Here is a 72089-nt window from a genome sequence, read left to right on the forward strand (position 1 = left end):
AGACTAAGGAAAATGATGTGGTAGATAAGTGAAAATTTAAGTCACCTTTATTGCCTAAAATAATGAGACAAACATTAATGAGGTATTTTATTATAGTCGCATAAATTGAGCTTTAATTTGTGACCATTGAGAATACTGCTATTGACTAGAGAGTAAATTTGTTTTTATTGAATGTAATAAGTAAAGATTGCATATTAAAATATTGTGTATCATGTGTATTTAGAAACAATTTCATCAAGTGCAGGTACTCTGACTTTTTAATCCTTGAAATTATTGCCTAGATTAGTGCCTAGAACATAAAAATGGCCATTAATTTTTTTTGAATGAATGAATAGTGGTAAAATGTAATGTTTGAAAGGGCCAACTTTTAGATAATGTTATTAACTCAAAATATATGTAAATAAACATGCACTCAAATACATGAAAAATATATTTTAGTTTAACAATAAACTACTTTAAAAAGGTGACAATAGCAATTTTAATTTAAATTGATTGTAAATTATGGCCTGCCAGCTATGTGCAAGGTAATGTTTTTGGTGTTAAAGAAACTACATAGTTTCATGAAGTTTGATATCCAGTAATGAGTAATTAAGGTCCAGTAGTAAGCTAGTATATATTACCAAATAACAAAAACTGAGGACAGAATGAGAGGAGTATCATAGAAGGGGATAAAAGGCAGTGATTTTGGAACAAAATGAATTTATACTTATTCTATTTATACTTTGGCAATTGATTCACAGATTATATTTTTTAAGGTTTAAAGATGAAACAATGCCCTCCTACCCCTCTCATCTTCTACTCTTTCTTGCTATGAAATACTATAAAATAAATCTTCACTTCTACCACATGATTTTTCCCCAGTCTCCTTCTACATTGTTAGCCCTGCGTGTGTGTGTGTGTGTGCATACATTAAAGATGAAAGAAAATTTTAATAAATTGCAGTATCTCGGAAATCTTCAGTTGTACTATCCCCATGTGACAGCATTCACTATTATCACTTTTATTAAAGTTGTTAAGGATGGGAAGTTGTTCTTAAACAGGTCTTTAAGTTACCAACCAGTAATATTACTGTAAGCCTCAGAATTCACTAGGCTGAGGAGCTGGCAGTTCCCTGATTTTTAAATGTCTCTGCTTAAGAATGCTGTCAACTTTGGAACTTGTATAAGGGAGAAACAGTAACTTCCATAAAGACATAACAGTTTACATTTTTTATAATGAAATATTTAACACATAAACATGTTATATATGCAGTATAAAGAATAATACTAAAATGGTATAGCTACCTCCCTAATTAAGAAATAGAATATTATCAATATTTTCTCTTTGCCTCTTTTGGCAAATTTATCAATAACATATTCCCTCCTTCCTCAACAAAGCCTTTGAATTTTGTGAACTGTTGTATTTATATTTATAAGGATGTGCTATTAATAATTTATAATTGAAAAATATATGAAATACCATGGGAAAAAGAACATACTATCAAAACTAACATGTAAAGTCTGTTACTTCTTCAAAAATAATTTTATATTTAAATCTATTTTAATATTATAATTATATGCAGAAAATTTGGAAAGTACCAAAAATTATTACAAGATAAAACAAAATCTACAATAAAATCTACTTTTTAAAGGTAATTAGTATTTTAAAAATATTATTCTGCTCACTGTTAGTTTTTAATCTTTTGCTTTTTTTGGCATGAACTCTACCTGACGTCTATTGGCAGCTTTCTGATAGCTTCTTGAATATATTTTAATATTCTAATCTTTTCAACTTTGTAGATATTACATTACCTTCATAACACTTGAGATATTTTTATTTATATTTCCTGCAGCCTTCAACTTTTAGTTACTCAAACAAAAGTTTGATATTGCTATAGTTTTTCTTAGGACATTTTTCAACCTCCTAATTACTTTGGGCAGCCTGCACTAGAATTCTCCACCTCGTAACATGGGATTTACTCTCAAATGTTAGGATTCTTAAAGACTCCTACACTTTTTCTTACCACTTAATTTTTATAGAGTACTTTTCTGCAAAATTCAAAAACATGTAACTGGTTTTCTTGAAAGAGTTCATATAAATTTTGGCTTTTGTTACGTGAAAATCCATTGGACTAATGTTACTACAACCAGAAAAGATGTAGAAAACATAGAAATGATGTCATAGGGAAAAAGATAACATTGTTTCCTATAGCTATTGAAGAGGAGCACATCATTATAAATTCAGGGCAGAAAATCTTTATTTCATCTTAAATCTTATTATCAAATCTGTTTTCTTCCTGGTTGCTCCCTGATCTTTCCTAGCTGTCTTTGTTTTCTTTACAGTAATGAAAGAAACTCTCTAGATATTTCTGTGTTTCAAGCTTTTGTTACTCTATGAATTTATTCATAGGATTCCTTGGAATTTTTTTTTAATTAAAAGAAAAGTTGTATGCTATGATATGCCAAATCAATTTAGAAGCTAAACTTAAATTGCATTTAATATTATCTTGGTGTCTCAGTTTTCAGTCATAAAAATTTCAAAAATATGTACAGACACTTTAAAAGTATACTGTGCTATTATTAATATAATATACATGTTAATAGAAACCTCACTGAAAAATTTAAAAGAAAATTATAGTATTTATATTGTAGGCAAACCCTGAGACATTTGGGAACCAAATAAAATCCTGTGCTTTCACTGCTGAGGGCCTGGGTTTGATCCCTGGTTGGGGAACTAAGATCCCACAAGCCACATGGCATGGCTAATAAATAAATAAATAAATAAATAAATAAATAAATAATAGTTAAATAAAATTTAAAAAAGAAGCATTATTAAAAAAAAAAAGAGATGTGTTGGAGGACCCATTCTTCTTGACTTCAAAACTTACTACAACTTTTTACAAAGCTGCAGTAATTAAAAATGTATGGTACTGGAATAAAAACAGATACGTAGAACTAAGAGTCCAGATATAAATCCACACATTTATAGTCAACTGATTTTGAAAAGAGTACTAAGACTATTCAATATGAAAAGAATGGTCTCTACAACAGATGGTGCTGGGTCATCTGGAAATTCATATGAAAGAGTATGAAGTTGGACGCCTACCTAACACAATATACAAAAATATACTCAAAATGATCAATGGCCTAAATCTAAGAGCTAAAATTATAAAATCCTTAGAAGAAAACATAGTTTTACATCTTCATGACCTTGGATTAAGCAATGGACTTTTAGGTACCATACTAAAAGCACAACTAAGAAAAGGAAAAAACAATTGGACTTATCAAAATTGAAAATCTTTGTGCTTCAAAGGACAATATCAAGAAATTGAAGAGACGGCCAACAGAATGGGAGATAATATTTGCAAATCATGTATCTGTTAAGGGTCTAGTATCCAGACTATAAAAAGAACTCTAACACTGCAATAATAATATGATATAACCCAATTACAAATGGACAAAGATTTGAATAGGTGCTTTCATAAAGAAGATACATAAATGGGAAATGCAATTTAGAATGGCAGTAAAATAAGATTTAACACATCCTATGATGGGTATCATAAAAAAGAGACACAGAAACAAGTATTGGCCAGGACACTGAAAAATTGAAACCTCATATACATTACTAGATAGAATATAAATTATCACAACTGCTTTGGGAAAAATTTTTGCAGTTTCTCAAAAAGTTAAACATAGATTAACCATCTGATCCAACAATTCTACTTCTAAGTATATACCTAAGAGAATTTAAAATATATTTTCATACAAAAAACTAGTATACCAATGTTCATAGCAGCATTATTCATAATAGACAAAAAGTGGAAACAATCCACAATTCCATCAACTGAGGAATGGATAAACAAAATGAGGTAGATCTATACAGTAGAATATTATTCAAACATAAAAAGTGAAGTCCTGATACATGCTATAAGATAGATAAATCATGACAACATTATGTTAAGTGAAAAGAACAAGACAAACTCACACACACACAAAATATTATACAATTCCATTTATATGAAATGTCAAGAATGGGGAAACCTACTAGTAGTGGTTACTAAGGGTTAGTAATGAGTGGTTTTGGGAGGTGGTGATGAAAATGTTCTGGAATTAGAGATAGTGATGCTGGTTGCACAACCTTTGGAATCTTATTAAACAGCTGAATTATAAATAAATATACATACATAAATATATATGTACTCTAAATGTCTATAGTTATATATGTTTATTTATTGTTTGTGTGTGTGTATATATATAACATATACATAAATACATATATATAAATGTGTATATATGTATATGTATATTCTGGGAGTAATAGATAACACCAGCTTTTAAAACACACTATAAAGCCACAGTAATTCTTAAAAAATGGTACATGATAGATCAATAAGATAAAACAAAGTCCAAATGTATTCCTGAATACACTCACACACACACAGCTCTTTTTTGTTTATGTGGAGACTATATCAAATGATTGCTAAAAGATGTTTTATTCAATAAACGTGTGTAGACAACAGGCCAGTATTCAATCAGGGAAAAAAAATTACAACTGCATCCCTACTTCATATATCATGATAAAATATATTCCAGATGAAATTTTTTTTTTAACCAAACAGTCTCATTTTTTAAATGCAGGTTTTGACTAATAAAAGGAAAAAATGGAAGAAATGGGTTTTGGACAAATTAAGAATTTCATAATAATTGAAAAATGTGCTGACAGGATCCATGGGTACATGGATTCACACTAGGTTTGCTCAAATGTGTGAGTGACAGAGCCTCAGTAACCATGAAGAGAGCACCGGGGGGACTTGTAAACTCTCAAACAGACATAGGCTTTGAGGCTGGGAACTACACATTTTACCAAAGTGTAGTTGATTTACAAAGTTGTGTTAATTTCTGCTATACTCACAAAGTGATTCAGTTACACATATATATATTCTTTTTTTAATATTCTTTTCCATTATGGTTTATTGTAAGATATTGAATATAGTTCTTTGTGCTATACAGTAAGACCTTGTTGTTTATCTCAGATGAAATAAATTTTTAAATGTAAAATATTAGTGGTAAAATTTGTAAGAAAGAATATTTTTTCTCTAATTCTAGTGAGAATACCTCTATACAGTAAACACACTAAAGTATACAATACAACAAATAATGAAATTTGATTATGTGAAATATTTTTAAAAATCTGCATGACAAAAATGGTAGTTTATAACATATTTTAGGTGAATATTGATTTTAATATATGAAAAGCATTTATTAATCAAGCAAGTAGCAAGCAGCTTTGTAGGCAAAAGGATATTTGCATGTAGCTCAAAAAAAAAATAAACTTTGAAACATATGGTAAAGTGCCTGGTCTATACAAATAATTAAAGAAATGGAAGTATAAACAACAATGTAACATTTCTACTCTTCATTTTAGCTAAAATAAAAATTTCTGTTAATATTTGGTATTGATGAAGTTGTGGGAAAACAGGCATTTTATTGCCATATAGTGTTGGTGTATATGTAAATTATTACAATAACTTTGAAGTAATTTGACCTTATCTCTCAAAAAGAAAAAAATATTCATACCTGTTGACTCAGGGATGCTGTCTCTAGAAAGTCTCACACACTGTTGGCAAAGATGTTTGCAGACTATTCATGATAATATTGTCTGTAAGAGCAAATGCCTGTAGACAACTTAACTGTCTATTGAGAGAGTGATTACCCAATATATATGATGATATAGAAACATTTCCTGGGTAGATTCTCAAGCAAACAAAGACATTTGAAGGACGTAATGTAGATTTAGATTTATTTGTATTTAAAAAGTACACAAACGCACTTACACACACACAGTTTTCTCGTGTATAGACTTTCTCTGCACAAACTCGTAATAACTCCAAAGTAGTCGTGGTGCCACTAGGAAGGGCAATTTGGAATCTGGAGGGAGAAGGAGATTACTTTCCATATAGAAGACTTCTTAGGCAAATAATTCTCAATATCTGAAGAAATGTCCTGTGGTTAAAAAAAAAAAAAAAAAAGCACTGGTTATGAGAACATTAGATAGCCCTATATTTGTGTTTGATTTTATCACTTACTGTATTTTGGGCAATTACTTATGCTCTCTAAGCACCATTTTCCTCTCTATAAAATAAAGATTAAAATGGTGGTCACCTACAGAGCTATTGTAAGTGTTAAATAAGATAAAGTATGTAAACTAACACAGGGCCTGACAAAGAGTAATCATCTAATAAATGCCATATATTATTTTTGTTATAATAGTAATAGTAGGTCAAGAAAATTCAACGTACAGAGTTTTTGGCTTCCAGTGACAGATGTTGTCAAGATATTCTTACAATTGCTGCTGATTTAGATCAAAGGAGCTTCCTGTACATGGTGCCATGACAAGCTGATGTGTGACAATCAATGTTATGTGTATTGTAATTTGTTTCTTATAATACTCTATCAAAGTGTGAGGATTGTTTCTTTTATGTTAGAATTGAATCAGCGCAATGCCTATAAAAACTCTCTCTCTCGAATCACGAAATGATTTTTTGAGTAGGAAAGGGATGGAGTTACTCTCAGCCATAATGCAGAGAATTATTGACAACACTGGGCATGGGAGTGTGCCACATATGAGAAAATTATGTCATCATAAGTTATAATCCTTTGCTATAGATGGGAACTAGTTTAAAGTCAGTAAACACAAAGTTCTATGTGATCTAAGGACCTAGGAATAATTGTAGACTATTTTGGGAATAACAAGCCTAAAGTTGCCTTCATAATCCTAAAAGCCAGTAAAATTCTGGGCATGATCAGGAAAGAAAACAGAGTTTTACCATTTGTATTAAACAGTAGTATTTCTGCTTTTAATACCAAGTGCCTCTGCTTATTAAATCTCAAGAAAGATACCTTCTTAGAACTGGTATTACTAGGCCAAAAGTTATAAGCATTTTAATCTCTCTATTTATACATATTCATATACATATATACACTTAGGGGAGGGCAGTTTATATTGTTATCAGCATTGTATGAGTGATGTAAGTTATCTGCAGCATATAATGTCATTTACAAAATAAACTAATTTGCTAGGCATAACATTATGTTTTAAGATTAATGTCCTTTGATTATTACCAAATTTGGATATTTTCCCATAGGTTGGTATTCTATTTTTATTCCCCTTTGTCTAAATTGTATATTTATGTTCTACTTATGATGATTTATTAGATTCTTGATGTTTTTAGTACAAATTAAAATGATCTCTTATTACTTATATATAGGTACTCTGGGATCTTATAACGTGAATTATTAATTGTGGAAACTAGTTTGAGCTTCTTACCTGTCTGACTCTAGAATTTGTGATTTTGAATTATACCTATTATATTTGGTGGTCCATGAGTGGAAAGGAGGGTAGATATTTCTTAATTCCCGTCACTCATGTAGGTAATTATATAAATTTCTACCAGAATCTGGGATGTAGTCACCTCTTAACACTTATGACTATCACTAAGAAATTTTTTTTTCTTTTCAGAAGATTTTATCAGTAGTTTATTAGTGTTTAGAGAGAAGAAGGTCTCTGTTTTTCTATGCTGACATTCTCTAAAAATATGTTAGTTTTTGAGTGTGGGTACGGATTTTTACCCGCTAAATATTTGATTTAGTTACTGATTTCTAAACCCAATTATTCTGCTGACTTGTTGGTGAACCTTTGACAAGTCATTTAACCTCTTTGCTTCCTCAACCGCAAATGAAGCATTAGCCTGAGACATCTCTAAATTCCATACTGGCTGTGCCTACTCATTCATTAATACCATGCATTTCTTGCCTGCAAGTACACCTTTGGAATTCCCAAATGCATGTAAGATTGTCTGTGGTCTACACTGAGTTGGATTTTCTCCCAATCTCATTTTTTAACCCTTTTCCAGCACAAGATAAACAGTACAAAGATTTCAAAAGTTTGAAACTCAAAATCCCAATGTTTTGAAATTATACTCACTTACTAAAATATGGACAAAGATAAGGCAAAATATGTAAGAACATTTGTCTTGTAGTCTTTTTGAGTCAGTTTCACTGTCCTGTCTCCTAAACAAATACAAAGGTGCTTTATGCTAGAGATAGTTATATTGCAAGCTCCTTAATACGAGTTATAAAAAGTACATAATACAAGAGTTGCAAATATATATATTTGTGAATTCTTGCCACTTTTCCATCTAGTTTAAAAAATCATCTAAGAAAGAATGTGATGAATCCATTTAACTCGCGGTTGCATTTTAAATATTTTGTACATACATGGACTCTGAATAATTAACTCTGCTTACTACTCAGTGATTTAAGTGGAATGACCCTTGACATCTGTTTGTAATAACTAACACATCCACTCTAATTATTTTTTTTAATTAGGAAAGACATCTCCAGATTTTAACATCCTTGGTGGTAAAGTTGCCCTTTTAAAATTGGTTAGTTTAGTGATTTTTCTCTCAATGAAAATGAAAATGTTTTGCATTTTAAAAAACTTGATGTGCTTTAAAAAGTGATTATGTAAGTAATTTAAGATCAGACATTTATCACAGAGAATTGTACCTTTTCTTTCTACCACTGCATACCAATCTTCTAGTGTATTAGAAACTGTGTAGCCTAAAACTTAAGTAACAGAGGTCTGAAAGTAAAAGATTTAGTGATTTTTATAAGAATTTGAGTTTGAAAGTCAAACACTAAACTAATTTTACTAACATAAAAGTTCAGTTTATAAGATAGCAAAAATGAAATCGATCATAAAATTTACAAGCAGCTTTCGTAATTATTAAATTCTAAGCTTAGTAAGCAGGTAACTCTTATCTCCGTTTAAATGGCTTTTTATCTTATACTTGAACTCTTCCCTAATTTTATTCTTTTGAATAATCTTGTGCTAAAGTGAATCTCTGATTAATATTTAAATGCACATGAGGAGAAATAGGTAACCTAATCAGAGAAAATAGTTAACAAACAACCTCCTTCTCGTATTCCTTAATTCCTACAAGGTAGTGTATATCTTGATTACTAGAATATCATTCTCTTTAACCTTCTTTGTAATTCAAAGCTGTAGATTTCATGATTGAACTGGCTCACTACCACTTAATTATAGTTCCTAAATATTTTCTGAATATGCTGTTTATGCACTGGCTTCTCCTAAATTCCATTTTTCTTCTCCCATATAAAACCAAAAGGTACTCTGTAAGGATTACTTTCCCCTTCCAAATTCTTGTGACCTAGGTGGAAATCACTGAAATGTCTTTTGACAAAAAAAAGAAAAAAGAAAAAAATCCTTTTATGCAGTGACTAAAAATGAGACCTATCTCCATGTATAAAGGAAGAATAATATTCATGTCCTGCTGGTTGAACACTACAATTTTATTTGGGCTGAAAATTTCTATAGCCATTTGAAAAGGATATGTGTATAGAAAATTTTACATGTATATGTGTATATGTGTGAGCATTTATGAAACATATTTTGTGTATTTATATATAGATTATATATAGGAATTATAGATAGATAATTATCTATTTTTATATAACCTATCTACTTACCTTCCTACCTATTTTATTACAATCTCTATCTCTATATCCCTATCTCTGCGGAGTGACACCGGGAAGAGGGAGAATTGACTTTCAAATTGTCATTTATTTACTTTGTAAAGTTTGCTTTTTTCAATCAAGCTTACATGACTTTTATAATTAAATGTGCAAGAGAAATGGTGATGATAGCATCATTATTCTTTTTACAAAGAATATATTTTACAAACTAATATTTATAATAAAGTTACAAAACGGACTCAAAAAGTATTAACTAATTCCATCAAAGTTTAGTTATGTGTCTTTTAAAATACATGGTGTTTGGAAAAAATTGTACTCAGAGATGTGTCAAGTTTAAGACAATTATAAGCTTATTAAGTGATTTGAAGAAAACATATAAAGGAATAAATGGAATTACCAGGTTCCTGAGTAAGAAAACTAACATATGTTAATAATTCAGAAGCTTTTGAATTAATTTATAGTTTGGGCAAAACTTGTCAAAATGATTCTAAAGTTAATTTTAACATGGTAAACAGAATAAAGTCCTCATTTTGAAAAAGGATAAAAGTGAATTCAGTGTGGCAGGAATTGATTATTGTGTAGATGGGAGAGAGAGAGAATTTAATAAAGTTTAGGATTTTATGTTGGTCTTCTGGGCTGATGATGTTAGTCTTCTGGGCTGATGATGGTGCCAATATAGAGTAAGAGAGTGCTGGAGAAGTAGACTTGACTCAGGAGTGTAGTAGGAAGGTTGTGAAGGAGATAATTTCCATTTAGGACATGTTAAGTTTGAGATACAAAGATAGTGGTAGATGAGTGGGTCTGGGTTAGCCTAGCAGTATCTCTGTTTCTCCCTATCTGTCTCTCTCTTTCTCTATACCTAACCCTATTCTATATGTATACATATTTCTGGATGTTTATATATGTGTCTCTGTGTGTGTGTGTGTGTGTGTGTGTGTGTGTGTGTATATACATGGAAATTATTCATGTATACATAATTGCAATTATGTGAGAGAAGATGAGATTGCCAAACTTATGAGTGCAGTAATTGACAGCTAAAAAGCAAAAATCTCACAAAGAGAACTGAGTAGAAGTGACTATAGGGCTAAAAGTCCAGTTGAGAAGATACACAAATAGAAAATTCATAAAGAGTATATTGTCTCATTAGAGAATGATTACAAGGTACCATGGAGGCAGAAATACAGGAATCTACTCAACATATAAATCAGCTGAGAGGGCATCACAAGAGAAGCAGAATGAGATATTTGTAGCTAGCATTTTAGGGTCTTATTCCCAGTTGTAGTGAGTTCTGTGTAATGAGAAAGTTTTCACTGTAAAGAGCCAAGGACTGAACCAACGTGAGAAAGAGGTAAAAAGTGCAAAAGTTTGGGAGTCACACTGGGATCCACATCTGGTGCTGTGGATCTAAGCTTTGACTGACAAGAGACCTGAGGTTAAGTGGAGGTATTAAGTCAGGATTGGGTAGACTAACAGGAATTCATCAATTGAGGGTGAGGGTGAGAAATCTGAGCATTCTAATGCCTATCATATAGTGATATCATAGGACACTGATATATTGACAGACATTATCATGATTCATTTGGAAATGGTGGCCAGATAAAAGTTATAGATATGGCTCATCGATGAATCTCTCTCTCTCTCTTTCTGTGTCTTTGTTTCTCTCTTTTCCTCTTTCTCATCTGCTTACAGATCTATCATCTATCTATGTGTGTGTATTTGTGTGTGTGTTTTATATAGTTGAAGGCTATGTAACAAAATAATTTTGAAATTAAAATTTTATCACAGTATTCTTACATTTTCTTGTAATCATCATTTTATATTGCTACTTAATGTTTCATCCAGTTAGCACTTCATCTTTTCATTTTGCTTATGGTATCTTTTGATATTATAAAACAAAAACAAATCAAAAGTTTTTTTAATTTAATGTAATCAGATGTATTTATATTTTCTTTATGGTTTGTGCTTTTTAAATCTTTTATTATGATTCCATTTCCTATACTGACACAATAAATATATTTGATATTATTGATTATTATTTTTTCTAAAAGATTTACTTTTTATATTTAAATCATTTATCTACTTTATGTATATTTTGTGTTAAGGATTTGACTGTATGATTTCTATAGGTATAATCAGTTGTCTTAGGATCATTTATTAAATAATCCATCATTTACCCATTGGCCTAGAATGGCATTCAGATATCAACTTCTCATCCAGATGTAGCTCTATTTTCAGTGCTTATTCTGTTCTACTTGTATATTGATGATCTCTGTAATGATATCACACTCCCTTCACTCCCTAAACTATATGTAAGCTTAGAAATTTTACATATTCCTGTTGAATTGTAGCATTTTCCTATTACATACTGTCCTCTTTCATCTTCATAATGCTTTTTTTTCTTGAAGTTCCTTTTATCTAATGTTAGCATAGCTCTCTCTTTTGTTTGTGTTGGCTTAGTATTTTTTTTCATTCTTTCACTTTCAAATTTTCTATGATTAGTGTTTCCTCTTTTAAATAGCCTAAAGCAAGATGTTGTTACTATTGTTTTGCTTTAGAAAATTTATCAACTTGTGGATTTTTTCTAAAAGACTGTGACATTTATAATGATTACATATATCAATCAGTACATGTCATTGTATTTTGTGATTTCTTTATTCTTTTTTTCCAAATTATTTCTGCTTTCTTTTTACACTTGATCTTAGCCAAAAGGCCGAGAAGCGATATTTCTGCTTTCTTTTTGATTAGTTACTTTCTCTTCTATTTTTTCTCCACTTTTTTAGCTTTTGCTTTCTTTAAACTAAATATTATATTTATATTATTTTACTTACTAAATTAAAAATGTTAACTTGTTTACTGTACTTAAGCTTGAAATTAATATCTACATCTGTCATCTAAATAACATAAGCCTTTAAAATTCTTTAAGAATCACTTCCTCCTTAATTTAAATGTTATTGCTGATTATTACTTTAGTTATTTATCTTAGTTCATGCTTATCAATGTCTATATATTACTTTGCTTACTAGTCTTTTCAGTGTTCCAGTCCTAGTTAAGCATATAGATTCTGGAGCCATACTGCCTGAATCTATTAGCTTATTAGCTGAATAAATGACTTCATGCACATTTCTTATTTCACTGCTTTTTTTTTGTTTGGACTTTGCTCTTTTTTCTATGGTTTTCAGTTTCTACCTAAATGGAGACTTAGGTTACTGATTTTAAATTTTTCTTCTTTTCTAATATATGCACTTAATATTATATAATTTCCTCTAAGTTCTGCTTTAGTTTCATCCCACAGTTTTTTTGTTTGTTTGTTTGTTTTTGCGGTACACGGGCCTCTCACTGTTGTAGCCTCTCCCGTTGCAGAGCACAGGTTCTGGACACGCAGGCTCAGTGGCCATGGCTCACAGGCCCAGCTGCTCCGTGGCATGTGGGATCTGCCTGGACTGGGGCACAAACTCGTGTCCCCTGCATCGGCAGGCGGACTCTCAACCACTGTGCCACTGGGGAAGCCCCATCCCACAGTTTTAATATGTTGTATTTTCATTTAGCTCAAAAAATTTTTTTTCATAAAGTCGTCTTCTTTGACCTATGGGTTATTTAGGGGTGTTGCTTAATTTCCAACATTAAAGGATTCTAATTAAAGGATTCATTAATGAAGCAAACTCTTTTTAATGTGCATAATACTACTTGACTGTGGAGATACTGGGGTTATGATGAAGTATATAAGAGGTTGTGCCTATGTAGCTTAGATTATATCAGAATATATTTGTAAGACCATTTATTTTATAATAACATTTCAATAAATCAAGGTTTAAGTAAATAAATAGAGATTAAACATTTCTTTATAATATCCAAAAGGCTGAAGCATGTTATCACAGTTGAGCCTTACAATTTTCAAAAAGCATGAACATATTTTCACAACTGATTCTCATTTAAAATATGTTGAATTTTAAATGAGGACACATGACCTAGGTCTACCATACGTAGGTCAAGTTTTCTCAACCTGAGCATTATTAACATTTGACATAGATAATTCTTTGCTGTGAGCAATCACTCTGTTGTTGTAAGATGTTTGCCGCAATCCTGGCCTGTACTCACTGTATATCAGCATCACTGCTGTCTCTAAGTTGTCACAACCCAAAAGGTCTCCAGATATTTGCAAATTTCCACCCTGAGGGGAAATTACCCTTCACTGAGAATCACTGCTATAGCTTGATGATTTTTTAATATGCCACTTAAATTTTGGTGAAGTGATATTTCATACAAGTTAATATAAAGATGGAATTATGTCATGCCTATATAATGGAAATACTTTCACTAGAATTTGGTTACTTGTCTTTCAGTATCTTGACAAAGTGAATTGAAGCATACCACCAAATAGAAGGCATAAGAGAAGAAGCAAAGCCTTTGGAACCGGAAAGGCTTGTTTTGAATCTCTGCTCTCTGTAGATAACACAAAGGAAAAGTCCTTGAAGCCACAGGATAATGAATTTCTTCTCCTTCATGCTTTTCCTAGATGCTAATTCAACTTCTAGAATCAAGGCATTTGAACATTATATCTCTATCATTATCACATTAGCTCTCTAAGTAGCCCCCATTGCTGCAATGAGGTCTTTATGTAGAAAAAATTTTAATCCTTTATTTCATTTTCTTCTTTCCTCATTCATAAAAACACATTGACCTCCCTGCTAGATGTATAATAAACTAATCGTTCCAATATTTTAGACTATAACAATGAAAAATAAATGAAGAAGTGGAGAGTATCTATGTGAGTCTTCTTAGTTTGGGTATGTTGAATGTACCAGGAAGCTGGTATACAGTAGAATGTAAGCATGCGGGTGTAACTAGTGAACTATGGTAAATATTTTAGGGTAAAGAGATTCAATGAGTTTTTAAAAATCTTTCTAAAGTCCATAATAAAAAGAGAGTGTGAAATTTAGTAAAAAAGATTACCAAGACATTTCATTAACACTTAGTTTGATTATAACTGATCAGAAACAAATAATTCTGTATATTTTTGGTCCCTACATACATTATTGCAGCAAAGTTTTACTGTACGTGACAAAAATGCATTCCAGAGAGAAAAGGATTAATCAAAAATTGGGGATATAAAATTATATTTTGCAATGGAGTAATCACTGCAATAAAAATTTGGATTCATATTTCTAAATAGTGATAGTAATTTTAAATGCATGAGATTCCAAAGGAAAAGAAAATAGCAGCAAGCTAAAGAATGAATATCTATGAGAAGAATGAGGAAGAGGAAAAATGGGGGGTGCCCACACAGGTATAGATGAAATCTGGATTATATAATTTTAAATAAAACCAGTTACTATATTTGGTAAGTCAGAGGTAGATTTCAAGTGAAGCTAATGAAACTTAAATTTCAAGACCCATCAGTTCTCTGAGCCTCTTCTAAGGTCCTGGTTAGGGCAATGTGTTTCTAGTAATTTGTTCCTCTTCAAGAGGCCTCAAAATAAGCTTCATTTCCATGAAAAATAGATTGGCTACCATACATTTTTACCATACTGTTTTTTTCTACTTGGTATTAATTTTTACTCATTTCATTTTATAAATAGTAGTAATGCTATAAAATTATTCTGATAGGCTCTTAACACTTAAGTAAAACATAATATTTTTGCATTTTGATACAAATACATATTGAATTTATTTAAATCCTGCATATTCATGGCTAACCTAAACTTTTCCAGAGGTTCACGTTTCGGACCTAAGTTGTCATTCTTAACTTTTCTTTTCTTGTCTTTTCTTTTCTTTTCTTTTCTTTCTTTTCTTTCTTCTATAACTGAAAGAATAGTTAGAAAAACATGATATCTGTTATAATGCATATTTATCACTGAAAAATTAAATTGCCCTAATTAATGTGAAAGTGACAGTGCCTGGCTGAACAAGCATTTCATTTACTATCATAACCTAAAATCACAGTGAAATTACTGGCTGAAGGGTTTTTTTTTGTTTTGTTTTGTTTTTTAATAAAAGATTTGGAAATAGAGTTTTTACTTTTAGGGCCCTGGAACTGAAAAGTTATTGTTTAGTTTCCTGTAACAAAAATAAATGTAAACATTTAGAGGCTGGTTCAACAAAAATGGACAGACTTAAAAGGAATGGATTTATTAATATATATCAATGTTTTTCTTTACATTTAAAACAAATATTAGGCACAAAAATATATTCACATAACTTTTTTAAAGGTTGGTAGCACCTTAACAGGTTGACACAGGAATTTAAAAAATAGACTATAAAGGACTTTGTAATTCTCCAAAAGTTTTTATTTTGCCTCAAAATAAAATTAACGTTATACAGCCAATGAATAACTTTCTGTTTATTGCATATCGAAAACCTCAGTAATAATGCATATATGTATATACAGTGGATCCTCATTATTCACAGATTCCATGTTTGTGAATTTGACTACTTGCTAAAATTTATTTCTAACCCGAAAATCAATACTTGAAACACTTTTGCAGTGCCGAGTAATGAAAAGTTTGAGTTGCTACATGATGGCATTCCCAGCTGAGGTCAAATAAGACAACACTGCCTTTTTGTTTCAGCTCTGTTCTGTGAACAGTGTTCTTTTCACAACGTACTTAGTGCCATGTTTCCCTCATTTTTGTGCATTTTGTTGGTAATTTTTTTTTTTTTTTTTTTTTTTTTGTGGTACATGGGCCTCCCACTGTTGTGGCCTCTCCCGTATTGGAGCACAGCCTCTGGACGTGCAGGCTCAGCGGCCATGGCTCATGGGCCCAGCTGCTCCGCGAAATGTGGGATCTTTCTGGACCGGGGCACAAACCCATGTCCCCTGAATCGGCAGGTGGACTCTCACCACTGCGCCACCAAGGAAGCCCTGTTGGTGATTTTTCTGTTTAAAATGACCCAAAAGGTAGTACTGTCTAGTGTTCCTAATTGCTGAAGGCTATGATGTGCCTTACAGAGAAACTATGTGTGTTAGATAAGCTTCATTCAGGCATGAGTTACAATGTTGTTGACAATGAGTTCAATGGTAATGAATCAACAATATAGATATTAAATAAGGGGTCTTTAAACAGAAACCCACATAAATCAAATTTATGAATTGATCCATTGATGAAAATGTTGTGACCAGAAGCTCACAGGAATGTAACCCTATATTTCCCCTAGGAGCAAAAGTTCCATATTTGTTAACACAGTGTTTGCAGCAACTTCCTACCGAAATACCTAAAAATAAAGAACAATGTGAAGTAAAGCAGACATCAAAGACTAAGGAGGATTTACACCTCTTTCTATCTACCTACAGACCAGTAAGTTTGCTGTTTCAAGGTCTAAATGTATAAGATATTGAATTTCTCAATTCAGCTTTGTGAATCCAATGGAAACACGATGGTTCAATTATCCACCTCTTTATAAACATATAAATTATTATTATTATTTTATTGTAAGTTTCATGAGGGCAGGAAATTTCTCTATTTTTTCATGTAGAAATACTCAGTCACTGGAAAAGTACTTGACATAGAAAATTTACTTCAGTGCTCAATATTAATGCTATACTCTGTCAAAGTTAATTATTTGCATATATATTTTACTCACACATTCAATAAGTATCTGTGGAGTGTTTACCATGTGAAAGACACTATTCTAGGCCCTAAAGACATAATAATAAATAGAAAATATAAAATCTTTGCCTTTCTAGAACTTAACAGCTTAAAGCAATGGTTTCCCGATTTTTCAGCACTTTGGAATCTCCTAAAGATTTTTAAAAACACTGATACCTGACTGCCACCACAGACATTCTAACGTAATTGGTATCTGATGCAACTTGGGCCTTGGGATCTTCAAAAGTTCCCCAGATGATTCTAATGTGCAGCAGAATTTGTGAATCACTGGCCTAATGTATGTTACACATTAAGCAACTCCAAATTGCTTACTTGAGAGTGGTGATAGCTTCTGATACTTTAATTTTGAAACTTAGCACATTGGCAAAAGCCAAGACCTTACCTGTGACATTTGGCTCAAAATAATATTTGTTTGCTATTAATATCATTTTAATCATCTATATTTTTAATCCAAAAGATATACTTCATTATGGTATTTTCAAAAAACCAACCAATATTGCATTTTTCAAAAAGAAATTTACATAAATTGTGGTGAAATATTTAACATTTCAGTTGAGTTGGCCAAATACCTAACTATATTAAATGGAGATGCAAATCTTAATTAGTTTCATCTAAATCAATTATCACAGAGACTTCCCTGGTGGCACAGTGGTTAAGAATCCACCTGCCACTGCAGGGGACATGGGGTTCAATCCATGGTCTGGGAAGATCCCACATGCTGCGGAGCAACTAAGCCCATGTGCCACAACTACTGAGCCTGCACTCTAGGACCCACGTGCCACAACAACTGAGCCACGTGCTGCAACTACTGAAACCCATGTGCCTAGAGCCCATGCTCCACAACAAGAGAAGCCACCGTAATGAGAAGCCCGTGCACCGCGAGGAAGAGTAGCCCCTGCTCGCCACAACTAGAGAAAGCCCGTGCACAGCAATGAAGACCCAATGCAGCCAAATAAATAAAATAATAAAATAAATCAATTATCACATTATTACATACACAGGGAGAACAACAATTATGGTGTTCTCCCTGTGTATGTAAGAAAGCTTTAAGGAGGAATGTTGAGCTGTTCTTGATGATATGAATGTGTGTATAATCTACTACTACATTTTTAAAATGAAGAAACAGTAACTCTTATGTATGTATATGTGTATGTATGTATATGTGTATGAATGTATGCATTGGGCTCCCAGATGCAAAAGTTTATGGTCATTATAATACATTTATTCAAAATGTTCAAGTCAGCACACTCAGCATAGTAGAACTGCTGCTATTTTTATTAAACATTATACCTCTTTGGAACATATTTGAGATAGGTACTGGCTCAAACTGATAACTTTGTTCCCTTCATTTTGCATAATACAGCATCTTTTGTATCAGAGTGCCACAACAATCTTAAATATTCTGACTAACTTTGCTGAGTTTGCAGTGGCAACAATGATAATACTGATTGTAAAAACCAAATGCAGAAATAGTGACTGTCGAATCCTAACATGTTGCTTATATCCAGACTTTTTTAATTTTCCTTACCAGTATAATCTATATTCCAGTTAATAATTTAGTACTAATCAGCTCCTTATCTTCTGGAAAGGAGAGTCTGTTTTGAATCACGAGGCAACTGACCTTGAAGTTGGGTTTAATATATGCAGATTTCTCATATCACCTCTAAGCTTTTACTCAGAGTGTTTTCTTGGTTACATTTAGGTCTCAGCTGTGCAGTCCTCCTTTTGTCTATCTTAACAGTAACTAATTTAATTATGATACCATTTTCAATCTTCTTTATTTCGGGGTTTTACATTTATTGTGTAACTAGTTTTAAATAACAATATGATGTTTTAATGAGCATATAGAAAGAAATGAATAGCTGAGGTAAACCATAAATATTATAAAAAATAGTAACATTTCTAAACTAATTCAGGTACTTCACAAGATGCTGTGTATCTCTGTCCAATTTATTTATTTAGCATTTTTTAGTAGATATGTGAGTTGTTTGCATTGATCAGATAAAAGGTGGATCTAAAATAAGGATTTAAAATTGTTTCCTTGGGGTATAGTCATGAATTGAAAAACAATATGAACTGAGCAATAAGCTATGGAATAATTATAATTATTTCAAAGGAATTAGAAAACTTTGTAAGTAAAATTTATGAAAGTGCAGTTTAATTTTAATTTTTTCCACCAGTTCTAAAAATGAGTATATTTCAATAAAAAATACTATATATTTTTTAATGTTGGTAATGACTTTACTTTAAATAACCTAATGAGTTTTGTGGTTCTGCTGGTCATTGCATGATCATCAGCTAGATTGAAGAAGGAAAAAAAGACAAGGAAAATTTGTTTTTGTTTATCTAAAAATGATAAATAATCCGTGCTTTAAGAAAGAATCTATGAACCACTTTGAAAATAGAATCCCGTCATTAGATCCAATTTCAGACTTCTTTCTTTGCATGTCAGTGACAGCAACTTACTTTGAAGATTATAAAGCCTATTTTGATTTGTTTTAATTTTTAAATATGTTTGTGTTCCCTCATCGAAAGTAGAAAGGATAAGAGACACGATTTCTATTTCAAAAAAGGCCTGATGATTAAGACAGTGGCAGCCAGGGAAATAATGATTTTTTTAATTGACTCTTTTTTTTTTGAGAAATGAAAGGTGGCTTTGCTTTGAATTAATAATCCATTTTATTGAGTGGAGTTCTCTTATTGGTTTCCAGTTTACACTGAAAAATATACTGGGTTGCAGAGATAAACCCATGAACGTATGGTCACCTTATCTTTGATAAAGGAGGCGAGAATATACAATGGAGAAAAGACAGCCTCTTCAATAAGTGGTGTGGGGAAAACTGGACAGCTACATGGAAAGGAATGAAATTAGAAAAATCCCTAACACCATACACAAAAATAAAGTCAAAATGGATTAAAGACCTAAATGTAAGGCCAGACACTGTCAAACTCTTAGAGGAAAACATAGGCAGAACACTCTATGACATAAATCACAGCAAGATCCTTTTTGACCCACCTCCTAGAGAAATAGAAATAAAAACAAAAATAAACAAATGGGACCTAATGAAACTTAAAAGCTTTTGCATAGCAAAGGAAACCATAAACAAGATGTAAAGACAACCCTCAGAATGGGACAAAATACTTGCAAATGAAGCAACTGACAAAGGATTAATCTACAAAATTTACAAGCAGGTCATGCAGCTCAATATCAAAGAAACAAACAACCTAATCCAAAAATGGGCAGAAGACCTAAATAAACATTTCTCCAAAGAAGATATACAGATTGCCAACAAACACATGAAAGAATGCTCAACATCATTAATCATTAAAGAAATGCAAATCAAAACTACAATGCGGGGCTTCCCTGGTGGCGCAGTGGTTGAGAGTCTGCCTGCTGATGCAGGGGACATGGGTTTGTGCCCTGGTCTGGGAAGATCCCACATGCCACGGAGCAGCTGGACCCGTGAGCCATAGCCACTGAGCCTGCGCGTTCGGAGCTTGTGCTCTGCAATGGGAGAGGCCACAACAGTGAGAGGCCCGCGTACCACAAAAAAAAAAAAAAAAAGAAAAAAAGAAAAAAAACTACAATGCGATATCATCTCACACCAGTCAGAATGGCCATCATCAAAAAGTCTACAAACAATAAATGCTAGAGAGGATGTGGAGAAAAGGGAACCGTCATACACTGTTGGTGGGAATGTAAATTGATACAGCCACTATGGAGAACAGTTTGGAGGTTCCTTAAAAACTAAAAATAGAACTACCATATGTTCCAGCAATCCCACTACTGGGCATATACCCTGAGAAAACCATAATTCAAAAAGAGTCATGTACCACAATGTTCATTGCAGCTCTATTTACAACAGCCAGTACATGGAAGCAACCTAAGTGTCCATCAACAGATGAATGGATAAAGGATATGTGGCACATATATACAATGGGATATTACTCAGCCATAAAAAGAAACAAAATTGAGTTATTTGTAGTGAGGTGGATGGACCTAGAGTTTGTCATACAGAGTGAAGTAAGTCAGAAAGAGAAAAATACCGTGTGCTAACACATACATATGGAATCTAAAAAAAAAAAATTTTTTAATGGTCATGAAGAACCTGGGGCAAGATGGGAATAAAGATGCAGACCTACTAGAGAATGGACTTGAGGACATGGGGAGGGGGAATGCTAAGCTGGGACAAAGTGAGAGAGTGGTAGTGTATATATGGATATATATACACTACCAAATGTAAAATAGATAGCTAGTGGGAAGCAGCTGCATAGCACAGGGAGATCAGCTCGGTGCTTTGTGACCAGCTAGAAGGGTGGAATAGGGAGGGTAGGAGGGAGGGAGATGCAAGAGGGAAGAGATATGGGGATATATGTATATGTATAACTGATTCACTTTGTTATAAAGCAGAAACTAGCACACCATTGTAAAGCAATTATACTCCAATAAAAATGTTAAGAAAAAACATATATATACTGGGTTGATTTGGATTGCTATTCTTCTTCATCAAACTTGTAGTGGTCACATTTGTGTAATCTTCATAGTTGAAAAAGTGGAACATGGAAACAAAAGAAACTAGTTTTGGGATTAGTATAGTACTTTTGGTACTTTTGGTAATGAAAAGTAGTCTCAAAGGAATACATTTACAGAACAAATTTTATTAACTAAAACTTTAAAATAAAATGTTTTAATGTTAATATTCCAAATTATTTTCATGAAAATTCTTTTATGAAAATAACATTGATTTTTACTAGCCTTTTTTCTATTTTAAATCATGCTCTGAAGGAATGATTTAATTAAAGTATAAACCTATTTAACAGGCTTAATATTCTTACAGATAAGATAGCAATGTTTCTGCTATTATCTTGAATAGTCAGTCAATAGTGAACTGAGTTGTTGTCTTCTTTAAATACTATGTTGTTTTAATCTCTTGTTATGTTGCTCTAAAGAAATTTAAATATTATATTTCACATGCCAGTTTAAGGAACCATTGCTTTAACATTTTTCAAGAACATTAGTTGTGCTATTTAAAACTGACGTTTTATCTACAAATAATGTTGTCTTTCTTTCTGAGGTATATGACCTGACTAGGAGTAAGAAGGTATATCTTAGCCTACAAACCATGAGATCACACTAAAAAACAATAACATTTTGTTCAGCATACAAAACAGATACTGCAAAGTGATCTCTGTTTAAAGAGCTTTCAGTAGATCATAGTTTATGATGTATATTTATATTTGTGAATGTAGATTAAGTTTATGTATCTCTATTTTAGAAAATGTATGTTAATTATTACAAATGACTGTTAGGAATTAACATGAATATTTGATGATTCTCCCAATTAAACATTAAGAAGTAAATTTAAAATTACTCATAAGTTTATTATGTTGAATGTAGTGTTTAATAACATAAGTCCCATTTATTTAAGGACAATCATTTCTATATCACCTACGCATAAAATTAATACATTTTTTTCTGGTAACTACTTAAGCTTTTAATCTAATGTAGCCCTAATGAATTTATCTGTAAGGAGTACCTGATGAAGGAATTATGAAAAGCTCCCTGGACTTTTCATCTGTCCCTTTACTGGAAATAACTGAATTTTAATATGGAAATATATAAACAAATACCATAACTGTTTTACGCATCTACATTTTGTACTGTACAATTAAATTGTATAATTTTCTTTTGTTCAATTGTGCCAAGTGACATGTTTCCAAAAATCAAATTTACTAAGTTATGAAAATGTCACAATCACTATTGAAAGGGAAAACACGAAACACTAAAGAGTGTGATATTTGCTTGATTATGATCCATTATTAAAAATCCAAAGTAACCATGACTAAAATTATTTCTCTGTGACATTTTCTTTGTTATCTCTTTATTTCCTTTCTTTCTCATCCTCCTCATTGTCCTTCCTTACTCTTTTTTAAGCAAATAAAAATACTCTGAATGAAGCCTAATTAATTTTAAAAGTAGAGAGGAGGGATTTGTCTTATGGAGGAATACAAGTTAATTTTAAAAAACAAGTTATCTCATGTTAAAATCAATTCAAGAGAAAAATCTAATCTCTACTTAGCCAGCTCCCTGCATTGACTCAGGTTCTCAACTTCCTTTGTAGAAGATACTAATTTAGTTTCCAGGGTAGGCTACTTTCCTTAAGTAGAAGGCATCTTTTTTTTTTTTAACAACATTGTTTTGTTTTACATTTCTCTGATTACTAACAAGGTTGATCATTTTCCCATATTGTAGTTCAGTTCTTCATCATAAATCTTTTGATTTTATTGTGCTAAGAACATGTAACATAAGTGCTGCCTTTTTAATAAATTTTTAAGTTGTGTTATACATTATTGTTGGCTGGTACAATGTTGTATGGCAGATCTTTAGAACTTATTCATCTTGCTTCAATAAAATTTTAAACCTTTTAATTAGTAACTTCCCCTTTCTCCCTCCCCCTGGCCCCTGGCAACCACCATTCCTCTCTTTGAATCTATAAGGATGACTATTTTAGATTTCTCATATTAGTGGAATCTTGCAGTATTTGTATTTCTGTGATGGGCTTATTTTATTTATCATAATGTTTTTAAGGTTCATCCGTGTTGTAGTATGTATCACTAGTTCATTCCTTTTTAAAGCTGAATAGTTTTCCATTATATACCACATTTTTTTAAATCCATTCATCCATTATGGACATTTGTATTGTTTCCACCTTGGCTATTGTTAATAGTGCTGCAGTGTCCTCTGACCATCTCATCAACTCTATATAGTTATCAAGGGTCACTTGTATTTTTTACCTAGCATGTTAATGCCATTTATTCTTGTTATTTTACTCTATAATTTAGTTAAATATTGCATAATCTAATGAAATATGAGTGTTAAAAGAAAAAAATTTCCCTATAAAAACCAAGGAAAATACTTTGGAAGTGAATAAAAGCAAGTTGATTAAAATATATTTCAAAAAGTATAAAATTCTAGAAGGCTTCTGTATTCCAGTTGCTTTACAGATACCTTTGACTTTTTTCTCCACTTAAAAAAAAATAGAAGAAATCAAAGGTAGTGTATGGGATTTATAAAATAATAATAATAATAAAGAATCCCAAATGTAAATTGGTCAGCTGCTATGGAGAACCGTATGGAAGTCCCTTAAAAAACTAAAAATAGTTACCATGTGATCCAGCAATCCCACTCCTGGGCATATATCCAGAGAAAACTCCAATTCAAAAAGATACATGCACCCTAATGTTCATAGCAGTACTATTTACAATAGCCAAGACATGGAAGAAAACTAAGTGTCCATCGGCAGATGAATGGATAAAAAAGATGTGGTACATATATACAATGGAATATTATTCAGCCATAACAAAGAATGAAATAATGCCATTTGCAGCAACATGGGGGGGGGGGATGGACCTAGAGATTATCATACTAAGTGAAGCAAGCCAGACAAAGACAAAGATCATATGATATCACTTACATATGGAATCTTAAAAAATGATACAAGTGAACTTATTTACCAAACAGAAACAGACTCACAGACATAGAAAACAAATTTATGGTTACCAAAGGGGAAAGCAGGGTGGGGTGGGAAGAGATAACTTAAGAGCTTGGGATTAACAGGTACACACTACTTTATACAAAATAGGTAAGTAACAAGGTTCTACTGTATAGCACAGGGAATTATAGTCAATATCTTACAATAACCTATAATGGAAAAGAATCTGAAAAAGAATATATGTATATATATTCTATATATACTTCAATATAAAAAGAGAGAATCCATTTATTTGGATTCTTACTCAAATAAAAGGTCTTGGTTATCCAACAAAACAGTAACAATTATACATATTAAGTATAGATATCCCATTTTTATGACTCTTTGTTTCAATTATTTTATTTGCTTAACTAGTTCAGTAAATTACCAATTCTAGAATTTAAGAAAAGAGGACTTCTACTCTACTTTGTAATGTCTTAGAAGATTAAAAACAAAACAACATAAAACCAAAGAGAATCTTTCCTTCACTAGAGTGAGGCTGACTGAATTCCGTGGGAGTTTCCACATCTGAAGATCTTTAGGAAGACAGACTGCCCCCATTGAAGAGATATGCCTGCTATTTCAATCCTCTATATCTTCTGGAAATTCTCAAGTTTTTACTTGATAAAATGAAGAAAATAATTTACAATAATGTGGATAGGAAATGTGTTTCATCTTGAAAACCACCTCTAATTGCCAGTGGCTACTTGAGGATCTGTGCTGAGATGAATTTAAAGCTCCTTCCACTGTTGAGTGCAGTGCCCTGATCCATGGTGATGCCACCCATGGACACAGGATAGAGTAAACCAATAAAACTATGACAGCATTGTTCTCCTGATCTATATCCACATTTCTCTTTTTATCACATTTCTCTTAAGTGTTTTGCAGTCTTATAAACGAATGGTTCTCTACCTTTTTCTTTGCTTCTTTTCCTTCTGTTGGTACACTCCCATTGGTGACATACCTCAGCATCAGTTAGTCACTACGTGCATGTGAAAGACTGTGGGCAGTGCACAATGCACTCTTTGTGTTCACACAGGAAACACAACAGGTCTGTGCTATTTCACCACAAATGAGAACCACTTCATGTAAATGAAAACCACAGGATTTTCATGTTGTGCCCTTCAAAAACAACTACTACAGTTAACCTTCTAAACAAAATCAGTCCCTAAAATTTATCCCCCAAATATTATCCTCACAATTAAGAATCCTACAGAATATGAAGGCAAGAGGACTATTCCAATGATCACTGTTTGATTTAGTGACTCTGGCTGCTGAAATGACTCTCTGCTCTTTTCTTCACATGGCTTTGAGTTTAAGAGGCCAGTCTTCCCTGATGAAAAATATAATAATTTCTAAGATACAGTAGTCACAAAGTTTATAGTGTTAAGAAATTGAATAAGAATATAACTTTGCAGTAATCGTTAACAAATGTGGAAAATGATATTCTGACATTATAATGTAAATGTGGTTGGAATTCTTTCTTGGAACATAAAATCAATAAACATATTCTCAGAAATAAAATATAATCTTTGAATATTATCTTCTAAATTTCCCCACACTCTAAATGCTTCTTCTCACACATACACATAAAAGATATAGTGTGCTTTATAGATGTTATGTATGAGAAAGTTGATGGTGGGAATGTGTAAATCTACACATGTTCAGTTTAATGTCTAGAATGTAACTGACATCAGAAGTAAAAATAAATGAAACCTTATTCATGTAACATTTATTTATTTATTATTATTTTTGCCTTTTTTGTTTTTATTTTTCTTAAAGTTATAGAATCATGTAGATTTAAGAATTAAATAATTCTACAAAGTTTCTCCCAAGAATTCTACAAAACAAAAAACAAACAAAAAAGGTAAATGGACATCGTTCTCAGAGGCACTTTTAGCCTTCTTTTTTCTTTCTTTTTTTCCCCCCACTATTACCCCGTGACTTTAAGTGACATGCTGCTTCTTGTACTTTCAGTTTTAGTGTTATCCATCGACTCTCCACTATGGAGAATGAGGATTTAGCTTTCTTTCCTACCCTGTCTTCATTGCACACTGGTATTCAGCCTCCTGCACATCTTTTCCAAGGGGCCTCCCTGAAGCAGTTTTTAAGGGCTCTCAGGCTGCATGCCATGGCAAGCTTCCCAGCATCTCACCGCGGTTGTCTAACAATTACTTATTGAATGCCAACAAGGTACTAGCAACTGTACTGGTTCTGCCCTTGGAACATTTACAAACATGCAAGGGACACTGACTCATAGATTGATAACTAAAGAGAATGTGTTTCAGGCCATATTAGGGCTATGCCCAGGCTTCTACTGGAATATATCATAAATCCCTGTCATTTCAAATTACAAATTTGTTTTTCCTCAACATAAAGTTAGCTTTATTGTGTGGGTAAGAAAACTTGAAATTATTAAGTGCTTATGTTAAGTGTTAACTTACAGTCTTGACTTACCCAATTTATAACAGTAAAGTAATTCTCTTTTTTTAGAACATGGGGCATGAAATTTCCACCACTTAAATGGGAGAAATGATGCTATAATGACAGTTCAAAATCAGAGGTATTCTCTTTTCTATTTTTAATCCTCTCAATGACATCATTTATTGTCTACTGGAAATCCATTTAGGAAATCATGTTAGTCCACTAAGCACTTCAGATAAGGTGATTTCATGAAGCATTGCAACATTATCACAATGAATTGCTTTCGTACACCATAAAAGAAAGAGAAGTAAGCAGAATATGGCCTGCTGAAGGAGTTTACAGTTTTACAGCTCCTCCCACTGTAGCACATAAGTCACTCAGTTACAGTTAACTTTGGATTATCCCTCACAGATTGAAAGCCCAACAGCCATCACACACTCTGGGCCTGTGGTGCCACTCGTATGTGTGTATCTAAATCAATGATGAGGGTATCGGAACCGATACTGGACATGGAGATGGCAAATTACAGTGAAGTTTTGGACCCAACTTACACAACTTTGGAGTTTGAAACTATGCAGATTCTGTATAATTCAAATGGTGAGTTCTCATCTGCTTGTAGATAAAAAAGAAAAGTAAGTATAATGAGAGCAGGAAAACTGAGCTTCCCAGGTGGTGGTTCCGTGTGTTTTATTGCTGGAGAATTCAGGGCTTGTTTTTTAAGGCCACAAATCTGAGGCTTTTGTACTTCATCTTTTGCGCTGAGGCTTTTAAATTTAAAAATTTAAATTAATAATGCTATGGCTATCTTATGTTTGAGATAGAAAAAGCTTAGCTATGCATAATAAAGTAACCTTGGAATTCTGTCATGGGCCGGTTAGATAGAAAGAGTAGTTTCAGCAGTTATTTTATTTACTGTAAATCACAGTAATGAGTAATATTGGCAGGTTGGCTGTAAAGTATATTTTCTATGCAACATTTAAAATGACATATGGAAAATTGTCCTTAGAACACTGGAGAGTTTTACTGGTCACCTTCTCCTTTCATTATTCCAATTCTCAACTGCTGCTGATGAGAAACTGTATTTAACATTACTATCAAGTTTTTGCATTGAACACAAATATGAAAAGAAATAAGGGTTTATATTATAACTGCACTTGACAAGCTAATGTTTAGCCTCACAAAGCTCTTGGTTTTTATCTACTGTAACATTTTAACTTTAAATAAGACATGACTTGTTTAGGGCTCATGTCTTTATAGAATACAGTTTACTACTGACTTTGAATTTAGATATTTTTTCATGTAAAAATTTTGTCCAAGATCAGTTATAATTGTTAGAACTCGTAAAATCTGCTAATTATGTATGCTTTGGAAAATTCTGTGTGTGTGTGTGTGTGTGTGTGTGTGTGTGTGTGTGTGTTTAGCTCAGGACTGAGAATATATCTTGTACTCAGGATATCTTAATGTTCTACTATGCTGTACAATTTCAGTGACTGCTATAGCTGTAATATTTACAATAAACAACAATAATTTGTTAGTGGGAAGATTTCTAAAAATTTTCAGAAGATGAATTCTGAAATTTTAGCACAAAGGGGTTAAAATCAATTGACAGTGCTTCTATTAGGAAGTCACTATTTTTAATCCTTATGTTTAGACTTGACTAAGGTATTTAATAAAGTATTTACCTCAATAGACTCATGAGTATTTTAAAAGCTATAGCTTACTAAATAGTAGGGACAGATTTACCATAAATACTTACTAAAACAACTGACTATTTCCAAAGTGTTGTCTAACTTGTTTCCTTGTAATAATATCTAAATTCTTGTTAATAATATGTAAGTATGACATTAAACTGGAAGCAAGAGTTGAATATTTTTTTTGTTTCCATATAATCTTCCAGAACACAGTCAATCCTTAACACTTCTGCCATATTTCTAATATCTATTTTGTTTATGTTATCAAAAGAAAAATTACTAGCATTTAAATTCTAAAATGTCACGTGATTACCCTTAAGCATATTCTCACTGAAGATTTTTGTAACTTTATGAAGTTATATATGACAATAGTTGTCAACTCAGAAGTATTAGTATGTAGAATACATATATAGTCACAGAATGTAATTGGGACATAACAGTCTTTGATTTTATCCTTTTTATATTGGAAATATAATAATGAATTGTTATTATATTTACATTATTATAGAAGTTATTATCAATTAAAGTGTATAATATATTCTTATTTATTTAATATCTTTTGAGTACATAGATATTTGTAAAGATGTAGTAAACAATATTAACTAATTTAAGAAATATTTAAGCAAAAATATCTATGTGGATTTTTTGAAGCATCTTTCTTCAAAACAATGAGTTCTCACTTTATGTAAGGCATAGCTCTAAGAGCTGGAAGGCAGAGGGGTGACTAAGACAGATAAATCCTCTGACGTCATGAAGTTTTTATTCTATGGGGAAAGATGGGTAATAAATGAACAGACCGAAGCATAATATAATTTTAGAAAATGAAGTGGTTAGTTTAAAATATAAGCAGGGTACTAGGTTCTACTTGAAGGGCAAATGAGAGATGACTCTTTTAGATGTGTGTTTATAGAATGTTTCACAGAAAATGTGAGATTTGAGCAGAAACTGGATAGCCAGCTCATAGAAATTCTTGAGGAAGAGCTTCCCTTCCAGTCAGAAGGGTCAGCAAGTGTAAAGGCTCTGAGATGGGAACAGACTTCAAGGAGGAAAAAAAAAAAAAAGGCAACATTACTGGAGACTAGTGAACAGGATGAAAAGTAGTGCCAGATAATGGGATCAGAGAGGTGGGAGGGTAACCTTTTCACTCTGGGCTCTATAGGCCATGGGAATATGTGTAGGCTTTATTTTGTATCTAAGGGTTGGATGCAGAAGGCTAATGTGATGTGAATTTCTTATGCCAAGATCACATTGCGGGCTTTCTGATAATAAACAGTAGGGGAACCAGGGTGGAAGTATTCGAGAAATTAGGTAGGAAGCTATTTCAATAATCTAGGGAAAAGATTATGTTCGATTGGATAAGAGTGGCCATGGTAAAAGGCTGAAAAGGTGTGGATTCGATATGTATTTTAAATACGACTCGTGGATTGGATATGAGCAATGAAGGTGAGAATTCAGTAAAGACTCCCAGATTATTGGCCTTAGGTACCAGCTGGTACCATTGACTGACTAGGGAAGACTGAAGGAAGAATAAGTTCTAGGAGAAAAAAAAAAATCAGAGTTCTCTTTTTGATACATTAATTTGAAAATCTTATTAAACTCCAAAGTGAAGTTGTTCAGTAGGTATTTGGGCATTTCAGACTGATACCCGTGGGAGACATCGGGCCTAGAAATAAAATGTGGGAATTTTTCATCATACAGATGATATTTAATGTCATGGGACTGGATGAGCTTCCCTAGGGAAAGGGTATAGTTGAGGGACTGAGCCCTATGGTATACCAAATTTTAATCCTCCAAAATACGAGTGGGGAGTTTGGAATGGAGACTGGCAGGAACAGCCAGTGGATAAAAGGAGAGCACTGGTGTGGAGCTGCCAAGAAGCTGAGGAAGGGACTATTTCACTCCCATAAATAATTAGTAGGCCAATTTATGTATTAAATACTCAGTACTAACTTGCACTCTACCTCTTTCTCTTTCTTTAACAGATAGTTCTGTGCCAGAGACAACAAGTATGAATACCACAGATAATGGTGTCAACTGTCTATGTGCTATATGTGGGGACAGAGCGACAGGAAAGCACTATGGCGCCTCCAGCTGTGATGGGTGCAAGGGCTTCTTCAGACGCAGCATCCGCAAGAGTCACGTTTATTCCTGCAGGTACTTGAAATGCTCCTTCCCAGAAGGTGATCTTCAGAGGTGTTTCAAAATGCCATGCAAGAAGTACGGGAATAAAATTCAGAGCTTTCAAATTTCTGTAACTCTAAGAACAAAATTTATAAGCGACATGAAAAGTGAGGATGTGTGGGTGTGTATACACATGCAGTCACACGGGTGGTTCTTTTTTATGAAACACCTTAGACTTATAAAATGTATATTAAAAAATCCCCATGCTTACCACCCAGTTTAGACCAATATAATTGAAGCCTCCAGTGGACACCTCCCCTATCACTTTCTCTTCCTCCCCTCTCTCCCAGAGGTAAATACCATCTGAAATTTGGTGTTTGTCTTTTCCTTGTGTTTCTTTATTGTTTCACCACATGTTCGTATACCAATAGCCATACATAAATCTGTATTTAAATGGTTTCACAATGCGTGTACGTTTCTGCATATTGCTTATCATTTTAGCGTCATCACATCCTGAGTCTTGGAACAAAATTATAAAAAGGCAGATGATTTAGGTAGCTTGTTGATGTTACTGAATAAAATGAAATTTTCAGCTCTAAAGTTTTAGATGTATTTCTCGTGCCACAACTTTGTAATTGAATTTAATGTTTGTCTAATATATATATATATATATATATATATATATATTTTTTTTTTTTTTTTTTTTTTTTTTTTCCCGTACGTGGGCCTCTCACTGTTGTGGTCTCTCCCGTTGTGGAGCACAGGCGCTCCGGACGCACAGGCTCAGCGGCCATGGCTCACGGGCCTAGCCGCTCCGCGGCATGTGGGATCTTCCCAGACCGGGGCACAAACCCGTGTCCCCTGCATCAGCAGGCAGACTCTCAACCACTGTGCCACCAGGGAAGCCCAGATTTGCCTCTTTTGAACATTTGACATAAACGAAATTACACAATATGTGACCTTTTGTGTCTGACTTCTTTCACTTAGAATAGTGTTTTCAAGGTTCATCCATGTTGTAACATGTATCAGCGCTTCATTCTTATTTATTGCCAGGTGTAATATTCCATTGTGTGGGTATGCCACATTTTGTTTATCTGTTCATCAGCTGATGGGCATTTGGATTGTCTCCACTTTTTAGCTATTATGAATAATGTGGCTATGGACATTTGTGTATAAGTGTTTGTGTGAATATATGTTTTCATTTCTCTTGGGTGTATACCTAGGAGTGGAATTGCTGTGTCATTTGGTAACTCTTGTTTAACTTTTTGAAAAACTGCCAAACTGTTTTCCTAAGCAGCCACATCATTTTGTATTATAACTAACAATGTGTGAGAGGTCCAGGTTTTCCACAACCTCGTCATTTACTATTGTCTGTTTTTTCTGATTATAGCCACTGTAGTGGGTGTGAAGTGGTACCTAATTTTTCAGAGACTCTACTCTTTATACTTTATTCAATTGCCTCTTGATATGTAATTTGGAATTTAGAGTAAACTCCAATTGGATATGATGTAAAATTAATAGAAAAATTTTTAAATAGAGAAATGTGTGAAAGTTCAGAGGAGTGAAGTTCTCCATCACACTGAAATCATTTAGCAGTAAGCATTAGAATTTGCATGCCACAATTTTTAAACTAGGTTTGGCTTTCATGGCTCAAGATAGAAATGATCATGGATACTGGCCAAAAGTGAGATTTCATTCAGTTTTGTTTTATTAGAAAGACTGCATGAGAGGTGAGGCTTGTATTTTCATGTCGATCATGAGATTAGAAAAGTCATAGTTAATTGTTCTTATACATTCTTTCTGTTGATCTAAATTTGACTATACTTTTTAAAGTCTGTCTGTTTGCTTTTTTTGATAAATAACAGTTTTCTGCAAACTAATATATTTTTTTTGGCATTGTAGGTTCAGTCGGCAATGTGTTGTTGACAAAGACAAAAGGAATCAATGTAGATACTGTCGATTAAGAAAGTGCTTTAGAGCAGGAATGAAAAAAGAAGGTAATAATATATAACATAATGATTATTAACATTATTGATGAAAAGTGTTATACACACATGTTCTCATTTAATCACAATAACCTTTCCATGAGTTCTGATTATCCTCAGTGAAGAATCTGTGGTTCCTTGAGTTTAAGAATTTACTGAAGGACACTGGTACCCACTGGTGAGTGGTAGAGCCAGTCTTTACCTGCTGACTGATTTGACATGTTCTATCCACTACTGCGTAATCCCTGGCAAGAAAATTATTGTCTGAAAAAATATTCCAATGTCTTGTTCAAAAGCTAAATGGCAAACTATATTAATAGGATGCAACTGTAAATGAATTTTAAATGGGTTTTTTATTCTCAATAACAATTGAATATCTTTATTCATTTCATAAGCATTAACTGAAAATTGACTTTTCATGCAGTCATTTAACTATTTAACAAATATATTGAGCCCTGCTGCTCTCCAAACACTGTTGTGGGTGCTGAGGTTTCAGTAGTGAACATACTGAACAAAATAATCCCCCCTGTCAGGGAGCTTATATTCTATTCAAAGACAGAGACAATGGACTAGATGCTCTATTTTAATGTGCACTAATTTCATTTTTAACATATTAAATACAATTATATTATCCTATGTTCTAACTGGTTAATTTAGCAAAACAAATGTGTTTAGCACATTTAAATGTTTGGCAGGAAACAGCTGCTATACAATTTTCTGTTTATCATTTTGCCACATGCTTATCCCTAGGACATACAAAGATATATTTTTCAGAACTCTTTCACATATTATTAAAAAATTAAATCAGATATGTGAAAAATATCAAACCTATCTTAAACATAGTTGTTTTCTTTTTCACTCAGTATTTTCAAGAGACAAAAATTCCATTCATTTCATTCAGCTGCTAGTCTCAGAAAAGAAGGCAAAATAAAGTTTACAAAGTTAAAGGAAAAACACTTTCATTTCAACATGACTTATTTCTAGTGACCTATTTGGTAGTTTATGGGATTAATTACATGCTTTGTCAATTATATTCATTAATTTCTACTTGAACCTCTGCTTCACTCCTACCAATGCAAAAGCAAACCACGATTCTACAATTCAGTTTAGAGTTTTACAATCTGCTAAATAAAATTATTTTCAAAAACAGTGAAAGCATATCTTATACTGTTCATAGAATAATGTATTAATTTTTCCTAAATAGATTAGGAAGAAACTTTTAGCTTTCAAAGTAGATATATTCTTCTTATTTACACTAATAGCATAATATTAAGGTTAGGTAGATGGAAACATATAGAAATATGGTTTTATGTCAAAAAAGGTAGCTGAAAGATAACTACAAATGTTCACAATATCTTTTAGCATTTTTCTAAAGATCGATCATGTAAACAAAATTCATAAAAGCATAACTTACATTTTAAAATTTTTACCTCCATGTATACATTTCCAAATGAGTCAGTTTAGGCTGAAAGTCAATGACAATATTTGCTAAAAAAAAAAAAAAAAAAAAAAAAATTGAGAGAGAGGAAGTAAGCTACCAGTAAATATGATTTAAAAGTAAAATATTAATGAATCACTCTAACTAAAGATTACTCACTCTTAAAGGCAAGAAGTTTAACATTTTCTCTTTCAAATTAGTGGTGTTGATAGTTAATAGTAAGTTTGGTTAGATAGTAGATTTTGGCATAGAAATTGATGAATTTCTTTAATAAAAGAATAATTACAGAAAAAAATTCTGATAGTTTAATGTCTTATCTTTCCAGCAGAATTGGATAGAGCATTACTGTAAATAATTTAGGGACTACAGACTTAGTTTCCATTCTTTTTGGTTAAGAGAAAATAATCTTACCTTTTAAGGTTTGAAATCCAACTTTGACATCTGACTTCTATTATTCTATGTATTACAAGTATACTAATTTGTACTAACCCTCTCCCTCTTCCTTATTTTTAAAAATATAGTTTTCAATAAAAAATTTGGGGATACACTTTATTCTTTTTTTTTCCTTTCTGAAACAAAGAGATCTCTTTCTTAGAAGACTTTCATATAAATACTTAATATTTCTTCATTGTTCTAAAATGCTGATATTCTAATCTCAATGTTCTCGAGACCCCTACGTGCTGCAATTTTTGCCTTATTAATGTTTGTAAACTGTCCTGAGGACATTGTTTCATAAGAGATCATAGGATTGAGACCTGAAAATCACCTTAACTAAAATAAATTTACTTTCCATTTTTGCTAGTGTTTTAGAAGAAAAAGAAAAATGGGAGTTTCAAAATGTATAACTCATATTTTCTGACAGTGAATACACTCTTATCTTTGACCTGGTCAATCTCACAGGTTGTACTCTTCTTCTAGTTATCTTATGGTTTTATTAACTTTGAGAGAATGGAAAACCAACCTCGTAAAAATACAGCATGGCTGAACTGGCTGACCCAAAACTTTCTAACATGGGTGCCATCATGAAGTCCCAAAAGGCAATATTTTATGAACTGTAGTGACAAGCCTGGCTCTTTCTACTTTAAAAATGGTACAGAATGAAATATACCTTCAGTCATACTTTTCTTCCTGCCTCAAGCACCCCCCTCCAAGGTCTTTTAGAGGCATCTCATTTCTACTTTTATAGTAACGTTGTTTTTACTTCAAACTGTATATTCTGAGATATATTGAAGAAAACTGACCAGTAAATACTGTGATTTTCTCCCCTAGCTGTGCAAAACGAACGTGATAGAATAAGCACCAGAAGAAGCACATTTGATGGCAGCAACATCCCCTCCATTAACACACTGGCACAAGCAGAAGTTCGGTCTCGCCAGGTACTGCTGCATTACTGCTGCACCAGCATCCAGTCCTGTTTAATAGAATCAGATGTTTATTTAGGCATAATATTAAAATGATTTAAGTTCATTCAAATGTGCTCATTACTATAATAAATTATATCTATGCAAATTGAAGAATTTTACTTTGAAAATATTAGTTGGACTGTTGACTCAATTTTGAATTTTCTTGGGCAAGTTTCTACTTTTTAAGTGGAAAAATGAAATGCATTTCAGTCTGAGTGTTAAAAGTTTGTTTGCAAGGTTGATTTAAAATACTTAATGCATAGCACAATGCCCTGGGGGCAGTATCTTGTTTTATTGATTGAATCTGGAAATCAGTTATCACAGCTTTGGGAGTGTTTAGTTGAGGCCTATCATTAGAGCTTCCTTCCTTGAAAATGACTTCTAGATTCAAGAACTCACCTTAACATCTGCTTTGGAAACAGGTATTTAAGGGAAGAACCAGAATTTAGAAAACACAGGAGAAACTTTATTATTTGAAATTTCTAGAATGAGGATATCAGTTCTAAAGTTAAAAATATAAGTGATTAGTTATATAAATAAAAGTAAATCACTTAAGAATCAGATAAAGAAACTTTTTGAAGAAAGTTTATTTTACCATTGCCCGTATTAGAAATGTTAATGGTATTTTTCTATTATAAAGCAAACAATGAAATAGCTGTTAATCAGGTTCTATAATGAGTCAATGAAACTACTTTCATTTTTGATAACACAAGGGTAAATGATGAAGTTAACATCACCATTATCATCATAATTACTTGAAGATTACTTGATGGTCCTGTAAAGTATTTCGAGAATGGCCTGAAAGGAACTGTGAGGAAATAGACATACACTGCAGAAAGACACGTACACACACACACATGTTCAAAAATTAAGTTTAGAAGAACTTTTAGAAAGTGATTTTTTTCAGCAGAAAGGCATTTGAACACTACTTATATCTTAGAGAGTTCAAAATTATATATCATTTAAAAATTTATCATTATACATTAAGATTTTCAACTTGCTGAGTCAAAGATTGGTTTCTTAACTTTATTTGGGTGGGCTTCCATTAAATGCAGCAACATAGTCTGACTTCTCATCTAAATCTTTTCTCCTCAGCTGGTAAACTTTATCCAATGGAAACCTTCCTTCATAAATTACAACAAATTAAAGATGGGCTTTCTTAATGGAACTATCATCTTCAATTAAAAATGAAATCATACAAAATAGTTCATATGGATACTCCATAGCTCTTTGTATAGCCATTTTGAATTATGAAACTCCCTGAAAGTAGTGGTAACTTATTTTACAGGTTTGGCCAGAAAATAAGATAGTACTCCCAGACCATGCTGCTATGCAGTGAATGTTCTCAATATAACTTGAATTGATAGGTATTTGATTTCTTAATTTTAAATGTTTAGTATATTTCAAGATACTGTGACAATGATAGTGCCCACTTCAATGGTGCTTACTTATTGCAGTTGTAGAAAAAAGAGAAATAGTGGTCTTATGTTATGTTCAGTGATGAATTAATATAATGTTCTTCTTAATGCTAGATCTCAATCTCAAGCCCTGGTGCGAGCACTGACATAAATATTAAGAAAATTGCCAGTATTGGTGATGTCTGTGAATCCATGAAACAGCAGCTCTTAGTCTTGGTGGAATGGGCTAAATATATTCCTGCCTTTTGTGAGTTACCACTGGATGATCAGGTATAATTTAAAGAGATTATGAATGCTTTAAAAGAATGTTTTTTGAACTTTGCTAAGTTTTTCAGTTCTTTTAATTATATTTGTAGTAGATTTACTATATTTGACAAAGGTTACTGAGAGACAGACTGTTTAAATTCTATTTTAGGGGTCTTACAAATTTATTGATTGGATGAGGGTTGATCAAGCCTATATTCTTCCCTCCTGAGGTTTAAAAAGCTTAAGTAAGTGAGAAAGACAGGTAGTAGATAACTGCCATTGTGAGATAAAGTATTGGAAGAATAAATGTCTGGAAGGCAAATGGTACCCCATTGTGTCTTGCTGTTTACTAAAGGTGCATATAAAATTCTTCAGAAATACCAGGCCACTTCTAGACAGAAACCACACAGGTTGTGTTGGTGTCTTTGTAGGCACTTTTATGCACTTAACATATAAAATTGTGCCTTTCATGTTGTCAGTTTTATTCTAGCATTTACTGTAAAAAAAGTATAAATCTGGTAAAAAAAAAAAGTCTGTAGAATTGTGTTCTGAAATCTACTGAAAATAGAATTCAGATGTAGTGATCTTCTCCTAATATAGACATTTTCATACTTTGTCATATGTATATTAAGATATCTTAGTTAATAGTTAAAAGTTCACTTTCCAATATGTTTAAAGAAGTAGCTAAGATACTTGTCTCTACCCTTCACAGTTTATGAACTCTAATTTTCCCCAGACTTTCTGCAAGGCTATGCACATTGGAGTTTTTCTGATAAATTAACCTGTAAGCAACCTTCAAGTTTATCTGTTTTATATTTATTATTACATTATTTATTGTAAATGTAAACATATTGGAAAGTACTGCCATTTTATCAGTGTTAACAGGTCTATAAACCTTGACTATTCGAGAGGGAGGGGGAAACTGCTAGTTACCCATAAAAATGACCAGCAGTAGGGGCACTGATGAGACTTAATCTGACTTTTTCTTTGAATCTGTAGAATTGTAACAGAACTTGGTGGCTAAAATACAACTTGAACGTTAGAAAAATGAGCTGATCTCATTTCTCAAGTGACCTTACACTTCAGATTATCAACATACTGTATTCAAATCAGTAAAAAAAATGTATATCAGTATAATATAATCTTGTAATTACTAGCATCAAATATATAAGTTCTCAAAAATTGAGATATTTGATATTTTGAATTATCTCAAGGGGCTTAACTCACCAGCAGTCTAACATTTTGATGTCTTTAAGTAAATAAAATATTTAGGTTCTTTAAAATGAACCAAGGGAAAGGGAATGCTGAACATCTTTGTAAAAAGTTTTTACTTGTATAGTCTTGAAATATTTTTAAAGAGTTCTTACCTGAAATCAATCTCCTTTTTATATTCACTGTTTCTAATAAAGCAATCCACTTTCTTAACAAAAAAAAAGTAGTTAAGAAGTTTAATGTTCTAATTAGTCTATAAAGATTAGATTATTAGTTTCAGATTCATTTTTTTTTCAGGACTGTATAATATTTATTTAATTTTTTTTTAATTTTACAAATTTAATCAGTTATACATATACATATGTTCCCATATCCCCTCCCTTTTGCGTCTCCCTCCCTCCCTCCCTATCCCACCCCTCCAGGCAGTCACAAAGAACCGAGCTGATCTCCCTGTGCTATGCGGCTGCTTCCCACTAGCTATCTACCTTACGTTTGGTAGTGTATATATGTCCATGCCGCTCTTTCACTTTGTCACAGCTTACCCTTCCCCCTCCCCATATCCTCAAGTCCATGCTCTAGTAGGTCTGTGTCTTTATTCCTGTCTTACCCCTATGTTCTTGATGACATTTTTTTCTTAAATTCCATATATATGTGTCAGCATACAGTATTTGTCTTTCTCTTTCTGACTTACTTCACTCTGTATGACAGACTCTAGGTCCATCCACCTCATTACAAATAGCTCAATTTCATTTCTTTTTATGGCTGAGTAATATTCCATTGTATATATGTGCCACATCTTCTTTATCCATTCATCCGATGATGGACACTTAGGTTGTTTCCATCTCCGGGCTATTGTAAATAGGGCTGCTATGAAAATTTTGGTACATGTCTCTTTTTGAATTATGGTTTTCTCAGGGTATATGCCCAGTAGTGGGATTGCTGGGTCATATGGTAGTTCTATTTGTAGTTTTTTAAGGAACCTCCATACCGTTCTCCATAGTGGCTGTACCAATTCACATTCCCACCAGAGTCATTTTTAACTCTTCTAAGTAGTATATAATATTCTGTAGATGTAAATAATCTGAAAATGTCCAGTTCCCCCAGGTTAAATAAAGCATGATATATAATATAACCAGTTTCTATTTTTATACCCTCTGACCAATGCTCTTTATCATTGATAAACAAAGACAAAGAAACAATCAAAGGGAAAAGTACATGATTGTTTAAAAATCAAAGAAGGGCAAAATATTTATATAACCGGAAATAAGTGATCACAGAAAGTTAGCAGTTATATTTCTAGGAGAGCATTTCACCTGGTTACAACAAGAAAATACTGTGAAATCTGAAATCATTCTTAAAATGTTCTGTAATTCCCTTCCTGGTATGAGTCATGGTTGTGGACATATCATAAAGATAGCTTGGCTCAGAAGGTTATTTCAGAGTGAATAATGCTAAATTGCTAAAACTTACTTGTCTCACCCCAAGCCATATAAGTAGGGTTATGTTATTTATCAGTTTTATATTTTTATTACCACTCTTTTTTTTAAAAAAAGTTGCTGACCTGTATGAAGACAATGATTTAAAACTTGGGAAATTGAAATTCTGTAACTTGTCAATAATAGTTTTCATTTACTAACTGACACTAATATTAACAGTATAACATTAATAACCATGGATTGGTGAATGTCTATTATGGATATGGCACTCGGGTTTCAAATGCATTATATATTACATTATTTTATTTAATACTCTCGGGAGCTCTGTGGCATAAGTTTTATAATCTCTTTAAAAACTTAACAGCTTTTAAAACTGAACAATATATCAGTTAAATTCACTCAGTGTATTCATCAGACAAATATTTCTTAGGATTACTGTTCAGTTTTAGGAACTGTGAGTATCCAGCAGTAAAAATACAGACCACTATTCTCATAAAATTTGCATTCTATTTGGGAGAGGCAGACAATAAAAATATACAGATAATGAGTAAGTTAATTCTAGGTGGGGAAGAGTTCTATAAAATGAAATGGGATGAGTTGTTGCAGAATGACTGGGGGTGGAGTTGTAGCAGATCCTTTAAATTGGGGATTAAAGAAGATTTTTCTTGAGACCTGAGTGACAAGGGGCTAAGCATATCAAGATCTGAGGAGAAAGCATTCTGGGTACAGGAACAGCAAGTTCAAAGGCTCTGAGGCAGGCAGGCCTAGTGTGCCTGGAGAAAAGTGAGCAAAGGATGTTGTAAGATGAAACCAGAGACATGGGCAGGGGGGCAAAGCATTGAGCCATAACCTCATGTGAGGCCATGGTTGAGGTTTTTGGGTCTTATTCTAAAGACATTAAGAAACCAGTGAAGAGTTTTTAGCAGAGGAGTGATATTAAGTGATTATTATTATTACAAGATATCATTGTAGAAGCTCTGGCAAGAAGGACTTAGGATGGAGGAACCAGAAAGGAAGCAGGAATACCTAGTAGCTCTTTGGAGTGTAGTTTGGTGGGCCAGGCAAAGAATGACCAAGGCTTGGCCAGGGGCTGTAGCAATGGAGAAACAATACTAGGATTTGCTGTACAGTGAGAGAAGGATCCAAATAGACCCTTGTTTTGGGTGTGAGAAAGCATTTTGGATGATGGTGCCATTTTCTAAGGAGATGAAGATGTTGGAGAAGCATTACTTTGATGTGCTAAATTTGAAATGCTTCCTATTCTTCCTACTGGTGATATTCAGCAGGCAATGGAGCTCCTTTGAGAGCTTAGTGCAGAGCTAAAGGTTCAATCTAGAAAGTGTCAGAACCCAGATCCCCCATACTCATTTCGCTATATCACCAATCTTTGTTTTGCTTTTGTTTATTCAGTTGATTATGTATAAGAGATCTTGTTTTACATATATTTTCTCCTTTAGTCCTCATGGCTACACTTTCAGATTTTTATCACTATCTCCATTTGATAGATGAAAACAAATGAGTCCCAAACATACTGGTCAACTAACCCAAGGTTAAACAGGAGTAAGTGGCCAAGCCAGAATTTGAACTCTGGTTTGTTTGACTCTATGCCCAAACACCATTCACTCCCAAACACTAAACTGTTCTGCTTTTCTTTTTCTGTTTCTTTTTTTTTTTTCTGCCATTGTATTGACTTGTTAGTTTTAGAAATTTTGAAAAGTAAAACTCTGTTGACCTGCTAAAAATAGAAGAATTGAAGCCTTAATCATGGCAAGAATCTCTGAATATTGTAGTTGTTAAAACAAAAAAAGTCCCAGTCTTAAAGAATACTAAGTTAATCAGGCTTATATAATCTTTTAATCATTATATTTTATAATTAATTGTTAAACTTGGAATTTTTCATTAAGGTGGCACTGTTGAGAGCTCACGCAGGGGAACATTTACTGCTTGGAGCTACAAAGAGATCCATGGTGTATAAAGATATTTTGCTTTTGGGTAAGTTTTTTTCTTTTTAATTTGAGAAAAAATTATGCATGCTTCATACTTCCATGGGACCTATTCTGTATGTACCAGGCATTCATAGACACTGCCAAATGGTTCTGTCACTTCACAAATTGGACTTAGTTGGTCAGGTCCTCACTCAAGCCCTGTTTTTCCTTGCCGTTAATTCAGGGAAGTTCAGAGTGGATGTTCAGGGTGCGTTAAGATTTAAAAATAAAAGATGTTGCTCAATAAACATAACATTGAGGTATGTTTAAATCATATCAGGACAAAGAGTTAGTGATTTGTCTCACCATCTTATGGAGTCCCAGTGTTGTTTCATACACTCTCAGTGTCTACCTAATAATTATAGTATATATTATTTTATACTCTTCTAAGGAACATGTTTATCTCCTATGATCTCATTGCCCATGATATGCTACAGAACCCCAAGTTAAAAAAAATTTTTGTGACAATGTCTGAAAAATTCTGAGAGTTAAAGAGCAGTGCTATAACACACAAAAGTAGGATGGCAGGTGGGATAAGACACAAAGGAAAAGCTTGTGTCTTCATTAAGGAAGTACCCTGATCCCCTACTTAACTTATAAAGTTAGGTTTCCTGTTAGGATATTTGAGATCCCTCTAATGTTTATAAGCTCTACCTCCCTCTGGCTATGTGAAATGGTGATAAATTGTCTTATTCCATTTTTGAGATAGATATTTTGTCCCAAATATAAATAAATTGAACATAATATCACAATAGCTAATATTTACTGAGGACTTACTATGTACGATGCATTGCTTTAAGTGCTTTACATGTTTATATATACACTCTCTCATTTAATCTTCACAATAACCCTGAGGGATATGTACTATTATTTTCAGCCTATTTCATAGGTGAAGAAATGAGGGCCAAGAAAATTTACCTAAGGTCACAAAGCAAGTAAAGGATAGAGCCATGATTATAAACCACATGATATGACTGCTTTTAAATTCTGTTAAACTTTCTCTTCCATGTTTAGTTCCCCTACAATACTGTTCTCATTATAAATCTGAATACAATATACATAGAAATCAAAACAATTTTACTACATAGTTCTAAATTGTTTTACCCTAAATATTAAGTACTTTAACTTTCCATAAGAAGAGCAGGGCTACAATTTTTGACTAATTTTGCACATGTTATTATTTATACTGAAGATTGTCTTTGCCTGCAGGAAAGAAGTCAGAATATTCTGTTTTCTATAAAACCAGAAAACAGAAATTTAGCAGCTATTTTAGGGGCTAAAATAAGCTTCCAATTTTCTAATGTTTTAGAAGCTATAATAGTATCATATTATAGCCCGAGACTTTCTAAGGTAGAATGCCTTTAGGGATTAGGTGGTCCAGTTCTCTGTCCAATTTCTGAACTCCTTTGAATACAGCCCTGTAAAGAGATCATCCCATCTCTACTTAAACAAGTCCAGGAAGAGAGAATTTACTATTTAATGAGGCAACTCATGAGAATATACATGCTAATTTTCAAAAATCAGCCTCGTCTACTTAGGCTTATTAAAATTGTGTCTCAGTAGTGGTTACACGTATATACACCTAGACCACTAAAGGAATGCCATTTTTAGTTCACTGTAAGCAAGAGAGATACTTTAGGTTTTGTAATATGCTCATTAATGAGTAAAACGCTGATAGATAACTGATATAGTGGAAAGCTAATCATTATATCTCGTTTCTCCCTTGTCAATAATTAGCTTGCTATTAGTCTGTACCTTAGTATTATCACAAGTGACGGAGGCTGTTAAAATGCATGTGATCATATTATCAATGTTATTGATCCTGTAAGTGTTCTAAAGTTTTTCTAACATAACTAACAATGCTCTTGAAAGAGGAAGTACTATTCCTGTTTCTTCAAGGGAAGACCATTTAAAATATTGGTTTGTAAAAAATTAAACAAAATCTGACAATTTTGTGTGTGTGAGGAGGTTGATTATTTTATTTTATTTTATTTTTTACCTAGGAAACAATTACATTATTCACCGCAACAGCTGTGAAGTTGAGATTAGCCGTGTGGCCAACCGGGTTCTAGATGAGCTGGTCCGACCCTTTCAAGAAATTCAGATTGATGACAATGAATATGCTTGTTTGAAGGCAATTGTATTTTTTGATCCAGGTTTGTTTCCAAAGTTCCATTAAAAATAATTGCAGTGAAAATTGGGCTTTCCTGGTGGCGCAGTGGTTGAGAGTCCGCCTGCCGATGCAGGGGACGCGGGTTTGTGCCCCAGTCCGGGAAGATCCCACATGCCGCGGAGCGGCTGGACCCGTGAGCCATGGTCGCTGAGCCTGCGCGTCCGGAGCCTGTGCTCCGCAACGGGAGAGGCCACGACAGTGAGAGGCTCGCGTACTGGAAAAAAAAAAAGAAAAAAAAAAGAAAAATTGCAGTGAAAATTAAACTACTTTTTAAATACTAGAATATTTTCTGTTACACTCTAGTAAGGTTAAGTATTTAGGTTGCCCTTTTTATTCCTTTATTAGACGCAAAAGGGCTAAGTGATCCAGTAAAGATTAAGAACATGCGGTTCCAAGTGCAGCTGAGTTTGGAGGACTACATCAACGACCGGCAGTACGACTCCCGGGGCAGGTTTGGGGAGCTGCTTCTGCTCCTACCGACGCTGCAGAGCATCACTTGGCAAATGATTGAGCAGATACAATTTGTTAAACTTTTTGGGATGGTTAAAATCGACAACTTACTTCAGGAGATGTTACTGGGTGGTGAGTATATTTAAGAATTTCTACTTTATTTATTAACATCATACCACAGTACTTTAGAGCAACTTGACCTGTTTACCTTTTGTCCATGAGGTAATGAACTCAGTATTTTATATTTAGAAAGTCTGCAAAACCCATTGTATGGGAACAGAAATACTTAAACACATTCAAACCTCCCCTCCATTTGTACTCACCTCCACCATCTTTACCCTACCCTGTCCCTCTTTCCTCAATTTTCAGATCCTCCCAAATATGGTAAATAGAACTATATCTCCTATTGTTAGTACTTCTTGGAGTATATTATATTTTTCTATGCCTTGACTCCTCTAAAAGCTCAAGGATATCGGAATTGCAACATAACCAAAAATATATATATATAGTAAATACTTTAAAAATAAACACTGTGTTCCTGAAGTAATTAACTGACACAACACAATGAAAAGGGAAAGACGAGATTTCATTGCTGCAGTAGATGTCAGGAATAACTTAAGAAATCATTTATTTTGTATTCTGATCTAGATTAAATTTCCTTATAAAATCACTTTATTTTAGTTTAGTTTAATTTTAGTTTGCTAGTGCTTAATGTGTTTCTAATGATATCTTTCTGAAATAAAAGTTGTTTATGCTAGTAGGGTGATCCCAAATACTGTAAACTTAAGGTAAGTGATTCTTGGAATTGCCTTAACAACAGGCAGCAAACCTAACAATTCCAGGAAACTGCACAGAAGGTCCATTATTAATATACAACATAATATGACACAACATTAATCTAACCAATGTACAGTGAAAGCTGGCATTGTCTTTAACATGGCAGTGGCTCTATTAATTTATTTTTGAATTTCCAAAAAGCACTTCGCAAAAATAGCAATATTCAAGCTGTCAATCAAAACAATTATTCCAAGGTAAACTTGCTGTTGCTGATTAAATATCATTAATGCAAGCATCTTTTTATCTTCTGTAGGTGCTTCCAGTGAGGCTAACCATCTCCATCATCCAATGCACCCACATTTATCTCAAGATCCATTAACTGGACAAACTATACTTTTGGGTCCAATGTCAACCCTGGTTCATACTGACCAGATCTGTAAGTATCTGGGCTACTTTTTTTTTTTTTTTTTGCGGTATGCGGGCCTCCCACCGCTGTGGCCTCCCCCGTTGCGGAGCACAGGCTCCGGACGCGCAGGCTCCGGACGCGCAGGCTCAGCGGCCATGGCTCACGGGCCCAGCCGCTCCGCGGCATATGGGATCCTCCCAGACCGGGGCACGAACCCGCATCCCCTGCATCGGCAGGCGGACTCTCAACCACTTGCGCCACCAGGGAGGCCCTCTGGGCTACTTTTGAAACATAGTATTTCTTAAACTTAATTACCTGAGAAAAGGTGGAATTTGGGGAAAGAATCTATTTGTGCCCAGAAATTATAAATATTGGATATAATTTCTTCTCCAAGATTTAATTGTGGGAGATTGTGAAGCAAGTCACTTATTCTTCTTAGGTATGAGTTTTCTCCCTAAAATGGAGATGTGAGTACTAAATCTTTCTTCTTCATAGGTTTAGGAGCACAAAAGAACATACAGGATGTCCTAGCTTTGCCGGGTAGTACAGGACCATAAAAATGACTCTACAAGGTGGAACCATGCAAAGGAGTCTTAATACTCAACAGGAAAATTATGATTGCTTGTGACCTTTAAATATATTTGTCAAAATATCAAGAACTCTTTTAGCTATAGGTTATAAATGTATAGGGCAACTAAAAGAAAAAATAGTAGTTTTAACGCTTAGTGCACCACAATTTAAAATATTAATAACACAGAATTAATGTGTTTTATTTTTTGTAAAAAAATGAAAAGTAGTTTGAACACTGCTTGCCATGTTCTCTTCTAATGACTTACAAGAGGAAGTGAGCATCTTTGATGGATTTTACTCTTTTGGAAGTTTGGGTCAGTTTCCAACATTTTATCCTTTGCATTTTTAATGTCCTAAAATATCTCTGAGAATCCATTTGATGTGAAGTTTTTTTGCCAGTTTCACTCCCTCTGGGACCTCTTCAACCTTTTCAGTGCAACTGGTTCCTCATTTCTGTTGACAAGCTTTCCTTCACTAAGTTCTTGGCTGAATTTTTAGGGACTCAAACAATAGTACTGTCAACATTTCCATCGTCAGCTCTTTCTTCTATAACTCCATTTATGTTCGATTTGAATTTCACTTCCAACATTATCACTTTTTGTTTCTTTACTGCACATTCTCCTCTTTTGGCCAATTCTCTTTCAGTTGTCCATTTTTGCAAATTGTCATGTGGATTTGTCACTGAGAGGGAGACGAGGAGGCAACACAACTACACAGTTTGTTGTCAGTGTATGAACTGAAGGAAATCTGTTCATTGAATAATCATGGACAGACTGAAGGATGTGATGTGATTGGTCACTGATCAAAATGCACATCTATTGTTTTAGGTAATTATTTGTAGACTGAAGAGTTATCAGTGAAGTTTGTGAAGTCTGTAACACAGTGAAGTTTGTGAGTTTATGCAATATTCACAGTTAATTAGAGTTAGCATGCTAACTGAAATTTGAACCATGTTTTTGAAGGACTGGTGCTACTTAACTAAGCTGTGATAACTGACATTCGTGTATATCATAATTGTGCAAAGCGTGGGCTGATTAGGCTTCCTTTAGTTCTTTGGAACTAAAATGACTATATAAATACTAGGGGTTGCTAGTAGATAGTTAATCTGATATTATTGCAGATTTAACACAAATTTTATTTTTATATGTCACATTGGAGATTAAAAAAATCTCTATTTGACAAAAATATCTAGAATTAATTACTTCTGAATTCATACTAATTAATTCCAGATTTACTTTTGATCTATTGCTTCTGAACACTAAACCAGCTACCTCACTGAGATGCCTTCAGTTATTGTGATATAATTATTATGGGTACCAGCATTGCCTACTGAATTTACAATTGCCCTTAATAACTAGCTACAATGTTGTTTTACCCAAATGTTCAGTGCAATGCGACAAAATTAAGTGAGTACCATTCCATCTGACTGCTACCTAGTGGTAGGGAGAGTAGAAGCCACAGAAATGCATGCTATCACTGCTGTTCTTTAGATACACACACTGGTAGATCTATGTGTAAATAGTGTCTGAAACACAAAGTTCTTTGAGTATATGACAGAGACAGAAATGAAATTGTTAGAAAAAATACAAATGATGTATATTATAGCACATTTAATCTGTGGGTCCCAATGTAGTTGAAAGACATTAATTTGGGAACATTCTCTTTTGTTTTTTCCTTGAAGTACAGTTGAGTTATGATGGTATATTGGTCTCAGGTGTACAACATAGTGATTCAATATTTTTATAGATTATATTCCATTTAAAGTTATTGGTTATATTGGTTATATTCCCTGTGTTGTACATCACATCCTTGTATCCTATTTTATACCTAGTAGTTTGTGCCTCTCAATCCCCTTCTTGTGTCTTCCCCTTCCCTCTCCCCAACTTCTCACAGGTAACCACTAGTTTGTTCTCTGTATCTGTGAGTCTGTTTCTGCTTTGTTATATTTATTCATTTGTTTTATTGTTTAGTTTCCACATATAAGTGAAAACATACAGTATTTGTCTTTCTCTGTTTGACTTATTTCACTATGCATAATACCCTACAGTTCCATCCAAGTTGTTGCAAGTGGCAAAATTCCATTCTTTTTTATGGCTGAGTAACATTCATATATATATATAAATGATATATATATAATATATATAATATTCAATATATAAATGATATATATATAAAATATATAATATTCAATATATATAAATATATCTCTATAGATATTTTTCACATCTTCCTTGTCCATTCATCTGTTAATGGACACTTAGGTGGCTTCCATGTCTTGGCTATTGTAAATAAAGCTGCTATGAACATTGAGGTGCATGTATCTTTTCAAATTAGCGTTTCTGTTTTCTTCAGATACATACCCAGGAGTGGAATTGCTGGATACTATGGAAGTTCTGCTTTTAATTTTTTGAGGAACCTCCATACTGGGACCATTCTTGCAAAGCAGATGTTACCACTTTCATTTAATTAATAGTCTAGAGCAGAGAGAGGCAAACCCAATACCATACCAAAGAGTCTATGAAGTTGTGTCTCTTAGAGACCAGTTATTCATAAACTTGGAAAATAAAACACATTAACAACACATTGAACATTGTAGGTATCAACTGACAAGAAAGTTTAACAATTCTGCTGGTGGTTAAATCCTTTACTTTTTAAATGTTAGCTTTGTAGTATTTTAAAAACATGTTTGCTCACCCTAATCTTTTTAGAATCACATCATCACACTTTTTATTTTTATTTTCCCTCTCTCAACATAATAGGTAAGAAATTCATTTGTAAAGGAAAACTTTGCTTTGCTTGTACTCATTTGGAACAGTTTATATTTTACACAAAGCAAAACATTAAACACAAACATACACACATATTTAAGTTCATGCATACTTTCTTGGTCTTTTAGAGCAGACTACTTGAGTGTTAGATCCATCCTAAATATCCAGGAATAATTTTTAAAGCAAATTTGGTAATTCTTTTGTCAATTAAATTATATCTAAAAACATTGTTTCTAAGTAACTGCTAATTCACACTTAATAATATAAAGTTAATATATTAAAGAAAACCAGGCAAAAAGGGACTGTTCTCATTTTGTATAGAATTTTTAAAAACTGTTTGGGAAAAAAAAACTCTATGAAGTTTGCAATGCCTCAGTCTGATCATTAAACATTTTCTATTTGTTCTGTTAAATAGATGGAATAATAATGCGAGTACTAAAATATTTCAAGCTTTAAAAAATTATAGAATGGCTTCTAGATTATTTTGTAATATGGTTAAAATTTGCCAATAGAAAGAAATAGTATTATAGACAATGAAGTATTCAAACTGTAACTTATTTTTTTAAATTACTCAGTGCTCTTTGCATTGATGGGGAAGGGACCACCAAGTGTATTTGTAATAGAATAACTTTGAAGTGACAAAGCCAGTATTTTTTAGATGCTTTTAACTACAACATAGATTTCAAAGCACTTGTAAAGTTATCTTACCTTAATTTTTTATGTCATCTAATGTTTGAATTAGTAAAATCTAAACCAAATGTGTTTTATTTTATGTGCTTTTTTGATTGCAATTTTGATTTACAATATAAAACTTATATTGTAATATTTGGGAAAAAAACTAGCTTTCTGTTAACTTTTTTTCTGCTGGGTTTATGAGAGAATCAGATGTTCATAAATGCTATTAAGAAAGTCTGAAGACACCTTAAAGTGACTGTCAAGATTTTTAAGTATGATTTAGTTTAATGCTAATTGGGACTGTAAGATGGGAGTGCATCTCCAATAGTATGTCAATGACCTGATAATGTATTATAATCACTACTTTATATATGATCTTTTAAAAACATATCCAAAATAATGTAATGCATATTGGTGTCATGCAGGACTTAATGGGATGGGCCAAGGTGATTGTCACCATTACATACAATTCTCTGATTCTTTTTTTAGCAACTCCAGAAACCCCGCTTCCTTCCCCACCTCAAGGCTCTGGACAAGAACCATACAAAATAGCTGCAAATCAAGCTTCAGTCATTTCACACCAGCCTCTCTCCAAACAGAAGCAATTGTGAGAATATGTTTACTTCTGAATGTCACTGCATAAATGTGAAAAGTTGTTGGTCTTGAAATATCTCAGGATAGCACTTTTGGCAAACTCTTAGCCAAGGCTTCTTCATGGTGCTGTTATAAGATGGTATCTTGTTTTCTTGTTTATATGCTCATTTTGTTTGTTGTTGCTATTGTTTAAAACCTTTAGATGCAACCAATGTATATCTGAGTTTCAATATGTTTATATAATATAAACTTGTACTGTGCCTGAACCAGTTGAATCTTATGTACTACTTTTATTTGTTGTCTTATTATTAATTTAAATCTGTAAATAATTGCTTATGGTGATGTGATGCAGAACTAAGTATTCTTTTTTGACTGCTAACAGTAGATCAGAAATCCCAGATTAATATTAAATGAACCAAGTTTTTAAATAAATTTTAAACTTGTAAATTCAAAAAATAAAGCAGTCAGTGTAGAATAGGGTACATTTCTTTGAAGAAAAATCACTTATGGATATCCAGTGGCTAAGAAGTATCTTTTTGGCCCACAGTTAAATATGCCTATATTAAGTATAGAAAATTATAAATAGGCATTCCATAGATGACTGGGTATTCCTTGAAATCTGCCTATATTTGAAGATGTATGTTAAAATAAAACATGTTAGTTTTATCAGTTAGGATACAGGTGAAACTGTAAAAAGGAAACTCTTAAAAGAGTGGCTCAACCAAGACAGACATTTATTTCCCTCTCCTAAAACAATCTAGAAGCAGACATCCATTGACTAGAACTTAGCCCATGCCCACATCTTGTTCTCGGGGAGGCTGGGAGTGTTAGGTAGAAAGCCTCGTGCCAACAAAAACTGTACATCACTGGGCTTCTGCTATTGGGAGACAATGTAGCCATGTGTCACACATGTGTTGCCTCATTTAATCCTCAAAGCAACCCTGCAAGAGAGGTATTATTATCTTTCTCTTGTAAAGGAAGAAACCTTTAGCTTAAAGGGTTTCAATAATACAACCAAAGGTCATTAACCTAAAAAGTAGGAGAGCCATATTCAAGCCCAGGTCTGGTTGACTTTAAGGAGATTAAATCTTTGGTATAGAATGAAAATGTGAGCTTCTTACTGTGGTTTTTAAATATATGCAATTGAGTGATGATTGAATATTATCCATTGTGTTACCTGTTAACACATATTTACATGTAAATAAGTGTAAATTTGTTGCAACATGAATAAGAAACCACTTTTGTACTTTTAACAAATCTTACTCCTAAAAACAAATCAAAAAAAAAAAAAAAACCCCAAACTTTTGAACGGATTAAAGAAACTAAAATATATACCAGGTAGGTTATGATGAAAGCAAAGACAAATTTAAATCAGTGACTCAGTGTATTTTCAAAAAATCCAGTGGACTGAGGAATGTAGTTCATTGGAGCCCAAAACTATTTGATATTATCTAAAGCTGGAGCTTATTTAAAACAATTGACAGGCTGCCTCAAGAAACAGTGATGCCTCCCTCTCTCTTTCTCATTCACACACACACACACACACTTTATTTGCTGAAGCAGGGAAAAACTGGTTTAGTAATTATTAATGATATAAAAAGGGTTCTCCAAGATGCAAGAGGCTGAATTAAATGATCTTACAGAACCTTTCAAAATTTCTATGATTATGATTTCATAGCCCCCCACTTACCCTGCAAATAAAAAGCTTCTGTTAACTGTAACTAACTTATTAACTTTTAAAATGGAAAAATGATTACTTAGAAGCTATCATTGATTTAACTGAATCAATAAAATTTCTTGCAGAGCTGGTACCTGGAAACTGTAAAATATATCATTGAGAGAGAGTGTGGACAGAAAACAAAATTAAGTCATTTTTAAAAAAAATTATGCTAGTATCTCTATTTCATGAATAAGAATGCATTTGATTTTTATAAATGGAAATATATTTTGTAGTTTTCTGTTTAATTTTTTGTGTTTTTCTCTCAGAAGACATTAAAAAAATCTTTAGAATGTAAAACATGTAATTCATTTTTAGTGACCCTTCTAACTTATCTGCATATATTTACTCAACAGTCATGTTTTAGAAATTATTGCTAACAAATTTGTTTTAAATACTATGGTCAGGGAATGTGTAATATAATATTTTTGTATACTTAACTGCCAAAAATGCTGGACAAAGGGGAACTGAAGTTTTCAGCATATCTTCAAAATGTTGATAAGCAAAGTTATTGCTTTTATATAGCACAAACCTTTTTTCAGGTAATAAAAAAGAATAATTTATTGTGAAATAATGATTCATTTTATAAATGCAAAATTATTTTTATAAATTTCATTGTTGAAAATCAAAAATTACTAGTTTTTTAATGTTAAATTATAATGAGATTAAAATATTTCTAAACTGTGATACCATATTGTTTCACTGAACTTTCTAAATAAAAATTGAGAGGAAAAAAAACCCTAAAATGTGGTCCTTCCTTACTGTTCAAAAATGATTTCATAATTTTAGAGATACTGATAGTGTCTTTTATATTGTCACTTAATTAAATTTACATAGAGTGTGCAAAATACTGGTCTTTAAAGTCCAGAGCAAAATTAATTAGCACATCTTCAAATAATTGTAGAGTTGGACACTGATTGAAGAGCCTCATATTTGCACTTTAATTATGTAGTTTTGCTTGAAAGTTTTGTCCCAATAATTAAAACAGATGCCCTTGGCTGACTTAAACACTGTACATAAATTTGGCATGTAAATTTTTTTTTTTTTTTTTTTTTGGTACGTGGGCCTCTCACTGTTGTGGCCTCTCCCGTTGCGGAGCACAGGCTCCGGACGCGCAGGCTCACGGGGCCCAGCCGCTCCGCGGCATGTGGGATCTTCCCGGACCAGGGCACGAACCCGTGTCCCCTCCACCGGCAGGCGGACTCTCAACCACTGTGCCACCAGGGAAACCCAGAGATGATTTTTTAAACTTATGTCTCTTCTTTCCCTCCAATCCCACTGAATTGCCCAGAGAAACACTTCTCAAAAATAAGAAAAATTTATACAGGTACTGAAACTTAAAAAAAAAATTTCCTGAAAAATATGGGGTGATGACATCACAGTAAAGGAAATGTAGACCAGTCTATTATTAAGCACAGGCATAATGGTGCTTCTGGGAAAGTAATGTGAAATTCTGCAAATAGAGACCTCAGAATCTTCAATGATTTAACACTAGAGGCTGAGACCAAGGAAGAACATGCAGCTGTCAATGAAGGTCAAATCAAAGAACATAAGGGGCTATGGCAGTGACCCAGTACAGAGGGCTCCTAGTGAGATTCATCTGATTTCCCTTGAGGCAGAAAGTCTGATCAGTGAAGGAGGGTCAGGGCCACAGCAATTTCCAAATGAGAGGAGTTGCTTTCATTCACAGAAGGGATGGAGAAATCCTAACTTCAGAGCACTATAATAGGCAGACAGAGAAGGTTTAAGCCATGCCCACGATTTAGTCAAAAGTGTAAGCAGAGTTCCCAGAGAGGTTAACTTCTCAAATGAGGCAAGTCAGCTACACCAGGGTAAGGGCCCTGATTGGGAAAAATGGGACCTTGAAATTGAGATAGGAACTTCTATAGAACATTTTGAATTCCCAAATACTCTGGAACTCTCTGCAGAAATGCCTTACTCTTGCTGTTAAGAGTAAGACTCTTTCTGGTAAGGAGAACTCACTGCTTGAGGACCAGCAAAGGCCTTTTCTCCAGACAAGACACATGCCCCTCAGGACATATCCCCTCCTCCTCTCCTGTTGACTAACCCAATACTGAGGGTTAAGTCACAACATTGCCAGGTCTTGGAAGTGTTAGGCTTGCTCAGAGAATAAGGGGGAATTATATCTCCAACATAATGAGATATAATGCCAGTAGTTAGGAGGTTGGTTCTGTTAGAACTGGGTTCCAGGGAATAGGATCAAGGAGGGACATAACAAAAAGCTGAATAAGGGAGATTATATTAATATGGAAACAACCTACTAGGATACAGAGTTTAGCCTCCTGGCAAGAACCCTAAAATCATGGAGGCTGAGTGGTGATGCAGACAAACACAAGCATTTTAATGAGCACCAAGTTTACAGTAGTACCTAAAGGGGCTTGATCTGCAAAGAGCTATGGAGATGGTGACTAGACCCAAAGAGACCATGGGGGTAACAAGATAAATAGCCAACAAAGGTATTTTTCAATCTATGCAACCAAAGAGAAAGAATGAAGGAACAGAGGAAGGCAGGGTGAGAGGGAGGGAGGGAGGGAAGGAAAGAAAGAAGAACGGAAGGAGAGAAGGAAGAGAAAAATGAGACAGAAAGAAGGAGGAAGGAAGGAAGAAACAAGGATGATGAGCTGAAGGTTGCCAAACAAATTTTTTAAATTGCAGTATCTTGCCAAGTCTTCAGACTTACGTCTATTTTCTAACCCAGAATTCATTGACTGAAAAAGAGCCCCCAGGAAAGACAGGCCCTATATCTCTATAGCAGGTATATATTTTAAGGATTCCCCCAGTCCTTTTCCAAACAGACCTATGGCCATTTACACAGATAAACATTCCCTGGAGGAAGGAGAATAAATAAGCATTTTGGAATTGTTGCAAGAGGTTCTTGCTTGACACTGATACCTGGAAACCTGAAGCACCTTCATGGACCCCTGTTAGAATGGTAGCATAAGGAAGCTAGATAATAAATAGAGCCATGGCCTAGGATCAGCCCACAATGAGTGTGGTGGATTTGTTTCAAAATAACTAACTGAAATTATGTTACAAAAAGCCCTTTCCCTGAATTTCTGGGTTAGTTCAGGCCACAAGAGAAAATTTGTTTGTGTGAATTGGGAAAGCATAAGTGAAGCAGCAGCCATGTCCTTCTATGCTCAGAAGATTAGTACAAGGTACCAGGTGCATTTGCAGCTCATACATCTGTCACTTAATTGCTGGCTGACCTTGTTTGTGTGAAGTAGTCATTTTCACTTCCCTCAGTTCTGGCTGATTTTGCTGCCATTATTTCTCTGACTCCCAGGCCATGAGCAAGGTTAGCTCCTTGAGAAATGACATCAGATCCTCAGGCAGGTCATTCACTTGATTGCAGTTGGATTCTTAGAGGCAAGGAGTCATCAGTACGAGTTCTGATGTGCCCTTGTGGATTCCAACTCATCTTCACACACTCCAGTCTGCCCTTGCTTTTACCCATTATGTCCATATTTCCTTTCCAACTAACGCCTTGTTGACTTCAGGCCACAGAACTATTTACAAAAGCAACAATTTTATGTAAAGTATTAAACCAGCCCTAAAACTATGTAATATCAAAGTCGTAAAATAAGTTCATAATTGTATATAACTTCTTGTGTTTCTGTTTCTATGATTGAATCTTAACTGCTACAGTGATTTTGCTGGGTCCAAAAGTCAATCTGATAATCATTTCTCTAGTACCTCAGTGGGTTGGACATACTTTGAGGTTGTCAGAATCCAGCCATCTGTTCCTTGTCCTGCTGGATACAAACTATCTTAGGGGGGAAAGTCAAGACGAAGCCTAGAAAAGTGTTCTCACTCTCCAGAAAACGTCAGTAACTAAAAGAATATCATATTTGAAGCTGGTGTGGGAGAGGGAGAGGAAACAAATATTATTATCCCTTAAAAACCTATAGAATGGGGCTTCCCTGGTGGCACAGTGGTTGAGTCTGCCTGCCGAGGCAGGGGACAGGGGTTCGTGTCCCGGTCCGAGAAGATCCCACATGCTGCGGAGTGGCTAGGCCCGTGAGCCATGGCCGTTGAGCCTGCGCGTCCGGAGCCTGTGCTCCGCAGCGGGAGAAGCCACAACAGTGAGAGGCCCGCGTACCGCAAAACAAACAAACAAACAAATCTACAGAATGCAAGAATAGTAGTCTCTGTTATATCTCAATTTAATTCATCAAAATGGATCCTAAAAAGACAGAGAAATCCTGGAGAATAAGAGTAGACTGCCACAAATTTCAACCAAGTAGAGTAGTAGCCTTAATTGCATTGGATTAACATGGCTACAGGTATGAGGTACGTGGCTACTGATCTAATGAATGCATTCTTTTTCATTCTGGTCAAAAATGGATCAGGGGAGGAAGGAGGTGGTGCTGTGTCCCTGGTCCGAGAGTCTGTGTGTCTGTCCACCTTCCCGGCCCCGCCCTGTCCCCGGGGCAGCTTGGCTCCAAGCTGCAGCAGGATGCCAGATCAGAAACTGTTTAGTACTATCATTTGGAACAGCCAGCGATCTACATTGACAGAGCTGATCCAAGGCTATGTTGACTTTCCTGCCTTTTGCCATAATATAGTCTGAAGATATCTCGATCAGCCTGATATCTTATCAAACATGATATTGGTTCCTATTCAGCCAGAAGCTGTTGTCTTTATGGAGAGAAGATATGGCTATTTGAATGTCCATCCGAAGAACCAGCTTGCAGATAATAAATGTTGAGGATAGGATGCTATCCTTCAGGACACATTACATGTTCTAACTGTATCCCCAGAAAGTAAAATAATTCGATCTGGAAATCAAATGGTAGAAAAATGATTCCCAACCCATTTGGGGAATTTGTGCTCTCTGTCCCCATAACTCTGGGCTTTCAGTGATTAGAAGTATTGGATCTAAAGAGGTAATTCTGAAGAAGACTTCCATTTACAAATATTTTCTATTTATATGATTTCCAAGAGACCAGGACACTAAAAGAAGAATCACTATCTTAGCAGGGGTAGTTGCCCCTGATTATCAGGAAGTAGGGTGGCTGCTACACAACAGGAGCAGAGAGCAGATGATCTTTTGGGCATCTCTTGGTACCCCGTTGCCCATCTGTGAAGGAAAATGGACAAGTTCCACAGCCAGTGTTTGAGAAGAGCTTGGGAATTAGAGACTCAGATCCCTGAGATGAAGGTCTGGATCATGTCAGCCATGCAAGCCACTGAGACTACAGAAGTTCAGCCAAAGGTGAGGAGACTCTAGGTAGTAGAAGAAGGGGACAATAATGATCAGCTGCAGCCTTAAGAACATCCTCATTGGTGGGTTACTGAAGCTGAATCTGACATCTGTAATCCAACACCGAATTAATTCTCAGAGGCAGAGTTTTGGGTGAAGTGGAAAATAGCTTTATTCCTTTGCCAGGCATTAGGGAACCATAGCAGGTTTATGCCCTCACATGTATGTGTCCTGACCTAGAAGGGGTAGTGAGGAGTTTTATAGTAATGATTCAAAGAAGAGGGCATTATCAGCTCATGGACATTTTTCTGACTGGTTGGTGGTGAGGTATATGGGAGTCAGCATCAGCCACCTTCTGGTTCCAACTGGTCTACGTGCTTGTGGACAACACACTGTTAACTTCTCCCACCTGGTGGGAGTTTCAGTATCTGCAAAACAGCTCAAAGATATTGTTATGTGTATCCCTTGAGAGGGAACCAGGACGCTGCCGCAAGGCTGTACTGTGGTTTCTTCTGACTGTTCCTCCCTTGTCTCATATCCCCTCCCTTCCCTAATCAGCAAATGTTTGAACCTGCTCTTTGGAACTCAAGGAAGGTCATGGAGGCTGAATGAAACCTATTTCCTGTAATGAAGAAATGGGGGACACAGAAAGACTTTTGTGCCCAGGACCCCCTGAAGGTCCTGCTTGGTATCGTTATCAAATCTATTCCACTTACCTTTCTTTCTTAATTTTCCCCCAGAAAAGGGGCTCTCCAGAATCACAGAGGAGCTGCTAACTAAATTTAGAGGAAGATATGCATCAGAGAGGCACAAGGTACACCGTAGACTGAAGGACTTATTTTGCCAGTTGCTGGAATGCAGCTGGCTAAGAACAATCAGTGGGCAGATATCTCTGAAAATTACCGAAAGTCACCTCATTCATCACCATACCTTCTTCCTTGGGAGCAGCCTGTATCCAAGGATTGGTCAGTGCAGGGGCATAGAAGCCTAGCTCTCTTCTCCCAACTTAGGAAAACTCTGGACAGCTGTCCAGTTTCAGAGCTCATTATGGGATTGGCTGAGGTCTTTTTTGAGTCTGCATCACAGCTTAACTTCTTCTTTCCCAAAGTCTGCCTCTATCTGCAGGCTCAGTGGCCATGGCTCATGGGCCCAGCTGCTCCGTGGCATGTGGGATCTTCCCGGACTGGGGCACGAACCTGCGTCCCCTGCATCTGCAGGCAGACTCTCAACAACTGCGCCACCAGGGGAGCCCACCTCTATCCTCTTTAAGCGTGTAGATCTGAAACCCCACAACTCAGGGGACTTGAACCCACTGTCTTTTAATTGAGATCACTCCCCTGGTCTGAGGATTTAATGAAGCTCAGGTTCTTTATGTCTCATCGCAGAAAGAATTCAGTGAGAGACAAAGTGATAGGTTAAGAAGTGGATTTATTTAGAGAGATGCACATTCCATAGACATAATGTGGTCTATCTCAAAAGGTGAGAACCGCCTTGAGAGAAATACACTCCGGAGAGTGTGGGCCATCTCAGAAGGCAAGTGGCCCTGAAATATGAGGTGGTTAGTTTTTATGGGTTGGGTAATTTCATAGGCTAATGAGTGGGAGGATTATTCCATCTCGGGGAAGAGGTAGAGATTTCCAGGAATTGGACCACCTCCCACTTTTTGACCTTTTATGGTTGGCCTCAGAACTATCCTGGCACCTGTGGGTGTGTCATTTAGCATATGCTAATGTATTACAATGAGTGTATAATGAGGCTCAAGGTCCACTGGAAGTTGAATCTTCTGCCATCTTGGACCTAATTGGTTCTAACCACCTTTTCTCATGTCCTGTGGCTATGTCATTTTTTTAAAGGTTGTGCCCTGTCCCCTTTCCTCCTGTTTCAGATCCTGAAAGCCTTCCCTAATAAATATGCTACATGCTAAATTCAGAGTCTGATTCCTAGGGAACCCAATCTGAAACAACATAGAGAATTAATTCATATTTATATACTATCATAGGTAATTGTAAAATAAAATTAATTAACCATATAAATTAAATATTATCATTAAAAATAAAATTTGTAAAAATCAGATTTGTAAAAATCAATATAAATTACATCATCAGCAATCAAATTTATAAAATAATCTAATGAAAAATGTTTGCACTGAAACACTGAAAACTATGAAACATTTCTGAGAGTTTATTCTATTTTCAGATAAATTAAGGCATCAAAAACTAATGCAAAATCATGATCTAATGGAAATATTAGATATTTAAGTATATTTTGACATTGACATAGACCTTCCCTTAGTTTCTTAGAACATGTTTTGGAGGAATTTATCTTTAAAATATCATTTTACAAAACAATGAGGTTCTTTTTCAGGTTATTTATGATAAGTCATCTTAATAATTCTATTAAGAGCATAGGTAAATAATCCATTTTTTTAACCAATTAAATAAACACTCAGGTTATATTCCTCCTTTAAAAAGTGATCCACATAATCTTGTATTGATCATAACTTGAATATATACAGGAATTTTAAAATATATTGAGTATTCTTTTATAAGTCACTCTAATATGACAATGCTATATTCTAGTAAAGCATTACAATAGAGAGTTATATAAAATACCCAAGGACCTACTGACCAACATTTTATCAACATGACCACAAACACTATCATTATTGAGCTATTAAAAAAAACCCAACAAATATATGTGTATGTTGTAGCAAAAAGCTTTTTGAATTTATAAATAATAATTTTAAAAGGATATACAATATCTAATTTAATACATATTTTTATTATTATATAAGAAATGCCTGGCTGGAAAGAGAATGGTAAACATTTAAGGAAGTGGTTAATTCTTATCCAGGAATTGATGGTGCACCTGAACCAGGTATCTAGAATGACCCCAAATACATAGCCCAGAAGTTCAAGTTTTATGTGGCAATACAGTCTGATCTAGACAGCCTGAGTGCCAGTCTGCGCTCTTGTTCCTCCGTGTGTCATAAATAATTACACAGGTGCAATTGCAAGAGTGCTATAAATGAGAATCACTCTAAGTTAATTCCTATAGGTTGAGAATTTTCTGTAATTACAGAAAGCTCAAAGTGCTAGTCACACATGGATTTTGAGATCCAGCCAAGTATTCACAGCAGTTCATTCTGGGGTCAAGACTGTCTCCTGACTCCCAGGTGGATTCAGATAAGATCAGATACAAAAACAAGCTTTCCCTAGAAAACCCTTTGAAAAAATACAAAACAACTTTTACAACTTGTGCATTTTTAAAAGCTAAAAAATAATAAAATTTTAGTAGCAATAAATATAAAAAGGAAGTTATTTACTTAAAGGTGTATTTTAATAAATGAAATTACAATTAATACACATGAAAATATTTTGGTTTGTTCAAAAATATCTTTTGAAAGAGGTAGTCATTTTTTTTTTCTCTGATAATTTAGCACAGAAAGATGCATTGGTAAATTGTAAAATCGAATGTTAGGTTAAATGAGAAAGGCATTATGTTGGAAGTTCGGATTTGTGTGCCATAATTAAACATAAATAATCATGGCAGTTCCCCCTTTGAAACCTCTAATGGTTTCCCACTACACTTTGAGTAAAATTTCAATTCTATGCCATGCCCCCACCAAGCTCTAGATAATTTATACACCCTATCTCTTCGACATAATCATTTCCCATTCAGTCATCTTCACTTAGTATGCTGGACTTGCATCATCATCATCATTATTTTAGTGTAATTTAGGTTTTTTTTTTTCTATTCAGAATATTCTTCATATGGTTAATACATTGTTAACAGTTCGTGTTTCAGCTCATATGTTACCTCTTCAGAGAATCTTTACTCTGCCCCCTGAGGTATCATTTTCCTCATTACCATAATGAATGCCTTTAAACATGTATCTCAATCATTTTATTATGTTGTTTGTTCATTTGCCTACTCTTTCTCCCCCCACCAGCCCACTTAGAATTTAAGCTATTGGGATAAGAAATCATGTTGAATTTATTTATCATTGTACTCCTAGTAGAATAACATAGACTGTAGCTTACATAACAAATATTTGTTTAATTAATTAATTAAAAGACAGAGACATTCAACTTCAGAGACAAAGTTGTAGACCTAGTTTGCAAGACATGCTAAAATAAGTTATTTAGAAAGAGGGAAAACGAATATAGGTCAGAAACTCAGATCTACATAAAGAAGGATGAGCATCAGAGAAGTAATAAATGAAGGTAAAATAAAAACTTTTATTCTTTTTATTCTTAATTGATATAATACTTAGCCGTTTGTTCAAAATAGTAGTAACAACAGAGTATTCCATGAGTGTTCCTAAATGATAAGTTAAATGAATTGAGAGCAATGATATAAGAGACAGGAGAGAGGAATTAGGAATTTTTTGGTTACTACAAGGTACTTATACTACTTGTGCAATGGTATAGTGTTACTTGAGAGTTGACTTAGATTGGATTTAAATGCATACTGAAAACACTAAGGCAACCTCTGAAAAAAAGTAAATTAAATTATAACTAATATGCTAAGATAGTAAAGAAAATGGAATCACATAAATTGCTCATTAAAACCACAAAATGCAGAAAAAAAGAAAACCAAAGTAGGAACAAAAATAAGGGCAGTACATAGAAAACAACAGCAAAGATGGTAGTTATTAATCCAATTATATCAATAGCCACTTTAAATGTCAAGGGTCTAAATAACACCAATTAAAAGACAGAAATCGTCAAAGTAGATCAAAAAGCAAAACTCAGCTATATGTTGTCTTCAAGAAAACTATGTTAAATATAAATTCTCACATAGATCAAAAGTAAAGGGATGGAGAAAGATATACTATGCTAATACTAATCAAAATAAAGCAAGAATAGCTATATTAATTTCAGAGTATGTATACTACAGAGCAAGGGAAATTATAAGCCATAAATAGGGGCACTACATAATGATAAAGGGGGCAATTCTCCAAGAACATATAACAATCCTTAATGTGTATTTACCTAACTACAGAGCATCAAAATGCATATGGTAAAAACCTCTAGAACTGCAAGGGGAAATAGATGAATGTACTGTTATATTGGAGACATCAATACTCCCCTATCAGATGTGGACAGATCCAGCAGGCAGAAAATAAGTAAGGGCATAATTGAACTCAACAACATCATTGATCAACTGGATATAATTGATATCTATAGAGCACTTCATCCAATAAGCGTAGAATACACACTTTTCTTAAGCTCACATAGAACATTCACCAAGACAGACCACATTCTGGGCCAACACAGTACAGTGTATTGAAAGAGAAAAACAAAAAGTTGGAGGAACGACACTACCCAACTTCAAGACTTGCTGCAAAGCTACAGTAATCAAGAGAGTGTCATGTTGGTGAAAGAATTGACAGATCAGGGAAAAAGAATAGAGATTCCAGAAATAGACCCACATAAATATAGTCAGCTGGTCTTTGACAAAGGTCCCAAAGCCAACAAAATGGAGAAAAGATAATCTTTTCAACCAACGATGCTGGAACAACTGGACATCCACATGTGAAAATACAGAATGAATTTAGACACAGATCTCACACCCTTCACAAAAATCAATTCAAAATGGATCATAGACCTATATGTAAAACTCAAAACTATAAATTTTGAGATGATAATGTCAGAGAAAATCTAGATGACTTTGGGTATGTTAATGACTTTTTGAATACAAAACAAATAGCATAATCCATGGCAGAAATAATTGATAAGCTAGATTTAATTAAATTTTAAAACTTCTGTTCTGTGCAAGACACTGTCAAGAGAATAGAAAGACAAGTTACAGACTAGGAAAAAATATTTGTAAAACATAGTGATAAAGGACTCATCAAAAATAAAGACAAAGATTCTTAAATTTCAACACCTCCCCCCAGTAACACAATTAAAAATGAGCAACAGTCCTGGAGAGATACCTCACCAAAGAAAATATGTGAATGATAAATAAGCATATGGTGATGACAAGCAATGATAAACATATGGCGCCTTTCCCTAACGATATATCTTTCATGTGTCATCAGGGAAAGGCGTTTTAAAATAACAATTAAATATCATGGTATTAAAGTGTCCAAAATCTGGAACACTGACAATACCAAATACTGACAAGGATGTAAAGCAAAGGGAACTCTCATTCATTGCGGTAGTGTATACACTTACACAGCTAGTTTTAAAAACAGGTTGGCAGTTTCTTTTTTTTTTTTTTTTTTTTTTGCGGTACGTGAACCTCTCACTGTTGTGGCTTCTCCCGTTGCGGAACACAGGTTCCGGACACGCAGGCTCAGCGGCCATGTCTCAAGGGCCCAGCTGCTCAGCGGCATGTGGGATCTTCCCGGACCGGGGCACAATCGCGTGTCCCCGGCATCGGCAGGCGTACTCTCAACCACTGCGCCACCAGGGAAGCCCAGTTGGCACTTTCTTACAAAACCAAACATACTCTTACCATGTGATCCAGAAATCATGCTCTTTGGTATTTACCCAAAGGAGTTGAAAATTTTTGTCCACACAGCCATCTGCACACAAATGTTCACAGCAGCTTTATTCATAATTTCCAAAATTTGGAAGCAACCAAGATGTCCTTCAAGTAGGTGAATGAATAAACTTTGGTACATCCAAGCAGTGGGATATTATTCAGTGCTAGGAAGAAATGAACTATCAAGCTATGAAAGGACACAGAGGAATTTTAAATGCACATTACTAAGTGAAAGAAGCCAGTATGAAACGGCTACATACTGTACATTTCCAACTATATGACATTCTGGAAAAGGCAAAATGTACTATGGAAACAGAAAAAAAGATGAGTGGTTGCCAGGAGTTGGTAGGAGAAAGGAATGAATAGGCAAAGCACAAAGGATTTCAGAGCAGGGAGGATTTTTAGGGCATTGAAACTATTCTGTATGATACTATGATTGTGGATATATTTCATTCCACATTTGTGAAAACCCATAGAATATACCAAGAGTGATCCCTAATGTAAAATATGGACTTTGGGTGATAATGATATATCAACATAGGTTCATTGATTGTACCAAATCAATGAACCATTGCAGTTGGAGACATTAAAAAAGGATGGGGATTTTTCAGAGTGGGGGTAAGGGGTATATGGGAAGTCTCTGTACTTTCTGTTCCATCTTTCTGTGAATCTAATATTGCACTAAAAAAGAAAGTTGATTTAATCCTGCTTTAAAATACAATAAAATAAAATGTATAATGATGGAGGTTTCCATGATGGAACTATGCAGGTAAAAAAGCAAATAATAATTGGCTAATTTTCTGCCAGTGTGCTTCCAGTAACTCAGTTCAAGACCATAGTAAGGTAATATCTTCATTCCCACTGTACTCCTAGCTGTAGTTTGCTTTGAGTTCATATATTGTGTGTCATCACTGACCAGCTATTTTTAAAGAAAGTCAACTGGAATGAACACGTAAAATCTTGTTCATTTTTGTGGTCTACATCACTTACAGTAATGCTTATGATAAAAATGTTAATTGTGAAACCTGATTTGTTGACATTGTCTTTTAAAATGTCATTTTGTAATTTTTATCAATAAATACTACTTTCCAATAGGTGAAAACATAAAAACGTGACATTGTGGATCACTTCCTCTTTCTGGTATCTATTTTTATGTAAATACTAAATGTATTGTCATTCAATTGTCATTAATTTAAAAAATATACTTTTGATTGTTTTATTACAGCATATACACACCAATAGGAAGTCTTGTTAGTTCAAGTGTGAAAATTTTGGAAACTTCTTAAATAAAGCTGATGAAACAGATATTGAAAATCAGATTCACATTCTATGATTCTTTGTTCTTTTATTAATTATAGGAAAAAGTACTCTAAGGAATTTGGGAATACTAGTAAATTTAAGTTTAAATTTCCAGGAATTGCATTAATAGTTACTCATTCCTTTACTGGCACAGAATTGTATTTCTCAGATGAACATATTTTAAAGAAGCATAATGCTCAAAATAATATATCAGATCATCTTCCATCTTGAGCAGTTTCATCCCATGTAAGCAATGTGCTCATAACACTATTTTACTGTTGGCAGCCATGAAAGTTGCAGCAAGACTCTTGGATGCACACACTCAAAACTATGAAGGTATTTAACAAATCACAATAAAACTGGCTCCCAAGCATTACGGAGGAAAAAAAAAAGTAGTTGAATTTGGCAGTCTTTCAACTTGGAAGTGTTTTGATACTTCCAAGTTCAGTGTGAATTTTACTGGATGGCTGTAGTTATAAATTGAAATTAGGAAGCAATGAAATCATAATGGCTTGAAGTAACTCCAAATGTTAAACCATATCTCACTGGAAAAACTAGGGATGTACAATTAAGAAAGAAAATTTATTCTTGTTAGAATTCTAAAAAATAATTCCTGAAGTTATTGACTATCAGTAGTTCTTTTTTTAGCTAATTAAGAATTTGTGAAATATTATCCTTTTGTTTTTCCAAGACTATATCTTAAATCTATAATTTTCTCTCTTTTACTATTATCCAGCTTTCACTTTCAGATGTATCTTGTATTTTCATCATTGAATGAAGTACAGAGTCATACACTCATATCCAACTGACTGTTAAAGTACACTCTAGGTCTTCTGTAGCTCCAGTAAGATGTTTTCAAGCTCTTTATACCTATATATAAATCGTCTCCTTTTTTGAACTTTAGGCTAAACCTTTCATACCAATAGTCTGATCAAGAGAGTTATCAATGTTTGTTCTTATAATACTGTATGCTGAAGGAATCTCTGTTAGTATCTAATTCCCAGTAGGAGATTTTCTAATTTGGAGAGTAAAATATAACAGAAACCAAGAACAGGAAGGGAAGTGATCTGTGATGGGTGAAAGGGACTCTATAGAGTCAGAACTGTATGTCTAATTAGGTAAAACATTAGAAAACCTAGATAATCACTGCAACAATTCAACCTTGTAATTGCCTTTATTGAAAATAGCTACACAAATAAATCAAAAGTATTTTCCTTTATTAATCAGATGCTTGCCTTAGTTTAATGTATAGACATAATCATTTTAAGCAGTGAATTTACTATTTTAGAATAAAAATAGGAGGACTAATTGGTTTACAAATAGCCTTCTGACAATATTACTTGGTATTCACTTGTGACTCATTTGTCAGATTTGGACTTTGGGCTTGGGAGTGCTCAGTCCTGAAAACTTTGGGTTGCATAGTGTTCCATTAAGTTAAGGTTTTATATATGATACTAAATATCTGAGATATCTATAAGCCATATATATGATTATATAAATAATTTTATATATTATTTTATTTATACAATTTTATAAATATAATTGTATATTATACATTTATTATGATCATTTACATAATAACTGTATAGATGATGTTCCCAATAATGAGGTAATAAGCATACATGAAAAGCAAAATAAAAAAGGGAATTGAGGTTAGGGCCTGGATAGGGTGGAGTAAAGGGAAAGGTTTAAGGAGCAGAAGTGATCTCCAAATAGACTTGTATTTTCCAAATTCAACTTTCTAAGCATTTTCTTCCATAACAAGTGTTAGGCATTTAGATCCCACTAATAAAATCCTGCAACATAGTTAATCTTTAAGATTTGTACCAGTGTTCTTCATAATTCTGTTACCTTGAATTATATTAGGAAGAAGAATGACTGAAAGCCAAATATGCAAAAGCAGTTGCATATTAATCGCAGTTTCAAAATCACTGTGTGACAAAATCTATTTTATTTTTGCACACTGAAGTAGGCTGTTACAACTTTGTGAGATTCCTCAACCCTATGATAATGCCCCCTTTTTAGCCTTCTAACAAGTACTTCAACAAGTTTTTAATTTTACATCCTTCAAGCAAAATTGACAAAAATTAACAAGCCTGCTAACTTGAAACCACACAAATGAATTGCAAAATAACATTAATCCAATAATAGATGAAGGCCAATTGAAAAGTAGTCTAGTTATCCTTGTGGCTAGAGTGAATAAACTTCAAGGTCTCAGTGGAACTCCTAGAGTATTTTCCTGGACCCCTCTTGCTTGTAAGGCCCTGAACTCAATTTTCAGTCTCCACTGTCTGTGAATCTAACAAAAATTCTGCTTAGCTTCTCAGCTTCTCAGCCACCACCTTCGGAATTAGTAATTACCTGGAGGGAAAAGGTGGTCCCTCTTTGGCTTCCCTTCTCTCTTAGCTTGTAGTCATACAATTCCTCACTATTTCAATGCCTTAAAATAAATTTTTAAAAGTATTTTTTTGCCTCTCTTTTTTCTAGTGTTGTTAGTGGAAGATTTGGTTTGAAAATATCTAGTGCACTATTGTCAAAAATAGACACTCTAGGTACATAATTTTTTAAATATATTTATTTGTTATTTATTTTTGGCTGCATTGGATCTTCGGTGTTGCATGGGCTTTCTCTAGTTGCGGAGAGCAGAGGCTACTCTTTGCTGTGGTGCACGGGCTTCTCATTGTGATGGCTTCTCTTGTTGTGGAGCATATGTTCTAGGTGTGCGGGCTTCAGTAGTTGTGGCGCATGGCCTTAGTTGGTCCACGGCATGTGGGATCTTCCCAGACCAGGGCTCAAACCTGTGTCTCCTGCATTGACAGATTTTTAACTGCTGCACCACCAGAGAAGTCCTAGGTGCAAATTTTTAGCCCAATTTCAAAGGAGGAAACTGATGCTTGGTAGAAAAATTTGTCTCAAGTCACTCACTTATTAAGTGGAGAAACAGGACTTGAATCTAGATTGTCTGAAACAGAAATCCATTTTATGTTTAAAACTATCTTACAGCAAGATTGAAAACAAAAGAAGGAGGACTTTAAGTTTCATCGCACATATAAACAGAGTTTAGGGACTTCCCTGGTGGTCCAGTGGTAAAGAATCCACTGTCCAATGCATGGGGGTGTGGGTTCAATCTCTGGCAGGGGAACTAAGATCCCACATGACGCAGAGCAATGAAGCCTGCACGCCTCAACTACTGAGCCCGCATGCCTCAACTAGAGAGTCTACATGCCACAAACTATAGAATCCACGGGCTCTGGAGCCCGTGCAACACAATTAGAGATAGAAAAATCCGCACACCACAACTAGAGAGAAGCCCGCACACTACAACGAAAGGTCCTGTAATGCTGCAATCAAGATCCGCTTGCTGCAACGGAGACCTAATGTAGCCAAAAAATTTAAAAAATAAATAAATTAATTAATTACATTAAAAAGAGTTTGGAAGTCATCACTCCCATCCTTACAACAAGAAAAAAGCTGAACAAACAATATCAACAGCTTTTCTTGGAGAGGAAGGAGGTACAGAAAAATGACACTATAAAATCAGAGACAGGTTCATAAAGAGACACGTAGCATGTGAGATTGATTTATATGGAACAGAAGCTGCTACAGCCATAAACTTGTAGGACTATCAAAAGTAGAATTTTGATGAGCTACTGGAGGCTGATTATGGATTAGCACAAAAGTGAGAAACTCCTGGAGACCATGGTTTTAGAGAGGGCCCCATACTTTTCTGGGTTTTCCCTCTAGAACACTCTGAGGTTCTCATAGAACCCCAAGAAATATTCCTTTATAACTCTGTCGAATCTTGAAGGAAAAAAAAATTACCTCTATAAGAAAAACGATGAGAAGTATAGAAGAATTCTCGCTAAAAATCATGCAAGCTCCACCAACCTAGAATTCTATAGCCAGTGAAATTATGTTCCAAAAGTGATGGAAAAGTAGACATTCTCAGACAAACAAAAATTGAGGAAATTTATTGCTAATACACCTTTTCTGTAAAAAATGTTACAAGAAGTTCTTCTGGCGGAAGAAAATTGGTAACTTGAATCAGAAATTTGGATCTACATAAAAAAAAGAAGAGCATTAGAGAAGAAATAAAGGTAAAGTGTTTTATTTCCCTTATTTTAAATTGATCTAAAAGATAACTGTTTAAAGCAACAATAGTAACAATATAATGGATGATTATAGCACATGAATAAGTGAAGTGAATGAGAGCAATGTCACAGGAGTGGGAGGGAGGAATTGGGAATATTCAATGTTACCTGCACTACATGTACAGCAGTATAGTATGTGAAGATTTAATTTACACATTATTTTGAATTATACTTTGTAAACTGTAGTGTAACCAGTAAAATATTTTTAAAAGAAGTATAAATGATATGAGAAGAAGCAATAAAAGTGAATCATTAAGTCAGCAACGTGGCTGCATGAGATGTTCCATTTGTCTCTCCCCTTCAGTCTACAACCAGCTAAACATCCATAACTCAACAAAGGTTTCTCTGCCCAACATGCCAGGATGCCAAAGAGTCCCACACATCTGTATATCTAAAGGTAGGTGGACTGGATCACACAGAGGAGGCATAACCCTGGAAACAGTGGAGGTGGTGCCTGTGATCCTAGACCCCCTGGCTGCTATGACTGAACTTGGAGCCCCAGAGCACGTGGTTGAAGCAGGAGAGGTGATACACACAAATTTAGCCTCCCAGCTACAGCAGTGCCCGCAGCCACAAGGAGTCAAGCAGCAGCTACAGTGGGACCTGTGACCCCGCCCCTTCAGCCATGGAGGAACCCGCAAATGTGGCATCTCCACTTGTAGTGACAGCACCTGCAAATCCAACAGCCTCAGATACAGCAGAAGCACCCACGACCCTGGCTCCCCTGCCCTCTGTGGAAGCAGAGCCCAAAACTCAGGCGACACTGGAAACGGCAGATGTACCCACCATCCCAGTGCCCGGTGACTATGCCAGCAGCAACAGTGACACCATCAGCAGCAAGGCACCAGCGACCCATAAACAGCGACCAGAAGAGCATTGGACAGTACCTCTGGCAGAGGCTGTGGAAGACACAAAGTGCTGATTCTCCAAGATAGCCAGAGGCAGCGTAGGTAAGAGAAACCAAAACTTGTGCTATAGCACCACCTACTGAAAAACAAAAAAAAGTAATTACTAACCTGTTGAGCTGTTTGTTAATTTTATTACTGAGCTCATTGAACTGAATTTCTAAGTTTTCTTGTAGTACATTGTTTTTTATTGTGACAGCTATTTTGAATTCTCTATCAGTTAGATCACAATATTCTGTGTCTTTAAGCTTGGTTTCTGGAGAATTCTCATTTTCTTTTGTGATACCATGTTGTCATGTTTTTTTATGGTGCTTGATGTGTTGTTTTCATTGCTGGCACAACTGAAGTAGTGAACACCTTTCTTCTGTAGTTAAAGCTTTTTTTTTTTTTAACCTGATTTCAACAATTCATCAGGCCCATAATCAGCCTCCAGCAATTCATCAAAATTATGTTTTTGATAATTCTACCAGTTTATTGCTCCAGCAGCTTCTGTTCCATGTAAGTCAATCTCAGTTGCTATATCTCTCTGGATGAACCTGTCTCTCCAGATTTTATGAACGGAAGGGATACTTTATTAAAAAGGTTGAAACTCTAAAAATGAACAAACAGAAATTCTGGAGCTGAAGAGCTCAATAAATTAGATGAAGAATGTGTTAGAAAGCATTAGAAATAGAACAGACAATATGGAAGACAGAATATGTGAACTCGAAGATAGGAATCTAGAAATAATACAGGTAGAAGAGAAGAGAGAAATAAGATCTAAAAAAAATGAAGAAATTCTATGAGAACTATCTGACATCCTTAGGAAAGGCAACATAAATGTAATTGGTGTCACAGAAGGAGAAGAGAAGGAGAAGAAACAGAGAGTTTATTTAAAGAAATAATAGCTGAGAACTTCCCAAATCTGGGGAATAAACTGGATATACAAGTCCTTTAAGCTAAGAGAACACCTAATTACCTCAAGGCAAAAAGACCTTCTTCAAGACGCATTATATCAAAACTGTCAAAAAATCAATGACAAAGAAAGAATTTTAAAGGCAGTCAGGGGAAAAAAAAGATGGCAACCTACAAAGGACCTCCCATCAGGCTATCAGCAGATTTCTCAGCAGAAACTCTACAGGCCAGGAGAGAGTGGAGTGACACACTCAAAATTTTGAAAGATGAAAACTGTCAGCCAAGAATCCAGCAAAGTTATCCTTCAGATATGAAGAAAAAGTAAAGGCTTCCCCCAACAAACAAAAGCTGAGGGAGTTCATCACCACTACACCTGCCTTACAGAAATTGTTAAAAGGAGGTCTTCTACCTGAAGCAAAAAAAGTGAAAGTACACAGAACTTGAGTAGGGTGATAAATAGAATCAGAAGATTGCATCTCTATATCAGAATAAGTTGTTACACAATTAAAGCAAAGGTTAAAGGGAAAAAGTTATAAAAATAACTATAGCTAGCTATTGTTGTTCAATTTGGTAATAAACTCACAATATAAAAAGAGATTTCTGCTTCTTGTTATGAGGAGTCAACAAGAAAGGACTTACTCTCTCACTGTAAAGAACAAAAATAGAAAACTGGACAGAATAAATGAAACCACTGTTTTTAGTCATTTCACTGGAACGTTGAACGTGCAGGACTGTGATCCCTTTGAAAAGAAGCAATGATATGAATCCTACAGCCAACTTGGCTCTTTGTATGGGGGAAGAGTCCAGCTTTGGAGACCATGATGTGGCGAGAAGAATCCATAGAGCAGGCAGAGTGGTCTCGCTGAGGTGAGGAAACCAGGAGACAGAGATCAGAGTTCACGATGGCTGAGGTGGCTGAAATTTGCTAATTAGTCTATCTTATTTTCCCATACA

The 72089-nt window shown here is 34.2% G+C and overlaps 1 protein-coding gene across 1 annotated transcript; it reads left to right on the forward strand.

Annotated features, from left to right (window-relative positions):
- Positions 1 to 27557: 27557 nt before the first annotated feature.
- Positions 27558 to 50461, forward strand: HNF4G (hepatocyte nuclear factor 4 gamma). Its single transcript, XM_060115982.1, has 10 exons — positions 27558 to 27693; positions 30770 to 30941; positions 32811 to 32905; positions 35601 to 35707; positions 37267 to 37422; positions 41951 to 42038; positions 44035 to 44187; positions 44550 to 44786; positions 45745 to 45867; positions 50340 to 50461. Exons 1-10 carry the CDS (start codon positions 27558 to 27560, stop codon positions 50459 to 50461), a joined length of 1389 nt encoding a protein of 462 aa, XP_059971965.1.
- Positions 50462 to 72089: the final 21628 nt, after the last annotated feature.

Source organism: Mesoplodon densirostris, chromosome 13 (genome assembly GCF_025265405.1).
Source record: "Mesoplodon densirostris isolate mMesDen1 chromosome 13, mMesDen1 primary haplotype, whole genome shotgun sequence".
NCBI classification, from domain to species: Eukaryota; Metazoa; Chordata; class Mammalia; order Artiodactyla; family Ziphiidae; genus Mesoplodon; species Mesoplodon densirostris.

What these genes read in the sequence shown, in the direction of transcription:
- HNF4G (XM_060115982.1), top strand. Translation starts at nt 27,558, where the DNA reads ATGTGTGTATCTAAATCAATGATGAGGGTATCGGAACCGATACTGGAC. An exon ending in GATTCTGTATAATTCAAATG is followed by an intron (nt 27,694 to 30,769) that starts GTGAGTTCTCAT and finishes TTTCTTTAACAG; the next exon opens with ATAGTTCTGTGCCAGAGACA. An exon ending in AATTGTATTTTTTGATCCAG is followed by an intron (nt 44,188 to 44,549) that starts GTTTGTTTCCAA and finishes TTCCTTTATTAG; the next exon opens with ACGCAAAAGGGCTAAGTGAT.